This window comes from Lissotriton vulgaris, chromosome 3_1 (assembly GCF_964263255.1).
Source record: "Lissotriton vulgaris chromosome 3_1, aLisVul1.2, whole genome shotgun sequence".
NCBI lineage: Eukaryota > Metazoa > Chordata > Amphibia > Caudata > Salamandridae > Lissotriton > Lissotriton vulgaris.
The window spans coordinates 1,367,771,486-1,367,843,574 of NC_141689.1; positions in this window are offsets into that span (position 1 = coordinate 1,367,771,486).

The following is a 72,089-nucleotide window of genomic DNA, read 5'->3' on the forward strand; positions in this document are numbered from 1 at the left end:
GACTGGGTGCCACACCATTATTCAAATTTATGACAGAGATCAAACACAGATTTCTGTAGTGGATATATTAGCTAACTGATGAACCAAACCAGCAAAGCATTTCTTCAAATAAAAGGCAAAGAAGGTGAACAGGAAATATCTAGATTACTCTTCTAACTAAATCTGTGGGACACAGCTTAAAGCTTTGCCTAAGTGCATGGTGGATTGAGCATTGTATGAAATCTGCAAGAGGCAACTTATAATGTCATCCGATACACACACACACAAAGACTTCTCACAGAATTGACAAGGAGTTAAACAGACTGTATTGAGATCTACTTTCCTTGAGAAATACAGATGAAATCTAGAAAGACAGCCAACAGTGTATTGACAGCCCTACTATGGCAGCTAACAAGTGGAGAAGCTATCAGTTGCATTACAATGCTGCAAAGGTCACCAGTGCAAGTATGACAAATAGGCCTCTATAACTTGCCCATTCAAGTCCAAGTGCCACTGCAGCCTGGAGCGCATGTCTGTTACTGCCACTCTCTCAGAGTGAGTAATGAGCAGAAGAATATCAAAAATTTATAAGATTCAGAACTCAATACATACACCACAGATGCGTACCATTTAAATGTTTACTCATTGCAGGTATTGTGGCATTCCAAACCTCTCAAGTGAATGTGACATGCACACTCTGTAAAGGGAAGAGCAAGCCTTGAGCAAATTTTAAAGGACAGTTTTACATGTTTAGTGCAAGCTCCTCTGCGGTCTACTTTTTATTGTACGTGCTGTAGAAAATGATAATTTGTGAGAGCAATCTATACATGAGACAGCCAAGATAAAGATAATGGAAATTGTGTAATTATATTCATCATTTTCACAACAAAATGGACAGCTCTTCAATTTAATAGATTTTAACAGAAAGTACAAAATGAAATATTCTGAATACATCCAACATGTGCTTGTAATCTAAAGGTACTAATCTGTTAAATATGTTCAACAGTCCTAAAGGAATTTTACATTATTTAGAGATCATCGGTTATGCTACTTACTATCAGACATCATCCATGCTATGGTGGGTGCACCTCACAGTAGAAGAGTCTAGGAGTCCACACCTGCGTCCCTTACACGAGGATGGTCATGGAACTGATCTACAGCAGACTGGTATGCGATCAAAGTCCCTATCAGAGTCCCTGCAGAGTATGAGGGTATCATCACACACAGTCTCTATGAAAGGCCAGCAGACATGGAGAGTATCAAAGTCAATATCAGATTCCACAGAAAGGTGAGTATCCCAGTCAGAATCTGCACCTAAGAGACTACAGAGGAGTCTCATTCAGTAAGAGAGGCCTGCAGATTAGGAGTAGGGTCCATATCAAGAGAACCACACTCCACCATCCATATCAAGAGCACCACACTTCAGACGGTATCACAGTGTGTATGAACACCAGCGGAGATCACGCCCTCTGCAGCAGGGACTGACTGACGCATATTTGCAGACTGAACGAGTGAGAGTCACCAGAACAGGCTACACATTTCAAGTCCTAGTTGGATCTCATTCTCGCCAATGGGGTTTCTGCTGGAGATGCGGAGTGGGGCATTGATACCCCTCACAATCCGCATTCCTCTACCTTTCCACCGGCACTTAAGCCCCTCCTCATGCAGGCTTCTCATATAATAATTAACATGATATTCCAGCATGATTGTGTGACAATCTGAAGCTCACTTCGCCCCTATTACTGACATGGTATTTCCCTGTGTGCAAGGCCACAAAGGTTTTCCTCCATAACGACGTTGCATTGTTTGTAAAACTTTGAACATGTTAGCTATTGGCCCAAAGTATACACAGTTGTACATTAAATTTGGCCTACAAAATCCCACTTTTAACTTGAAAATTCTCTCCCAAAACTTTTTTCTACATGGGAAAGTTCCTCAAACGAAGTAAGGCACAGTTGGTAAAGTCATCATACTTTGTGAACGAGCTAAGTACATTCTCAATTTTGAAATTTAAATTTTCAAATTCTTGGCAGAACGAAAACTTATGCTAAGCAGCACCTACTTCTTCCCTGGTACTAGACCTAGGTTAGGTACATTGGGGTAGGCGTATTTTAGAAGCACCAGTTGAGTATTTTTAGCCTGTGTTATTTATGTATATTTTTATATGTCATAGCCACAGACAACGCTATTATAGTATTATTTTATACTACTGTTCTTGCTGTACTCATTATACTTTGCATTCTGTCTAACGATTGTAGCAGTTCACCTCTCTTGCACGAGAAAGAAGACTGTTCAATAAACCCTTTTATTGAAAATGCCCGTCTCACTATTTCTCTGTAACTCTGTAGAAACGAAGCATGCACGATTGACTTAGTGAAATAGTTATCTATTGTTTCCACTACTCTGAAGATACTTGTTCCAGTCCTAGGGAAAGACAGTTGTCATGTTTATGTGGTTGTCAGAAACTAATCCCTTCTTGTTTATTCGAGAAAGTTTCTAGTGACCTCTGAGTCAGTCGGCACACACAATGAAGTTTAATATACTTGATAGAGACATATGACCTTAGTCCTATGTCAAAACTATAGTGTATATTATTCCAATGCGCAGAGCCTATTGTGAATATAGGAACTACACTACAGTAGGCTCTCATCGGCAACAGCTCCTCAGCTTCGGCGGGCCATAGTAGCGATAATGATGACTTTGGTAACACAGGCACATGCGGGCTCACAGCAGCGGCGGCCCACAATAGCGATAACGATGACTTTGGTAACACAGGCAAAGGCAGGCTCGCAGCGGCAACAGCTCCTCAGCTGCGGCGGCCCACAATAGCGATGCAATGACTTTCAACCCGCGTTCCCCGCAGTGGAACCAGAGGCTCTGGAATTCTCAACAGAGGCCTCACCTGCGAGTTGAATCCCCCTCAAATAAGAATACGGACGGTTGATGGGTGAAGTCTAATGTCCCTGTAACTTCGGCAGGAGGCAAGCTCAAATCAGGCCCTTGGGTAGTTGCTTCAGCAAGAAGGATGAAAGTTTCAGAGTCCTTTCCCTCTAGTTACACAGACAGAGGTTCGTCTTGACATCCAGAAGTAACACAACACACCGTCCTAAGGGTCTTAAGACAGATCTTTATACCCCTAAAGTCTTTATTGTCAAAAAGTCACAAATCACTGAACCCAGCCAGAACCAGTTTGGTGTCGTCCTGGAGCACTTTGTTTACAAGGCTGCATCCTGCCTTTGAGGAAGAGGGAGTCTGGCATCAGACGCACAGTGAGAGGTGGAGCAATCATTCACCTTGCCAGTTACAGCTCTGCTCAGATCAAAGGGTCACCCCTCCCCATACTCCACTGCCAATCTCTCTATTCAGTCCAGGTCTGGCTCAGCCTGCCCTGACCCTCCAAAACCAGACAGCCAATACACATAACAGCAGAGCACACTGGAAAATTTAGGCAAGAAAATACCTTCCTAAATGTGGTATTTTTGATTACAGAATATAAAACTAATCATTACTAAAAGATGCACTTTCATATTTGGAGCTCAGGCATACTAAATTCGACTTTCCTAGCATGTTTCTTGGGTCCATTAGGATTATACGAATTCATACAGTCAATTTACAATAGGGAGCATTCGCGCTGTGGCACCGAATGGCAGTGGCACAGCGCCCAGAGCATCTAACACCAGCAAACAGAGGAGACAAAAGTGAAAAATGCTAGGGAGACCGCAAGCCAATGGTGCCAGGTCTAACACACTACATTAGAAATTCCAGTGTTGAGGATGTTCCATGAAGAAGAATGGAGGTTCACATTTCTTGATGATTCTGAGTTACAGGACGTGTGTGCCTTAATGAATAAGGGCTGGCCAAGGGTGAAGGTTTTATCTCTTCTCTTGCAACCGTTTTGCAAGGTGGAGAGTGAAATCTCTTTGGAGGATGGTTTACTCTTGAGAGGGGACAAGCTCATTCCACCACATGTGTTCAGAGTAGATATAATTAGGAAGGCTCATGAAGGACACCTAGGAGCCACTCTTACAAAATGCTGCATCTCTGATACCTTTTGGTAACCCAGAATGGGCACGGAAGTCGACGAGAGGGTTAGTGAGTGTTGTGTGTGTGGGTTGTCAGACAAGAGTCTCAAGGTGTTCACTCCTCCTTTGCTCCCCTTTGAATCCCCTGATGGTCCATGGTTAAAGGTGCAATTGATGTCATGGACCGTATGATACTTTGTCAGAGTACTCTAAATTTATTTTTGTTCTCATGGATTATGCTTCCAAGTGGCTTGATATCAAACTTGTCAAGGATGCCAACACCAAAGTTCAACGTCAATGAGTTCATCAAAGAGGTGTTCATGAGAGAAGGGTTTCTTGAAGTTGTTATCTCTGACAATGGCAAACATTTTTGAGCAGTGATTTTGAGTCCTTTCTAGAGTAAATGTAAAAAAAATGTAATTTTGATACTTGTATAGCGCACTACTCACCCGCAAGGGTCTCAAGGTGCTTGTACGAATACCGCTGTGGAACCCATCCTGGCTTTCCCTGTGAAGCGTCCACTCCTGGGCACCCCCAAGGTGGAGGCCAGGCATCCTTAGCATTGTGGGGGCCGTTGTGGAGATTAGGCAAGCTATTGCCCAGAGTTGCAGAGTGGGACTCCATGATTGGAATAGGCACTGAGGCGAGAATTATCAGGTCCGTGGAATTTTGAGCCCAAGATCCGCTGAGGCAGAAAATTGAACCCGGGTCCCGGGCCAGACCTCTGCATCAGGGTCTGCCGCTCTAACCATTGAGCCACAAATGTTTGAGGAGTTCTTTATCATCCTCAAAACAATGGCCTTATCGAGAGGATGAATCGTGTAGAAGGGGAGTGTGTCATGTGGGCCAGTGCTAGTAATCTTGATATCAGTCAAACCCTCAGCAGCATGATTTGGTTCTACTGGACCACACCACATTCTTCTACTAAAATATCACTATTCTAACTCATGAGGGACAGTAATGCAAACACCACTATCAGGCAGGGTTGGATGTCAAGGTGATTGAAGTTGGTGTCTATTGTAAAAGAGAACATGTGTGTGACCAAAAATAAACAGAAGGAATAGTTTGATGTGAAGAAAGAAGTTAAGATGTTGTTTTTAAATATTGGGGATATTGTCAAAATAAAGTCCTCTGTGCTTGTGAAAGAAGGTGAAAGCAAATATGGTAAGCTTGTCAAAGGTGTGAAATTGGTGGTGAATGCTGTAGAAGTTGAAGGAGGGCATTGGTGGAATTGGTCTTAAGTCACTAAAGTTCAGAATCTCAATGTCCCTGGTTCCAATGATCACGGTTGTACTGAATCTCGTATTGCTCTGCCTCAGTTGAACTTTAGAAGGGGTGTCAGGTCGCGTGCTAAACCTGTTATATTTAGGTCGTTTTAGGTCATTCTGTTATTTTCTTACTATATTTGTTTCTTTCTTTCCTTCTTTCCTTTATTCCTTTATTCTGTTTGTGGGACGAATGGAAGGGATGCAGTAATGTACTTTGTCAATTATAGTTATAGGCTGTTCTTTATGTCAGCAGCATTCACTAATGGAATGCTGCCTGTTGCTAAGGTTATAGAATGTGAACGAACAAGCTCACAGTACGAGCTGAGCTGCACTGAGCCTGGTGGATTCCCTGTTGTTTTGCCTCCACAACCATGTAGCTACTGAATAAATCTACTTATCTTCACCCTTCGCCTAGGTGAGGAGGAAAGGTTGTTGCTTTCTCCCCGGGCTGGATTTTTGCTTTGTATAGTGCGTGATCTAACCTCTGCCACCCGTGCCTGCCTGAAATTTGGAATGCTTACTGTCTGTTGTAAAAAAAAATTCATTGCTGCTAGTTTAAAAAAAACCTGTTTGAGCTTTTGAGAAACTGCTTCTATTTCATACTTTTTGGTAAAAACGACCGCTTATCTGCACCTCGACTCACGCATACACCGGAAGTGGGGAGGGACACTTCCTGCTTGCCCGCCATTCTGGGAAGGGCGCACTCTAGCAGCTGTGGGGAGGCTCTATAAAACATGCGGACTGCACTCATGTTTGGAATGTGCTTGAAAATATAGATAGCATTTGTCCTAGCTGTAATTTTAAGTTCCTTCATTTGAGGGGGTCTACCCCCAATCGTCTATCCACTATCTCATTGGTTGGGCAAAGCATCAAAGCCACCCTGATTAATGCGTGATCTATGGCAAAATATGTGTCTGATATTTTTGAGCTTCTTGTCGATAACCAGCTTAACCTTTTATTTATAACAGAGACTTGGCTGAATGATTCCTTTGCCCCGGTCATTGCCTTGGCTATTCCTATTGGTTTTAAAATTGCCAGGGTTGACCGTAAAACTGGGAGAGTGGGGAGGGGTTGCAGTGGTTTTTAGGGAACATTGGACCTTTACACAGGGACTTTCCAATGACTATGGAGGACGAAGCAATAGATTTCTCCCTTACTATTTCCCCTCATTTGTTATTGGGAGCCACGCTTTTATATCGCCACCCTGGACCCTCTAATTCTTTTCTTCTTTTCTTAAAGTGTTAGATGAAATAATTGTGCAGAGAGCTTTAGATTATACCAATTATCTATTGCTCGGTGACTTTAACATCTACTTGGATTGTAGGGAAACTTCTGATACACGTACCCTTAATGAGTCATTGGAGCTTGCCCAATTGGCACAGTGGATTGGCATGCCCACCCATAGAGGAGGCCATACCATTGATGGAATCGGCTCTAATATTCCATTAACTGTCGGGGATCCCCTTCCGGTCACCTGGTCGGACCATTTTTTAATCCAATTTTCTTGGTACATTAAACTTTCTACCTCTTCTATGATGAAGACGGGGGCCAGACCCTGCCCACGCATCAAGCCAGTGGCTTTCGGTAGGGTTTTGGCTGAAATACGTCCTTATATTGCAGGAAATCTTTTGGAAGCAGTGAGTAGCTTTAAAAATTGGTTGACCGGCGCATTGGAGAGCGTTTCTGTTCCACCAGGCCATAAAAGAGTGCGAATGTACCCTTCCCAACCCAGGTTTTCTAAGGAGCATAAGGAACAAAAATCGTCATGCAAGAAGCTTGAGCGGCAATAGAGACACGACTATTGCCCTCTTGCCAAAATAGCACTTAGGAAAGCCCAGAATATCTATTATTCTATGGTGAAGGTGGCCACGGGTCACTTTTTCGCCGAACGTATTGCTTCATCGAAAAATAATTCGCTGAATTCTGAAGGCCCAATTTACAAAGAGCCTCCGCATATGTGGCAGAGGCTCCACAGTCGCCCAGATTCTCCACACTTGTGGCAGAATCTCCACAGTGAGAATACTCATTGCGGAGATTGTTGGCTCTCCCTCTCTAGAGAGGGAGAGCCAACTTCTGTTGTGGACAGGAGTGATACAGCCCATACGCAGATCACAAGGGCACAGAGGATTTTCAGGATGCCTACATTCATATTCCCAATAACCCCAAACACCATTGGTTCCTGCTCTACAGGGGTAGCTGGCTACCATTTCCAATTGAAAGTTTTGTCAGGCCTACAATTAGCACCTGGAATTTTCACAAAATGCCTGACCCACTGGATGTATTCATGTGGTGACAGAATTTCCAGGTTCCTCTGTAGTTCTGTGACTGGTTGGCCTAAAGAGGAAGCCAGAGAACCACATAAATATCCAAAGATGCTTATCACCTTTTCCACAGGTTGAGTTTCACCCTGGATTAGGCCAATTCTTCCCTGTGAGCTTTCACTGTAAACCAGGTTTTGTGAGTGGTTCTAAGCACAGAAAACACGAAGGGCCCGATTCCGATGTCGGCAGGAAACGCCTCCGGAGGACTCTGCTCCGGAGGGCTTTCCGCCTGACTCGGCTCCATCGACTCCGAGCAAGCAAGTACGATGTCTCCATACAACTCGGGACACGGCTCGCTCGGAGTCTCATTGCAATCAATGGGATCCTGTGTTCAAAACGCGAACACGTGCCCCGATTGCAAAAAGAGGAGGATGTGGACAAGCGTGCACCTTGTGGCCGGCACACCATGGTGCCTGCCATACTGTGCATACCTGGACAGGGGGGAACCACGGGTGCCCCCCTGTGACCAATTAGGAAGGCCCCGTTTGAAGGGGGGCTCGCTACGGCCTCCCAAAGTACGCCTCCAACAGCCGCTTCGTGTCGGAGTTGGTGACTCCGGACAGCTTTCGGACTCGTGCATCGGATTGGGTCGTCCGGAAACCATTGCCGTAGGGCTGTGCGAGTCGAATCCGATGGTGGTGTTTTTCCGAACGGCGTCTGGAAGCGAGTCGGACAGCCTGAGAGCATTGGGAGCATCGTACTTGCACGTTCGGTGACTCGTCCAAATCGATCGGAAACAGGGCTTCTGACTCCAATTCGGAGAGCCCCGGTGCCGTTAGGAGGCCGTCTGGCCGTGATCAGAATCGGCTCCTAAGCTGGTGGGTGTCACACCATCGGATCTGCAATCTGTTGACAACTGTTAAGAGTTTCAGAACAGGAATGGTGTGCTTATTCTGCCAGTACAAAGTTATGCTGTGAATGATCTTATCAAGCATACAACTCATCCCTCATTATCAATAACAAATGCATTATTTCCAGTAACAATTGGACAAGCAATGGGAGCATACATTGGGCACCTTCGAGGACAAGATTCAGATCACTCCAGGAATCAGGTAGATACTAGACTTGTGGGCAGAGGTGCAACATATCACCAGGCCCGAGGGCCAATTTAATACTGTTGAGTCAATGGAAGGTTCGGGTGCCCATCTGAATTAACTGTCCATCAAAGGTCTCTGGGGGTTGTAGGAACCACAACTCCAAATCAGCGTGGTAAAGTTGAGGGTCATTAGGAGAGGTTTACAGGTGTTCCTATTGTAGATTCAGGGGGCAGCTGTACTCATCAGGATAGATACCACAACCTCGATGGTTCTTTGTGAACAAGGATGACCTCCATCAAAGCAAAGAATTTGCTGGTAGTAGTGAAGAACTGAGCAGGCTCCCGAAGCACATCTACGGGAGAGTGTCACAAATGGAAGCTGCACCAAGTGAAGCTAGATGCTGTATTTTGCCATTGCGGTATCTACTGCTGGATTTTTTTGCCATTAAAGACAACAAGAAAATGTTAGTTCATTGTTAGCATGATCAAGGGGGACTAAGGGGCCTTTTTGATCACATGGGGACATTTGTCTATGCTTTTGCCTCAATTCCCTTTATCCCTTGCATTCTCAGCAAAATTAAGCCAGACACCTGTCCCAACATGCTAGTCTCCCAGGCATAGTCCAAACAGATCAGGTTCACAGACTAATTGTACCAATCAAAAGCCCTGTGCATTTCTATTGGTTCAAAACTGCCCAGATCCTATCAATACCCACAGCCATTAAACCTTACAGTCAATCTGCTAACACTTTGAATGCTCTCACCTGAATATCCCAGTAGAATGTTGCTGCTCCACAAAGACATACCAAACAATGTCTGGTACTACTTGCAGGGCTTCTAAATAGTCTCATTCCAGCCTCCACTTTTGTATCTGTCCCTCCTGCAGCTGACTAGAAAGGATTAATTAACACCTTACATTTCCAAAAGTTGGTGATTTCTTGATTTGACTCTCTCTCTGGGGGAACCAATGATTTTCTCATGCAGAATTATTTTCCAAATGGAATGTTCAGAGTTTACCCACCAGTATGCCAGCCACACGTCAGGAGGGAACTGAAAGCCGTTGTGCCACATTTAAGCTCATCCACCTAGCAGAACTGAAATATGTCTCTTGGAAACAAGCTGTGATGCTTGCCCTTCCTCTAGAAGGGTTAGTGAGCTGCTGACCTTCACTTTTAAGAGACAGTTCCTCAAATTTTACAAAGACAAAGTGAGTCTGCAGACTAAACCACAAACATCCACAAAGAAGAGACTGTAGCATCTTCCCCAGCACTGGAGCATGCAAATGAACATGCCACACATGGAGCTCTGTAACATGTTTTTATTCTCCATGATATGAGCATGCTCTGCACGCATTGCGCCATAACTTAAATAACCGCACCTTAACACCTCCCAGTAGATTTCGTATTTCCTATTTAGAGTCACCCCAGAACCACCAGGGTCCTAGCGACCTTAATATCAAAGACACTACATCTCCCCTTTATAAAATAAAAAGTAAAAACACCATTAGCATCATATTGACTCAATGAGTCGCTGAGGCGCTCGCACTGCTCTGCCAGATCAGATGGTATGAGGTAGTTGAGATGCACCTTGATTATGCACTGATACTATGTTATCTGGACATTCAGGTTGTGTCACCTCGCTTGTGATCGCAGAATCTGACGAACATTGTGGTAGGTGTTTAAAGTGTGACGAGTCCTGTGTGATGGACTTTCCGGGACGATGCACTGTCACCATGTGTCCTATGTACGCTATAACCCTCGAAGTGTCAACAGCAAACGGACTGTCTGTTTTTCACTACCGTTTCTATTTGACCAGTCCCCTTTATCAAAGACTTTTTTGGGTGCATTGGCGCTCATCAGCATATGTTTTATTTTTGCACTTTTGATAAGTGTCTGTGACACAAACCTTATTAGCATTCATCGATCGGGCTGACGTCCATTGTGGTAGTTTAGTTCTGATGACTCTCCCAAATAGCAAGGTGGCAGGACTCTCACCAGTTATGGACTGAGGAGTTAATCAATAGGCACGAAGGGCTTGTCACATGACTTGGTTTAAATCAATTCCCTCTTATCGATGCTCGCTAAATTATGCTCCTGAGGGTGCCTATAAATCATTCAACATGACTATTGGCTTGAGGCCAGAAAGGGGTACTCTTTAATGCTTGACATTGAATCGAACAAGAAACTCAGTGAATTCTTTGCTATTGAAAAGCAGTCCATTATCAGATCAGAAAATTGCCAGGATGTCCCTTGCTGCAAAGATGTAATCAAACCACTCCATGACTTTGTCCTGGGTTGTCGATGATAAGTCTTCCACCAAACGAAAACATAAGTAGTCATCAATGACTACCAAGAACTGATGTCCATTTTCTAGAGGCCCAAGGAAATCAATTGCAACTCTCTCCCAGGATGGCACAGGAAGGTATGTCATTGTCAATGGGTGCTGCATCACCTTGGGGGATAAACAGTTACAAAGGTGGCATGTTTTCAGCTCTTTCTCAACATGTCTGTCTAGGCGAGGGAACCACACTCTGTCTCATAGGGCTCTTTTGTTGGCTACAATGCCACATTATCCTTAATGAGCTAGATCAATGACTTGTTATCTCAAACTCTCAGGTATGATGATTCTCAGGCCTCTCAATGATACCCTCTCGGATGACGATTAGCTCATCCTGCAATTTTTTTAATTCTTTGAATTCAACATCATCAGCAAAGGGTTGAATACTTTTCTTCAAGATTGTGTTTTAATTAGGTCTTTGAGGATGAGCATTTCTTTATCTGCAATAGTGGTGTAGCAATAATCTGTTCTATGGATAGAGCTGGTGGTGTGCTTGACCTCACAATGAAGTTAAAATACTCTTCAGTCTCTTTGGATGTAGAACTAAAGCAATGTAGTGGCACTCGTGAAAAGTAGTCTGTGGGGTGTTGGTCTTTCTCTGGATTGTGTACAGTCACATAGTTGTACTCTTGCACTCGCAACCCCCACCTCTTGATGCAAGGGGCGTGTTAGCTTTCGGGTTTCCAAAGATAGTGAGCAACGCTACTGGTCTGTGATGATAGTGAAATGTTTGCCATATAAAAACACATGAAAATGTTTGCAGGCCTACACTACAGCCAGACTCTCCTTCTCCGGCTGAAAATAGGCATGTTCTGTTTCACACAGGCTTCTACTGGCATAGTCCACAAGGTGTCTCTGGGTATTTAGATGGTTATTGTGTTCAGCAAGGATTTCCTCCAGCCCCACCGGGCTTGCTTCTACAGTGATCTTAATAAGTAACTATAGGCCATTTCAGTTGCATTCTCAATTCCATGTTTTATTTATTTGAAACTTTGATCACATTCAAGAGAACACTGGAATTGAATGTTCCGCTTTGTTAAGTCTCTAAATGGGGCACTCAGTGTAGCAAAGTCAAGAATATACCTTGAACAGTAACCGGCCATGCCTAAGAAGAATCATAACATGGTTACGTCTTGTGAGAGGGCAAGTAGAGGACAGTGCTTGCACCTTATCTGCGTCGGGAATCATTACCCCATCAGAGAAAATGTGGCCAAAGAATTTAAGTTCCGGTTATGCCACCCTCACATTGCTTCATTCAGAGTGAGACCTGCATCAGAAAGTAACTGGCACACTTGTGTAAGAGCCTTATCATGCTCCTTTCGTGTTGTCCCAAATAGCAGAATGCTATTACATCTCTATAATCGAAAGCATGTGTAACAGGTTGAATTACTCGGCGAATAACATTCTGAAATATATCCCCACCGAAGATACTCCAAAACTCAGTCTTTTGTATCTGAACAAACCAATGTGAGTCTAAAAAGTTGTAATGTACCTACACTTCGCTTCCAGCTCAAGTTGATGGTATCCTTTGTTCAGGTCAAGAAGGGAGATAACTGGCTCCGTTCAGCTGCATGATCATGTCCGCGATGTGGGGACCAGGACGACTTTCTCTCTTGATTGCTTTGTTAGCTCGTCCAGACTGGGAGAGGTTTTGGATTTGTCACAGCTCAAGCAATGGGTGTCGTCTCCAACTCATGCCGGTGGTCATCTTTTAGACTTGGTGTGCTCTAACTTCCCCATTAAAATGTCAGGCCCGGAAAAGGTCACCTGGTCGGACCACTACCTCGTCAGGTTTTCATGGGAGGTGGATGACGTGGGTAGATCAGCTTTGATACTCCCCGTCAAACACCCTCAGAAAATCAACCTGGCTGTGTTCAACCAGGAACTGTTAAAAGCTCACCTACCACTCACACCCGAGTTGGATAAGGCGGTTGATGATTTCAATGGGTGGGTGCAACAGGCGGCGAATGCGTCCACCAAACATGCTACCGCACCCAGATTTCGACACAGCCCCTCTCAGCCCTGGTTCTCCCCCGAGCTGAGGGAGCAAAAACTGGGTTGTAAAAAATTGGAGCGAGTCTGGAGGCGCGAGTGTAGCTATGACGCAAAGGCCGCTCTGCGCACTGCCCAAAAGAAATATTATGCTGCTATTAAAACTGCCAAAGGACTCTATTATGCAGGGAGAATAGCCAAAGCGGAAAATAACAGTAGAGAAATATTCTCTATAAGTTTCGTGTCCCCTATTGCAGAAACCAGTGCTCTTCCATCTTCTGGGGAATGGTGTGAAGTTCTGTCTAATTTTTTTTATAGACAAGATAGCTAAGATTCAGCAGGACCTTACCTCTGCGTCACCGACTGGGAACCCAGGGATGAACATCTCTATTAGGTCTCATCCCTCTGATGCCCAACAGCTCACTAACTTTGCGCCGGTGGCAGAGTGTGATGTTTTGCCTCTTCTTGAATGCCTTAAAACAGGCTCTCCCGCCGACCCGTGCCCGGCGCGGGTTCTCTCAGAAGTGGCCAGCACTGTCTGTGGTGATGTTACCCAGATCGTGAACCTCTCTCTTTCTTCGGCAGTGGTCCCTGCTGATTAGAAACAGGCTAAGCTTCTGCCGCTTCTGAAGAAACCAGGCCTTGACGCCACGGTTCCCGGGAACTACCGGCCCATTTCTCTTCTCCCTGCCCTGACTAAAATATGTGAGAAAATAGTCTTCCGACAATTAGAAAGTTTTGTAGAGTCCTCCAATGCCCTGCACCCAGCTCAATCAGGCTTCAGGGCTGCATATAGCACTGAAACGGCACTGGTAGAGATGACGGAGTCGATTCTGGAGTGCCTGGACGGGGGCGGCAGAGCAGTCCTGATTTTATTGGATCTCACTGCCGCCTTCGATACCGTCCCCCATGCGCTCCTCACCGCCAGGTTATCGACTATCGGCATTGGTGGCAATGTCCTGGCCTGGGTGTCCTCATTTCTTTCGGGTAGGACACAACAGGTCTGGATGCCACCTCATGCCTCTGAACCAAAACCACTCCTCACGGGGGTCCCACAGAGATCCACTCTTAGCCCCCTACTGTTCAACATTTATATTACCCCCCTGGTGTATCTTGCGGAACAGTACGGTGCTAAGATTATAGGATATGCGGATGATACGCAGCTACTTTTCACCTGGCCGGACGATCATCTGGACACAGCAAAGGTCCATCTCTGCCTATCCTCAGTTTTCCGTTGGTTAACTCTGGCCCAACTAAAATGTAATGAGGACAAATCGGAGGTCCTCTTTTATGGGTCTTTCCCTCCCAGTTTCAAAAATTCACTGTGGCCCCCGAATGTTCCATGTCCTAAGGAGATGGGTGGCCCTGCGAAAAACCTTGGGATTTGGTTTGGTGAGGACCTAAAATTCGAAGACCATATAAAAAAAATGACTGGAACTTGTTTTGCTACCTTGAGAATGCTCAGGAAATTCTTTCCACTACTCCATGAGAGGCGAGGGAGACTGTCGCCCGAGCACTCATTCTAGCAAGGCTGGACTATGCGAACTCCCTGTTCAGCGGCATTCCAGCTTATTTGACCAAACGTCTGTTGGTCATTCAGAATGCCGCTGTTCGTCTTCTTTGTAACGTTCCTAGATGGAAGAGTGTTCGGTCCCATATGTCCAGCCTCCACTGGCTCCCAGTACCTCAACGTATCCTCTTTAAAACCTTAGCACTTGCGTTCAGAGCGACTCATGACCAAGGTCCAGCCTATTTAAAGAAAAGATTTTCACTCTATGCCCCTACAAGAGTACTTCGATCATCTTCGCTATTTAAAATGACCCTTCCCCGATTCAAGCGAACCAGACTAGGGGGACAGTCCATTGCTGTGGTTGCGGCCCACGCCTGGAATGCTCTCCCCTTTCATTTGCACTCCAGTCAATCTGTAGCCCAATTTAAAAAAAATCTAAAAACCTACCTATTCAGTAGCAGTTCATAAGTTGATCCCTGTTCATCCTTCTTTGCTTTTCCCACCGCGCCAGGATACTCCCCAGTAACAGTGCCCGTTACAAAATCATTTATACATACATAGATACATACATATCAACACAAATGTGCACGGGCACCTCCACTGTCCTTTTTTGGCACCACATCTATGGGCGAAACCCATGGCGTTGGACAAGTGGAGTGTTCAGTGATGTCCTGCTTCCACACTGTTTCTAGTTCTTACTCTGTGGCTTGTTGTAAGTGAAAAGCGACTCTGCAGTGCAATTTGGCAACCCGGTGAATGTCCTCAACAACACGAAGTTGCTTCATCTTCTTGAGCCTTCCTGAGCCATGAAACAACGACAGGAACTCACTCCCAATTTCAGACTGAGAATGTATTTTGCAGTCGATAGATATCAGTCTCTTGTCAGCAGCAGTGGCAAAGCTAAATAGGCATGCACTGAATGAAGTTCCCTGAAGGACATGAATTGTCACTTGCACTAACACTGTTTTATGTTGCAAGGTTTCTGTAAATGACCCTTGACTCTCATATGGTTTAGAAGCAGCCCATGTGTATACCTTTATGTTTGACAGAGTAAGGTATTACACAGGAGATAGGCTGTTGAACGTTTCAACTGGCATGATGCTAATTGTTTCTCCACTGTCTATATTAAAAGTTATAGGGTGACCTTTCACCTTTAATGTAATTTTTGGAAATTTTGTTGCTTTATTTGATGATTCTTCTTTGACTTTTGATCTCCTTTGCAAGCCGCTAATCCTACATGTGAATGTTGTTCCTTAGCCGATAGCATCAACGCACATCCATCTTCATAGCAAGCGTTTCATAATGATGTTGAAGAGTCTTTATATGATGAACTTGACTGTGATCGGCTGTGCTTGGTTTCTACTTTTCATAACTGATATTGCCTTTTGGCCTTGTGGGCACGGCGATAATGCTTCTGGAACCTTCTGGTGTCCATTTTTCTTCTCGCTGTCAAGCGTTTCGTTTCTTTATCCCTTAGCAGATCATTATGACGTTTTTTTTTATTCTCACAGCCTTTTTATATCTGTCCTATGGCTGGACATTTACCTTCATGGGGAAATAAAAACCCACATCAGAAGCTAACCTTTTCTTCTGCGGGGATGTCGTCTTGTGTGCATTTATTTAGTGCTTATGCTTGATTTTCATGATAAACCCTGATTAATTACGTGCTGTTCCTGCTTCCATATCAGCAGCTTGTCAATCTGCTTGTTCTTCTTCCCTTGCATTTGGCATTTTCTCTAAACATACTGTCTCTCACAGCAGGCGTCCTCTGAAGGAATCTGAAAGACAGCCATTAATGACTGTGAGGTAGATGGCCTCCTCATCATTAAAGTCACAGAACTTACAGTGTTTGATAAGTGCATCAAGTCCCTCAACAAACACATCCATCAATTCACCAGCCTGTTGTCATTCTTTTTTTTTTTTAAATTTTATTTTTGTTGCAAAATACAAATAGTATCGTCATCATCAGTCACATAAAAGCTTACATTCTTAAGGCCTGTCTATGACATAAGGTATATGTGAAGCAGCACGTTTTTTGACAGTCCTTACTGATCGTGTAGCGATGGCTGTATTCAAGGTGATCCGATGTACGGGACGTATAATTACATCGTAGAAGTTACAATTTGCGTTTTGTATTTTTTATATAACAGTGAACATAACCTAGAAAAACTGCACACATGCATCGGCATGTCATTGAGGTAGCTTCGATAGCATCTAGCATCATAGTCGTCATAGGAGGGACCAATCATACATTCCCACGCCCTAAACCCTACCCCGTCCCCCCCTCAGTCAACTCCCTACACAAAACCAACCCACTCCCATATGCGTTGCCCATCAACCAGCCCCATTCCCAATCAGTGTTCGTCTTCGTCATCGGAACCCTCAAGATCTTCCTCTTCCAGCGGCTCACATATGTCCCCCCTATAGGAATTCCAAGGCTGCCAGACACCGTTCCATTTACGAGGATTATCCCTTAATTTGTATACTGCTCTTTCAGTCAGCATGAGCATGCCCATGTTTCGGATCCATTGAGCCAGTGTGGGGAGATCAGCCGACCCCCATTTCTGTGCTATGTCTCGTTTGGCCGTGACCAGCCCTATCGTGGTCCACGCCCTTGCATAAAAGGTAAGGTCAGTAGGCCCCCATACATTCAGCAGACACAGCCGCGGGTCCAAGGTAAGTGAGGTGTGTAGTGTCTGGGCTATGGTGCGTAGAACCCGTTGCCAATAGCTAACAATCAACGGGCATTCCCATAACGTGTGTACAAACGTGCCCTCTGCCCCGCAACCCCTGAGACAATAGGGATGATCTGCTCTGTGTAGTCTATGTAGTGTTGTGCGAGTGTAGTAAATCCTATGTAGGATCTTTAACTGTACTAAGCGGAATTTGGAGGAAATGCCTGCCTCACGAGGGGACGCCATGGCTGCGTTCCAGTCGGATTCATCTAAGTCTCCGACATCCGTAGTCCATCTGTCTTTCAGCTTCTCTAGTGGGTCAGGCATGTTGTTAATCAATTTGCGGTAGGTCATCGAGGTCGCCCCTTCCTGTAGGAAGTCTGTGAGCAGGCGGTCCTCTAGCGGAGAGGATTCTGGTGGGGATGTGCCCGGTGGAATTGCTGCTTGTAGAGCGTGTCTAACCTGTATATATCTGTATAGCTCGCTATCCCCCAGTTCATACTGCTCCTGTAGAGTTGCAAAAGGAATCACCCCCTCCCTCGTCCATAGGTCCCCCACAGTCGAGATCCCGATGTTATCCCACTGGGTGAAGCCCTTAGTGCGTCGTAAATGTCCCAACGCTTTCGTGTCCCATAAAGGTGTGAGTTTTGTGATGGTCCCATCCCATTTCAGTTTTGCTTGCGCCTTGTACCATAGGCGAACAGTGTGGTTCGTGGGCCCAATGAGCTTCGCTGCAATACCGCGGTGGTACAGTGGGGCTAACAGACTCTTCGTACCCAGTTGGGCCCTATCTGCTTTGAACGCTGGGTCCTCTTGCGGGGCGTGGATCCATTGATTGAGGATCTTAAGCTGGGCCGCCCAGTAATACAGCCGTACGTTGGGCAACGCGATGCCCCCATCATACCAACTCCTATTCAACTTTATGTGTGAGATCCGGGCTGGCCGGTTCCCCCAGAGCAGGCCCGTGATCTGTGCTGTTATCTTTTGGAGGAAGCTATCCGGTATCAAACGTGGAGCATTTTCCAGAATATACAAAAAGCGCGGCAGGGCCATCATTTTAAAGAGCGCTGCCCTTCCCAGTAGTGTCAATGGGAGTTCCTTCCAATGTAGCACATCATTACGGAGTCGGAGCAAGGGAGGCTGTAAGTTAAGCCGTGCGAACTCTGCCTCGTCGCGGGTAATATGGACCCCCAAATATTTAAAGGAGGCGGGCGCTATCTCTAGCGAACAGGAGTCCGGGAGTGGCGGAAGCGGCCCTTTGAGCTCGAAAATTGTGGACTTCGCCCAGTTAATGGTGTAGCCCGAGACTCGCCCATGTGCATTACAGAGAGCCAGGAGGTTAGGAAGGCTATCCTCCAGGTCAGTGAGGTAGATCAACATATCATCCGCGTATAGGGACACTCTATCCTCCCATTGCGGAGTCCATTGGATCCCCTTCAGGAGCTGCGTGGTGCGAATAGTAACCGCTAACGGTTCCAGAACCAGAGCAAACAGGAGGGGCGAAAGCGGACATCCCTGTCGCGTGCCACGTCCCAGATGTATGGTACTAGAAATATGGCCATTAGCTACCACTCTGGCGATGGGGTCTTTGTAGAGCATACGTATCCAAGAGACAAACACCGGACCAAAGCCCATACGTGCGAGCACTGCAAAGAGGTAGTTCCACTCCACCATGTCGAACGCCATCTTGGCGTCCAGTGAGAGGATCGCAGCTGGCTCCCGCAGTAGTGAGAGTCTCGCCACAACCCCATGCACCCTGCGAATGTTTAGGGCAGTACTTCGATGCGGCATGAAGCCGGTTTGGTCTGGGTGAATCAATTGAGTTAAGCACGGCAAAAGCCTATTTGCTAACACTTTGGCCTCTGGGTTCAGAAGGGATATGGGTCTATATGACGAGCAGTTACTAGGGGGTTTACCCGGTTTCTGGATGGCTACAATAGTCGCCATCCGTTGGTCCGGTGGCAACATCCCCTTCAACCTGCATTCCTCGTACATCTGAATAAGGGGCGTCCCTAAGGATTCTGACATGATTTTAAACCACTCAATGGGTATTCCATTGGGGCCCAGGGCTTTACCCGAATGAAGGGAACCAATGGCTAGCTGGACCTCATCCACAGTCAAGGGCGCGTCGATGTCCCTCGACGCCTCGTCCGTCAATTTCGGCAGAGGCACATGTTCGAGGGCATCTCGAGCCTCATCCTCCGTCACCACTGTCGTGCGGGGTGTATACCTCACGAAAATGATCAGCTAGGACCTCCACTATTTCGCCAGGGCGGGTGTGGACGACGCCACACGAGTCAGTGAGCTGTAAGATATTCCTCCCTCCCCCCTGCTTCTTAGCTAGCCACGCCAAGAGTTTGCTAGCTTTGTCCCCAATGTCGTAGACCCTGTGTTGAGTCGCGGCAATATCCGCCACAGTGACCTTCCTTAAGTGGTCGGTGAGGCGACGTTGGTGGACCTGTAGGTCGTGGAGTGTATCTTCCGAAGGATGTGCCATATGGGCGGTGTTGGCCCTCTCGAGGCCCAATTCTAAGTCCAGTGCCTCCCTCCTGTGTGCTTTTTTGTGGTTCGCAACAATAGCAATGGCTTGGCCCCTAAACACGGTCTTATACGCTTCCCATAACGTGGAGGGGGAGTCTACCGAGGACCGATTCTCCTCAAAGTAAAGCCGGGTAGCTTTCTTTAGGTCCTTACTTATCTGTGGGACTTTGAGATATCCAGGGAAGATCGGGAATAACCGCTGTCGTTTGGTGTCTGTGGTAGTGATTGTCAGAGTGAGTAGAGAGTGGTCCGAGATGCCCCTCGGCTGTATACTTGTCTCGGCCACAGTAAGATGCCCATTGCCCAATACAAGAAAGTAGTCGATCCTGGAGAGACTATTGTGGGTGGCCGAGTAGTATGAATATTGTTGCTGGCTAGGGTGTAGTGTGCGCCATATGTCCACCAATCCCTGTGCGTCTAGAAAGGTCTGGAGCCTGCTGGGACCGATCGTGTGTGCTCGGGAAGGAAATCGATCGAGGGTGTCCGTTAGTGTCATATTGAAGTCCCCACCTATGAGTAAGTCCCCATCAGGGAGGTCCAACAAGAATCTGCCAAGGTCCGGCAAGGCTACGGAGTGCAGCGCCGGTGGTATATATACAGAAACTACATTTAACAATTTCCCCTCCCACTGACCATGAACTGCCGCAAAGCGGCCATGTGCATCAACTGCTGTTGACTTCACAATAAATTGGGAGGATTTCTTCTGCAAAATACCCGTACCACGGGAACCTGAAGTAAATTCCGCATGCACTATCATTTGATAACCTCGCCTATCTAGGGCCTTCGTGGCCGCTCCCGTCAGGTGTGTTTCCTGTAAGAGGAGAAGAGCAGGCCCCTGTCGTCTAATTCCCTGTAGCACCAGACCCCTCTTAATCTTGTCCCCCAAGCCTCTAACGTTCCATGACATAACAAGCAATGGGTTCGGCGTGGTGTGGTTAACTGTTCCTGCCATGAGAAAGACGGTGAGCCATCATGGGTCCCCCTCGCCAGAGGCGAGGTGGCGTGCGGAGACAGGAGTAGGGTAGATGTGGGTCTTTCCGACATTACATTTCCTCATCGTCCCAAATAGACCAGATGCTCCCAGTAGAATGAAACATGCCAGTAAACATATGTGTGCAGAAAACAAGAACTCGCAGGACCAAGGGGTCCTGTATTGCAAACCTTCCCAAACCCCTCGCAACCCCCCTCCCTGCCCCCCTGCTGCACGGACTCAGAACTGCCCGCCCCCCCCAACTGAGCAGAGTGCATACCCCATCCCTAAAACAGAGTACTTGCGCGTTGGGGTGAGGGACTCTCCGCCGCCGCCGGCCTCCCATTCACACCCTCGGAGGCCCTTCACCCAGTGTCCAATGGCGGGAAGCGCTTACGCTGCATTAAATGTCTGTAGCAAAAACAAAGTCTGATGCTCATTGTTCCTCGTTCTCTTCTTGGCCGCCTTCTGCCCCCAAAGAGTCGCTACTTTCTGGCCCACCTCCCGAAGCCTGGGAGTCCTGGCGGTGACCTCCATTTCGATCCTTCCTGGGTCGATTTGTCCGTCGTGGATTCTGACCCGGCCTCCAACCCTCCAACCATTCCTGCACGTTCTCCGGGTTGTCGAAGACCCACGTTCTATTCTCAGCTACCACCCTAAGTCTTGCAGGAAAGAGCATGGAGTACGGTAGTTCTCTGGACCTCAGTTCCTTTTTTACATCAAAGAACGTTCGTCGCCGACGTGCGACCTCCGCTGTGTAGTCGGGGAAAATGGCGACGGTAGCGTTCTGAATCTTAAGAGGTGGAGAAGTTCTGGCCGCCTGCAAAATGGCGTCCCGGTCACGGAAATTAAACAAACGGGCTACTATGGGCCGCGGAGCTGCCCCTGGCTTTGGTTGGCCTCCTGGTACCCGATGGGCCCTTTCAACGGAGAAAAAGTTCGAAAGCCCTTTCGGCTTGAGTTCATCCGTGATCAGGCTCTCCACAAAGAGATCCATAGCTTTAACTCCTTCTGACTCCGGTACCCTAATAATACGAATGTTGTTCCGCCTCGAACGCCCTTCCTGTTCATCCAGTTTCTCCCGGAGCATTTTATTATCCTGCGCCATCTTCCCCATCTCCCGTTGTAGTTCGGAGACGTCCTCCACTAGAGATTTCGTGACCACCTCCATGTTCTTGACCTTCTCCGACATTTTGTGGAGGTCCGCTCTGAGCAAGGTGACGTCTGTGGAGATCGTGCCCACGGTCATTTGTAACTGAGCCAGAGCATGCATTACATCGTCGAGCGTCGCCTTCTTACCCCCTGGGGTGTCAGCCGTCTTGCCTCCCAGATCTTTCCCCGCCGGGGAGGCGGTTGGCTTGTCGGAGGTATACCGTTCGATGCGGGTCTGTGTGGCGCCGCCCTTGGGACCTTTCCCCGCCATACCGCTGGATGTCGTGCTCCTCGTGCCCCTACGTTCCAGGATGTCCGGAGCGGTGTGGACGCACCACCCAGTCCAATTATAGTATGTCCTGGCCTCAGCAGGGTGTGCCGTAGAGTGAGGAGCGCTGGTACTTGCCAAGTGCGCAGCACCTTCCTCGATCTAGAAAAATGGCGGGTGTCCCCGTCTTCACCGGTTCCTTTACATTCAGAGCCGCCCGTTCTGACAGTTGGGACGGCCGGAGCACCGGCGACAGTGCGATTGTCCACCACACTCCCGTGGCCTGCGTGTGTCTCTACTCCTGACTGTCCAGGAAGCACTCGATCTGCCTTCCCCCGCGCCCCGCGGGCACTTCCAGTCCAGAAACCCAGGTCTGCCAGCACTTCCTGCTGGGCCACTCGACCAGGGGAGGCCCCGGCCTAGGAGGTCGGAGTAGGCCAAACCGCAGCCTCGACGTATCTCGGTCTCCAGACGTTGGATCGTATCGCCGCTTGTCGCTGCTTACACCACCCGGTCCTGGGCTCTGGTACCCTCCTATAGGGCTTGAAAATTGCGTCGGATGATATGTCGGATTGACGAAGAGGCCGCTTCAGCTGCGGAGCTCGTCCCTTATGCTGCCGCCATGATCGGCTGCTAGCCACGCCCCCGCCTGTTGTCATTCTTGGTTGAAAATTTAACTTTCATGGTTAACATTTGGCATTGGATTGAACTTGGCTTTCAACATTTCTTTTATCTTTTCGTATTATATTGAAACAGTTTGTGAGACTTTCTTTAGCACTTCTTTCACTCTATCACCGGCAAGGGTTTCAATATTTAATAATTTTCTTAATGTCCATTTCTTCTAGCAAATCTATGAAGTCATCAAATGTTTTGATCCATGCAGTACACCTGGCACCGATGCTCTCTTTCTTCACTGTGTCAAATGGTGGTGGTGGCTTCAGGGATGTAGCCGCATCGTACTTTGCGCTCCCATCAGTGGCCATTGAGAGCACGTGCTGTTCAGGCAGCGTTCTTGCCAGCAACCTCTCCATGGACACCCATGTTGCTGGTGTCTGGTGGTAGCTCTTCTTTCAGCCTTACCAGTGGGTACTGGCGTGCTTTTCTAATGCGTTCCTCTGCAGAGCCTCCAACTTCTTTGATAGCTGTGAATGGGCTGAAGCGGGGCCTTGACTCTACGCACGCCAACCTTAGACGGCTTTGCATCGATTTGGGGTGCATGTTGCACTCACAAGCAATTTGCTGTACCTGTGCAAAGTCTCAGGGAGAGCAGCTTTGTTTCTGCGTGGCACGTTTTCCCTACTCGCCGCCGGTTGTAGTGTCTTCCCCAGCCCAGGGAGCATGCAATTGAACACACCATACACAGAGCTCTGTAACAGATTTATTCTTCAACATAACAGTCTGTCCCTCACGTGCTGTGTCATAGCTTTTATAAGCACACCTCCTAGCAGATTACATAATTCCTGTTTAGAATCTGCCCAGGACCACAAAGGTCATAATATGCATTATATCAACAATACAACAGAGACATTCCAAAAATGCTTCTCTTTTGGAGCACCTTGCAGTTTTTGTGCTTTCTCCAAACAAGGGGCCGCAAAATGGATAGCAGCTGCCTTCTTTTTCCATGTGAAGGCTAATTGCTCATTATTAGATGCGGTTCTCTGCAACCTTTTTCAGGAAGGCCAACCTTTATTTCTGTTTTTCCTCCATCCTCTCTAAAGTTGTAATATGCCAACACTGAAGAAAAAATAGCTTACCTGTGCTAACGTACTCTACCATCCTTATCTTTCATAGATTTACATGCAGGCACTCTCCTCCCCTTTCAGAAAATCTCAGTGTTCATCTACTTTATGTTTGTGAGTCAGAAAAATGGTTGTATTTGGTGGGAGTGGAGGTCAGTTTGCATCCCCCTGATTGGTTGGATTATGGATAGTTCAGCTGATAAATGCACACTATTGCTTGATTTTTTCAAACAGATTTATGGATTGCGTTGCTATTGAAACCTTACTGTAGGGCTCCTAGCTCAGAAAAAGGTAACACGTCTAGTATGTGACTCTCTGTAAGATACAAACACGGAAACACTATAGTTACAATTATGTAACTTTTTAAAAATACTTTTGGGGGGGGGGGGGGGGTTAAACAAAGGTCAAACATAATAAACGTGACAGCCAGCAAAGCAATTGGCCAGGACTCCTTAGCCATTTATCAACATAAGGATGTTCAAGTCATTCCGTCGAGCCTGTAACAGTCCCACCAAATACCCCATATCTTGTGATTTTTGTGTGGGCAGCCTGCGCTACGTACTCTGCTTCCTCTATTTTTGTACACCAGTCCATATACCGCTGGCTAGCTTGCAAGTCATGGGAGGTAACTGAGTCCTGTCCTGGGCTATATCTCATTTAACGAGCAGAATCCCCAGAACAACAAGACAGCAGTGACTACCAGTAGAGGGCGCCAGGACACTGCCCACCTAGATTTGCTAGTTATGTGGATGGTAATTGCCAAGAGCAATTATCAGCCACATAAGTAATAGTTTTTTATTAAATAAGGGGTTGAACCCCACGCCGAGTGCTGCCATGAGTGCCTGGCTTCCTGTCATTGCTGAGATGAGAGTCAGGCAGCTAGGCACTCTCTAGAGCAGACTTCTTCAATCTGTGGGGTGCGACCCCCAGGGGGCTCCTGGAGTCCTGGGAAGGGGGTCGCACATTCCCCTGCCTCACTTTGCCTGGTTTCGAAAACATCTGCTTTCGTTTTGGAAAAAAGACAGCCCTCCTGGGACAGAAAATGCTGCTCGTTAAATGCTTTATTTGAGTCGAGTCTCCTGAGCTGTGTAAATGTTTTGTACCAGGGTGCCTGGTCACCTAAAAGAAATGCAAATGTGCCCCATTAGTCACAAGTGTGAAGGGTGCCTGGTCCTTCGCCCCAGGTAAAGTTTATTTCATAAGAACAAGATATTTTTCACTGGATTACAAATAAAAGGTTCATGTTGATTGCTAATTCCTAAGCTGGAAAAGATATACAGAATGTTCCTGCAAGTTTACCCTTTGTGAAGTTTTGCTGTGCAAAATGGAACTGTGCAGTAAAAATACTATTCTGTGTGCAGTGTCCCTTATGAAGAACAATTGTGTTAGTGTTACATCAGGATGTTAGTGTCTTAGAAGTGTCACAAAAAGTCCAGCCGTTCACATGGAAGTGGTGGACAGTAAAACATTTTAACATTCATTTTTCCATACACCTTTGCAAAGGTGGCAAAATGAGTCCCTCAAGCCGCATTTTCCGTGGGCAAGTATTCTTTGCATACATGTCAACATAAATTGTCATTATTCTAGCAAATCTGTGAGCATTTAGTAAGGCTGGAGAAGCCTATGTTGTTTTCTCGGTGTCACCTCAAGCATACCTAGTTCAGTCATCAGTGCCACAAGAATCTATTAATGAAGCACTATTTGTCCCCGACCCGGTCATCGGTGAACACCCTGCTTTTTTATAAACTTCTACTGCCCTCCCCCTCCTACTATCCTTTGGATAATACGCAAGACACTGCCAAGACAGCGTGTTAGTGAGAATTTCCTAAAACACCCAAATGCACTAATAGGGGCACCATGCATGCTTGAAAAATTACCTCAGAGACAGTTCTTTAAACATTGAATCTGGGTGAGAAAAATATAAAAAGACATGCCTTTTCCTCATAACAGAAGACAAATCGGATCAAGGACAGACCAGGAGTAAAGGATAAATGGGGACAGACAAAATGGAAGACATTTCATTGGTAACATAAGCATTGATGATCCATTGATGATAAATTAAACTAAGATGATGGGGGCTAGATGGCACCTTGCTGGTTGCTGGGGTAGGAGCGTGAAGGGTCAGCTGACGTGCTGCAAAGTTGTGTGTTTTAAAGTCATTTTAGAAGCGGACGACAAAGTGTATGGGGTAACTTCACCTACAACTAAACCGGAATCACAAGGAGTACCTGTTAAACCTCAGGCACTTAAAAAAAATCCCGGTGAGACTCATTACATTCTAGTACCTCCCCCAGTGGGCTTGTGGTGGGACATGTGCAGGTGCTGCCATCAGGGTAGATAAAACAGCGGCTTTCTCTCTCGAAAAACATGTGGCTTGGAAATCTGTCAGCTCCAATTCACAAGTAACTGAAAGGACGTGCAACGACTTGCACAACTGGCAAGTCACATATTACACAATTTATTTGTTAGCATGGACGAAGGGGGAGGGACTAGGAGTGGCATGGGTACTGATTGAGCAGGGTCCAGAGGAGTTAGTTGAAGCTTTGTGGTGCATGTGGCTACTGCCTCCACTCTTCATAGTCTGAAACCTTGGTGGACTCAAACCTGCATATTTGAGGGAGACAGGTCGGACAAAAAAGTAGGATTAAAGCCTTCAGTCTGATTTCTATATCTGGCCTGTACCGCCTTTTGCATATCTTTTGAAACAAAAACAAAAAAAATAATTTAAAAAAGTATGTGTATGTATGTTGTGTGTGTGTGTTAGACCTGTAAATCTTGTTTACAGGGCAGGACTGGCCGTAGCGGGCACCGGGCGTTTCACCGGTGGGCTGCGAGGGTGGGTCTGGTTTTGGGCCTCTGCAGGGCCGTTTTTGTTACGGGGAGCTGGAAATATCAGCTCCCTGTAACAAAATCGGCCGAAACCAGCCCTAGTAAACAGCTTGCCCGCACCCCCATGGGGCCAGCCGAGCAGTTAGCCAGGGCCAGTTACAGTTCCCAGTACGGCCCTGCTCGTTTATACACACACAAACTTACAGGGCTATTCTTATGTAGGGCTATCAATGGCTGGACCTCCACCTTGCGCAAACCCCCCCTATACCCCCAACCCCTCCTCCCCACTCTGTGTATTTGCTGAGAGCAGACAGCGACTTCCTCCTGTGATAACTGGTAGAAACAAATACATTATGTCATACTTCAGAGGCTCCTGAAAGGAGAGAATACATGAAAATGTGGCTGCGCAGTAAGACTTGTCCTTGGACCCAAAAAACGGGACATATATTAGAAATTAGCAGAAGTGTTGGGAAACCTGGACTGTCCAGGGAAATCCGGGACATCTTGTCTTGTCACCCTAGGGCAGACGTCTTCAATATGTGGATCCGAAAGAAACAGGTTACTGTTAGATTCCTTACCATAGAATATCCCCAGGCGTCAGACTGGATCCGGAAAGTTTTGCGTAGCAGTACCCCTGCGCGTCGGTAGGCATTGTCTGCGGCTCCGCGTCAGTCGTCGGCGGCGTGGTTGCCAGGATGACGTCGTCGGAGTACTTAGACGCCGCCCTTGCGCGCTAACGTCAGTTCCTCTTTTTTCAGCTCTGGGAAGAGCAGTACTCCTTAGTCACTTTTTGACTAACTATTCGATCTGTTTTGGATCTTCTCGAGTCGTTTATCGACTCAGGTGCCGATAGGGATGCCCGGGTTCAAACCCTGTGACGACTGTAACCGAATGATGTCGGTTACCAACCCCCAGCGTTGGTGCCTTTATTGCCTTGGGGCCGACCATGATGACAAGTTGGGCCCCGACTGCCGGGCCTTGGCGTCAAAAGCTAGGTGGGAGCGGTCCCGTAAGCAACTCGAGATCCGGCAGTCGGCCCGCGCCGCTCGAGGTCCCGGTCTAGGAGAAGGTCGAGGGACCGGTCGCGGGGCCACAGTCATCCCAGCTCGGCGAGTTGACACCACTCGTCGGGCTCGAAGTCTTCAGGTAAGTCGAGGCACAAGAAGTCGAAGAAGCAACATCGCTCTTCTGACTCCCCCTGACGCTCACGCGACGCTGCGGGGGGTTCAGGCGACACCGCCCACGCGGCTCCGCCGGAGCCACCAGCGCCGCGTCCAGCTCCACACCCGCCGGTCCCTGAGCTGAACGCGATGCCGGAGGAGATCAGCGCCTTCCTCACGGCCATGAGGTCACACTTCCCTCTGTCGGGTCCCGCCGAGGTGCCTTCGGGCCCCGCGGACCCGACTGGGAGCCCAGGCGGGCCGGCGGCTTCAGACCTGGCGCCGTCGGCGACTTCGGTCCTGACGCCACAGGGCTCCTCCGGATCCAGGCCTGGATCTGGGTCGATGCCGGTCGACCTTACGACCCCTCCGCCGGCGTCGTCACCAAGGTTGTCACCCCCGGCGCCTATTTTTGAGCAGGTTCACGGACGCTATTTTTCCGCTACCAGTAAGTGAATACTGTGTTCGTTAAGCAAACGAATATGTAGAGTTGGTTTTGTGAGATAATGGACTTGTTTCTAAATGGTTTATTTAAAAAATAATTACTTGTTCGCAGGTGATTAAGTCGCTGTTGCTGGATTGAATAGTACATTTGAAACGCCAACTTAGGATGTGATTGGAAGCTGTTTTTGTGAGTATAGACTTGGGTTGTTAGTTATCACACACTGATCAACTCCTATACTCGCACATATGGATTGATGATATTACATTTGGGTTTCTAGATTGATTGAACAACATTGTCTATCTTGGTCTTCTTCACCTCCGGCGGAGGTTGTTGGTAAGACCTTTTTGACTTTTATCTGTATATAGGTCTTAGCTTTGGATTTTTATAAGGTAGTCCTGCACTTTGATTAATGGTGATAGCGGTTTATAAACTGGCACTTGGGTTTCATGTTGTTTTTTTGCTCTTCCCTTTGGGTGATTAGATGATACCTAGGAGGCAAGGATGATTGGTTTAATTTCTATATCTATTTTTAGATGTATATGTGCAACTGGTCCTGATGATGGTCCTATAGATTTGTCATAACCAACGAGGGACCGAAACGTCGACGCATGACACCGTTTCATTTATATCATTGTTTGTAGTTTGTCACAATGAATGGATTATGTTGTAATTTCATCCTTTTCACATGGTAGTGTGATTCCCCATGTAAAAAAACATAAGGTGTCTAATACTACAAGGAAACAAAGTGTATACATTGTGTAGTATTTCTGTTGCCATACAGAAAACTTTTGATAAAAACAAAATAAAATAACAGTATCACACTGTAATCTCCTTGCTGCTTTATGACTATAAGATCACTGCGGTGACTAATATATATTGAAGAATATTGTATAAATAATTCTTACGGGGACAATTTGTTATTGTGTTATCTTTGGGCAGCGTCGTCCCCGATCCCCTCCCCGGTCCGGATCTGGTATCGGACCGGCACCGCCCGCGCCGTCTTCAACGCAGATAGGTGAGCCTTTCACCGATGATCCGGCTCCATCATTTCTTCCTGACCTCCAGGAGATAGATGACGAGGGGGATTGGACGGGGTCTGAGGACCCTCTGGCACTGCAGTGTCAGTTAAGTCAGGACTGGGCGGACAAACTTGTGGATTCCAGTGGTCTGGACACTTCGCCCAACAATGGTTTTGTCTCCTCTCCGTGGCTACGGAGGAGGGGGCTGCGTACAGTGTGGTGTTGACTCAGGCAGCCAAGGCCTTGGCTCTTGAGCTCCCAGTTGCGGCCGTGAGGACTAACCTCCTCACTGAGGTCCTCAAACCGCAGGCAAGCTCCTCAGAGCCTCGCCTGCCGTTCAATGAGGCCCTCACTGACGTTCGGTTGGGCACCTGGTCCAAGCCCTCCACAGGCCTCTCTGTGGATCGGAATATGGCCCGACGCCACCGCCCGGCTCCGGAAGACCCCAGTTTCCTGTCCGTTCACCCCACCACTGAGAGTCTGGTAAACCAGGCCTCAACTTCCCAGACAGCATTCCCGACCGCCCCTCCGGATCGGGAATCCAAAAGGTATGACCAGTTTGGTAAGAAGCTGTTCTCCTCATTAAGTTTGGGGTTGCGGTCTGTCAACACCGCCTGCCTTTTGGGCCGTTATTCCCACTCCTTGTGGGATATGGTTGCGAAAGTGCTGCCGCAGTGCCCGGCGGAGGTCCAGGCAAAGCTAACCCAGGCCCTCGCGGAGGGAAGGGACGCAGCACGATACTCCATTTGGTGCTGACTGGAGCGGCCCTTGCCCCTCTGGTAGGTCACTCCCCTCCCTCTGCAGCTCCGCCGTTGTCTCCTGTGACCTCTGCTCATGCCTGCGCTTCTCCGCCGATTGCCTGTCTGCCTACTCGTGACCAGCCCCTCTTCCCTTCTATATCCCTGACTGCTGTGTGACTGCCTGACCGCCTGTGCCCTTTTCCCCTGCCGTTCTGCCAGCTCTGCTTCCCCGGTGCTCCACCTCTCCTTTCCCCGCTGTCCCCCTCCCTCCCCGGCCTCCAGGCTTCCCACCACTGCTCCCCTGCGGCCCGCCCCCCACTCCTCATTCGTCGTCCCTTTCCTCCTCCCCCGCCTCCTAGCTCAGCCTCCCTCCCCACCGCGCCATATATGGCGGCCGCTGCGAGGCCGCGCAGCAGATGCGCGCAGCGGACGCGTCGAAGGCACGCGTAAGGCAAGTCCGACTGCGCCCGTCCGCGCCCAGCACCATGACCCCTCGATCACGCACCATCCAGGCTGCCCGCATCCGATATGACGCCAACACCCTCATCGCTCTTAACCCCGGACGACCTTCCAGCTGCCACAAGGCCACTCCCAAGCGCACCCACGGCCCCTTCACCTGTCAGAACTGCAGCTTCTCGTGCATCGTAGACGCTGAGACGACCGCCACAACAGAACCCAACCAGCTGCGCTGCATCCTGCTCAACACCGGCTCCACTCGCAAACACGCCGTCGAGCTCTGGGACCTGCTCGACTCCACATCACCTGACATCACCTTCTTGACCAAGACCTGGATGAACGAAGCCTCCGCCCCAGACATCGCAGTGGCCATCCCCGACGGATACAAGATCACCCGCAGAGACCGTACCAACGGAGTTGGCTGGGGAATCGCCATCATCCACAAGAACACCATCAGGGTCTCCACCAACACCGCTGACACACTCAACACCGCCGAACACATGCACTTCCAGATCCACACGGACCCCAAGACCACCCTGAGAGGCACCCTCATCTATAGACCACCAGGACCCCGCCCCCAATTCTGCAACTCCATTGCCGACTTCATCAGCACGCACCCCCTGACCTCCACCGACTACATCCTTCTCAGTGACCTGAACTACCACCTGGAAAACAACAGCGGAATTCCTCCACCCTGATCGACAACCTCACCACCCTCGGACTGACACAGATCGTTACGACACCTACCCACATCGCCAGCCACACGCTCGGTGCTATCTTCTCCTCCAGTCCCCACATTTTCTTCAGCCACGCCTACGAACTCACCTGGACCGACCACCGCTGCGTCCACTTCACCTTCCAGAAACCCGTCGCACATCACCGCACCCTACAGATCCCCGGAAGCCACTGGGGCAAAATCACCAAGGAACTACTGCAAACACACCTCGCACTCAACCCCCCGACCAACCCCACTGACCTCGAGGAGGGAGCCTGCACCCTCAGACTCTGGATGGAAGACTGCGCCAACACCTTAGCCCCTACAAGACAACACGCCCACAGAGATACAAGTCAGAGAGCCAGCTGGTTCACCCCGGAGCTCCTAGACTCCAAACGCACCTGTCGGAGACTGGAAAACACCTGGCACAACGAGAAAACTCCCGACAACCACGCAGTTCTCAAAACCGCCATCCGCAACCACCACCACCTCATCAGGACCACCAAGAAGGCCGCCTTCATGAACCGCCTCCACAACAACGCACACAACAGCAAGGAGCTCTTCAACATCGTGAAGGAACTCTCCAACCCCAGCTCCTGCACCAACGACATCCCCCTGTCACAAGCCCTGTGCAACGCCCTCGCTGCCTCTTTCCACCGCAAGATTACCGACATTCACGACAGCTTCAACCCTCAGATGAACTCCGTCAACCCTACCACCCCGGCCCCACCGATACCCACTGACCCAAACCACCTTACCGCTTGGACCAGCTTCACTACCAAGGACACGATCAAAACAATGAGTACCATCCACTCAGGCACCCTGACCGACCCTCTTCCCCACCACATCATCAACAAGGCCGACAGCTCCATCGCACCCCACCTTTGCAACATCATCAACCTCTCATTCAAGACCGCGACCTTCCCTGAGAGCTGTATACACGCCAAGATTAACGCCCAACTGAAGAAACCCGAGGCGGACCCGAGCGACCTAAAGAACTTCCGGCACATCTCCCTGCTTCCATTTCTGGCGAAGGTCATCGAAAAGATCGCCAACACCCAGCTCACCCGATACCTAGAAGACAACAATATCCTCGACCCCTCCCAGTCAGTCTTCCGCAAACACCACAGCACCAAGACCGCCCTCATCGCCGGCACAGACAACATCAGACTCCTTCTTGACAAAGGTGAGACAGCAGCCCTCATCCTCCTGGACCTCTCTGCAGCCTTCGACACCGTCTGCCATCACACACTACACACACGCCTCTACGATGCAGGGATCCGCGACAATGCCCTGGACTGGATCACCTTCTTCCTCTCCGACAGAACCCAAAGAGTCTGCCTCCCCCCATTCCACTCCAAAGTCACCAGGACGATCTGCGGTGTCCCACTGGTATCATCTCTCAGCCCGACGCTCTACAACATCTACATGGCTCCACTTGCACGCATCGCCAGACTCCATGACCTCAACATCATCGCCAACGACACCCAGCTGATCCTCTCCCTCACCAATGACCCCCTCACCGCCAAAGTCAACCTCCACTATGGTATGAAGGCAGTCGCCGACTGGATGGAAGAAAGCCGTCTCAAACTCAACACGGACAAGACAGAGATCGCCATCCTAGGACCCAACCTCTCAGCTTGGGACAACTCCTGGTGGCCCACTTCCTGGGCACCGACCCTACACTAACCAACCACGCACGCAACCTGGGAGTCATCCTCGACTCGAAGCTCACTGTAGTTCCGTGAGTTTGTGGGTCTGGTTCGGTGGTTCCGTACCCGTTCAATAAAGGTCATTGGAAATAGACGATTTTGGTGTCAGCAGACCGCAAATGACGAGTGTAGCGTGTACAAGTGTTTTTGCATGAATCGATCAATGAGAACACTCTGTATTTGGGGATTTTGTTTGAACTTTCGGGTTCCATTTCGTGTGCGGCAGCCATTTTGTGTGGTTGCCCTCACATAGGCCGATGACTCTGGCCGAACGAGTCCTTGAGACGACTTCTGAATGACCTGGCCGAACTGACTCCTTGGCCGAGGCTGACCTCGCTGAGCCAGTTCCTTGTTAAGCAGCTGGTCAGATAAAGATCAAAGAGTAGGATATGCCCGAGTTTATTGTACACTACACCCACCTTTCTATCTTGCTTCCAATCTGTTTCTGTTCCTTCCTTTACGACATAATCACTGATTTGGGTTGAGGGTTTTATGATGGGTTTGTCCGGCCTGAACGAACAAGAAATTGGAATGTGCTTGGTCATTTCTGGTGGGCTGGACAACGGAAGGTGGGATTGTCGTCATACGCTACTTTTGAAATGTCACACTGTCATTGGTCAGTTTGTATGAACCCAATGTTAATTTGGAATGTTGCCTGAGGCTTGATTTTTGGCATAAAAGACCATGCTCCGCTCATTGAATTTGTGCAGTCTCTAGCGAACCACCCGTGTGTGCTTCATAGACCTCTGTTCCTGGTTGCAGCCAATAAACTTTGGTCTTTGACGTCATCAAGAAGTGTCCCGTGTTTCTGTTTGACAAGGCAGGGGAACTCGAAGGCATCGGGCGTTTTCCCTGACGCCGCTGGGTTCTAAAACCCGGTCCTTCATCACCATGACCACCCATATCAAAGCAGTCTCCTCAACCTGCTTCCACACCCTCTGCATGCTCCGCAAGATCTACAGATGGATCCCCACCGACACACAAAAAACCATCACCCATGCCCTCATCAGCAGCAGGCTCGACTACGGCAACGCCCTCTACGCCAGAGCCCCAGCTAAACTCCTCAGCAGACTCCAAAGAATCCAGAATGCCTCGGCACGCCTGATCCTCGACGTCCCCCGCCGAGACCACATCACCCCCTACTTGAGAAACCTGCACTGGCTCCCTTTCGACAGAAGAATCACCTTCAAGCTCCTGACCCACGCACACAAGGCACTTCCCAACACAGGCCCAGTATACCTCAACAGCTAACTGTCATTCTACGCACCCAACAGGAGACTCCGCTCCACCGATCTCTCTCTGGCCACCGTCCCCCGCATCCACAGAACAACCTCCGGAGGCAGGTCCTTCTCCTACAGCGCCACCAAGACATGGAACTCCCTCCCTCTCCTCCTATGGCAGACAGAAGATCCTCGCACCTTAAGAAGACTACTCAAGACCTGGCTCTGCGATAACTAGCTGCAGCCCCCCCCCCCCCCCAGCGCCTTGAGTCCCTCGCGGGTAGGTAGCGCGCTTTATAAATTGCCTGATTGATTGATTGATAACAGCGCCAAGACGCCCAAGGGTATTTGCTGCGCTTTATAAATATTAAAAATAAATAAATAAATAAATACCACGGACTCGCTAGGCAGGGCGATTGGAATGACGGTGGCGGTCCGCCGCCATGCCTGACTGAGGTCCGCCAACTTTTCGGGCGATGTCCAAGCATCCCCTATGGACATGCCCTTTGATGGCCGTCGCCTTTTTGGCGACCAGGCGGATAGCGCGCTGGAATGTTTTAAGGACACCTGGGCTACGGCCAAGTCCTTGGGCCTCGGCCAACGCCAGCAGACTTCAGCCTTTCGTGGCCAAGGAAGGGGCGCCCCCTCACGTCCAGCTAGCCACAGGCCACAGAATCCACCTCAACGCGGTCGCAGACGTGGTAACCGCTGTGGCGGTGCCGGGGGACTCAGGCTAGCCAGTCCGCACCCACCCCCGCAGCATCTGCCTCAAATCCTCCTAGTCCGAGCTTGCAAGCCCATTCGACGCCAGTGGGGGAGGGTTCACCATCACCTCCTCCACTGGCACTCCATCACATCGGACAGGTGGGTGCTGCAAATCGTCCAAAGGGGCTACTCCCTCCCCTTCGAGGCGACCCCTCCAGCCATGCCACCGCAGTACCACCGCATGTCGGTGGATCACTTGCAACTTCTGCTGGAGGAAGTTACAGCCCTCTTGGCCAAGGTGGCCATCGAGCATGTTCCTGGGCCAGAAGTAGGACGTGGTTTTTATTCCCTCTACTTTCTGGTATCCAAGAAGGGCAAAGGGGGCCAACGCCCTATCTTGGATCTAAGGAGTGTCAACGGCTTCCTCCGGAAGGAGAAGTTCAAGATGCTAACATTGGCTCAGGTCCAGCTGCCCTGGACCCAGAAGACTGGATGGTAGCGTTGGACTTGCAGGACGCGTATTTTCACATCCCCGTCCTGCCGGCCCACCGGGCTTACCTGCGGTTCACGGTAGGCCACTAGCACTTTCAGTTAACCGTGTTCCAGTTCGGCCTTACCAGCGCCCCACGGGTGTTCACGAAAGTGATGTAGTAGTACTTGTATAGTACACAAATCACCCATGAGGCATCTCGCCGCTTGTACGCATACGGCTGTGGAACCCTTCCTGGCATTTTCGCTGTGAAGTGCCCACTCCTGGGCACCCCCAAGGTGAAGCAAGGCATCCTAGCGTTGTTGGGGCCGTTGTGGAGACTAGGCAAGCTATTGCCCAGGGTTGCAGAGTGGGACCCATGAATTAGAATAGGCACCGAGGCGAGAATTATCAGGTCCTAGGAAATTTAGCCCAAGACTTGCTGAGGCGGGAAGTGAACCCTGGTCCCGGGCTAGACCTCTGCATCAGGGTCTGCCACTCTAAACATTGAGCCACACTTCTCCACAGGCGGTGGTTGCAGCTCATCTGTGTAGATTAGGGGTTTCAGTCTTCCCCTATCTCGACGATTGGTTGTTGAAGGCGGGCTCGCCCCAAACAGTCGTCTCCCACCTCCAGACTACGACCGACCTCCTGCACTCGCTGGGGTTCTCCATCAACATGCCGAAGTCACACCTGTGCCCCTCCCAGCAGCTCCTCTTCATCGGAGCGGTTCTGGACTCAGCGCAGTTTTGGGTTTATCCCACCGAACAGCGGGTTCGGGATATTCAGGCTCTGATTCCGGTCTTTCAGCCTTTATCCCGAGTCTCGGTCAGGTTGACGCTGCGGCTCCTGGGGCTGGTGGGCTCCTGCATCCTTCTGGTGCATCATGCCCGGTGGCGGATGTTGGCTCTGCAGTGGAACCTGAAGTTTCAGTGGGCACAGGATCAGGACAACCTTTCCGACTACGTCCGGATCTCGGAGGGCACTGGGAAACAGTTGCAGTGGTAGCTCACGAACCGCGATTGGGTCAGCGGCAGATCTCTCTCCCTTCCCGCACCGGAGCACGTGGTAGTGACAGATGCTTCCCTCCTGGGTTGGGGGGGCACATGGGAGAGAGGGAGATCAGAGGCCTCTGGTCTCCGGCGGAGTCCCGGCTCCACATCAACCTTCTGGAGCTGCGGGTGATCCGGCTTGCACTGAAGGCATTCCTTCCCTCTGTCCGGGGAAGTGTAGTGCAGGTGTTCACGGACAACACCACCGCCATGTGGTGCTGCAACAAACAGGGTGGGGTGAGGTCATGGACCCTTTGTCAGGAGGCTCTGCCCCTCTGGACATGGCTGGAACACCAGGGCGTCACCCTGGTGGTTCAACACCTGGCAGGTTCCCTGAACACCAGGGCGGATGAACTCAGCCGCCGGTGCATGATGGATCACGAATGGCGTCTGAACTCGGACGTGGCGCAAGGCCTCTTTCGGCTGTGGGGAGAGCCTTGGTTAGATCTATTCACCACCGAAGAGAATGCGCAATGTCGTCAGTTCTGCGTGTTGGAATTTTCAAGGCGGCACTCGCTCGGAGACGCTTTTCATCGTGAGTGGAGCTGCGGTCTGTTGTACGCCTTTCCGCCTATACCACTTCTGCCCAGAGTGCTGAAGAAGATCCGGAGAGACCAGGCCCAAGTCATCCTTGTGGCTCTGGACGGGGCACGAAGATACTGGTATCCCGAGCTACTCAGCATGTCAGTCGATCTTCCGATTCTTCTGCCTCTTCACGAGGACCTTCTGTCACAGCAGCAGGGGACGGTCCTCCACCCGAACCTGTCCAGCCTCCACCTCCATGCGTGGAGTTTGAGCGGCGACAGTTGAGGCCATTTGACTTGCCTCCTGAAGTATGTGATGTGATTCTGGCAGCCAGGCGTCCCTCCACAAAACCGGTATACGCCTGCAGGTGGAACAAAGTTGTGGCATGGTGCACAGCAAAGGCTGTGGATCCTCTCTCTGCCCCTCTTTCAGAGGTTCTCCTCTTCCTTCTTTCTCTTGCCCAGCAGGACTCTGCTCTGGGCACTCTTAAGGGCTACCTCTCTGCCATTTCCGCCTTCTTGAGGCTTCCTAATCAGCCTTCTCTTTTCAAGTCCCCTATTGTAAATAGGGGGAACATCCTTTACAACGCAACTTTTACCACACAGTGCTGTTACAACGCAGGTTTTACAACGAAAACCATTACAACGCATTACACTGGGGGGCGCTCTAGGATAAGGAATACATTTAATTTACTATCCAACACCTTCCGTAGTATCCACGGGGACTGGAGTTGGAATAGTAAATTAAACTATTCACTATCCAGCACCCCCAAGTGTAATGCGTTGTAATGGTATGCGTGGTAAAACCTGCGTTGTAACAGCATGCGTGGTAAAAGCATGCGTTGGAATGTCATACATCCTGTAAATAGATTCTTGAAGGGCATCACGCACATGTTCCCTCCTGTTCCTTTCATAATGCCTCAGTGGGACTTGAACTTTGTTCTTACTTATCTGATGTGCACTCCTTTTGAGCCACTTCACAATTGTCCTCTCCATCTGCTAACTCCTAAGACCGCATTCCTGGTTGCCCACACCTCTGCCAGGAGAGTGAGTGAGCTCCAGGCTCTTTCTTCTAAACCTCCTTTCCTTTCTGTCCATCCGGACAAAGTTGTGTTGAAAACACGTCCTTCTTTCCTGCCCAAGGTAGTTACAGCCTTTCACGTGGGCAGTCCATTACTTTGAAAACGGATTATGTGAAAGTCGACTAACTTCCACTAACTGTGCGCTGAAGTTTAACTTGAAACTTTTAGTTGTTTCTTCTCCTAATTTATCTCTTGTTGAAAAAAGTTCATTACTCCATTTTTATCAAGCAATTTTGATTTTTATTGATTTTTTCGTTTTCTTAATTCATTATCAGGAGTTTTATATATCAATATCGTTGAATAATCAATATGTATTCATTACAACTCTGCCCAATGCATTTCGGGTCAGGTCATGTGACCCTTCGTCAGGGGCCTGTGAAAAGACGAATACAGGACCTTAGCAATCATCATTATGTAAAGAAAAAAATTTGTGCACATATTTACAAAACTATAAACACTGCTAATATACACAATAGGGAACATTTTCATGTGACATTTCACAATTTATACGAGCGTGGACAATTAATTGTCCCACGCTATATTATTTTATTTTATTTGATTTTATTTATTTAACTCTACCACTTTACTCCTGATATTCAATTGAAACCACTTGTTTCTCTCGATCCGAAGTACATAATTCAACTGAGAAGTCTTTTCTCGACTTCCATTGTCAACATGATCACGTGATCGGAACTCGCCAGCCCTTTAAATCACCACCGCGCATACTTTCCCTTCATCCGCCCGGTATCCACGAGACTGAACTTGGTTACCCGCTCGGTACGATCGTGACCGCTGTGATTCCAACTCACGTAAGTGTTTACTATCCGCATGCGCGTAATTCCGTCACTTTGGAGCCCATTTCCGTAACCTTCCCCCGATGCTCTACCCTACTTCTTAACTACACTCATTTTCTGCTCACATTACTGCATTTACTGTTCTGCTCGTATAAATTGTGAAATGTCACATAAAAATGTTCCCTATTGTGTATATTAGCAGTGTTTATAGTTTTGTAAATATGTGCACGAATTTTTTTCTTTACATAATGATGATTGCTAAGGTCCTGTATTCGTCTTTTCACAGGCCCCTGACGAAGGGTCACATGACCTGATCCGAAATGCATTGGGCAGAGTTGTAATGAATACATATTGATTATTCAACGATATTGATATATAAAACTCCTGATAATGAATTAAGAAAACGAAAAAATCAATAAAAATCAAAATTGCTTGATAAAAATGGAGTAATGAACTTTTTTCAACAAGAGATAAATTAGGAGAAGAAACAACTAAAAGTTTCAAGTTAAACTTCAGCGCACAGTTAGTGGAAGTTAGTCGACTTTCACATAATCCGTTTTCATAAAAGACACGAATAGGCATCGTGTAACAACGTGTAGCGCTAAACAAAAAATCATATAAACCTCTATGAAAACTTCTGAATAAGGTGTGTGCACAGAGACCAAAAACTTTTCTCAGTCCATTACTTTGCCCACCTTCTTTCTGCCTCCGCATCCTTCTAAGGAGGAAGAGAGGCTCCATCGTCTGGAACCAAAACGTGCGCTTCTACCTTGATCATACACGCCAGTTCCGGGTGGACGACCAGCTCTCTGTTGGTTACGTGTGCACTAAGAAAGGACGGGCGGTACACAAACGGACCACCTCTCGGTGGGTCATATTGTGTATCTAAGTATGCTACTCTTTGGCTCGGAAGGCGCCCCTTGTTGGTCTGAGGGCCCATTCCACCCGGGCCACAGCGGCTACTACTGCCCTGGGCCGGGGAGTCCCCTTGCAGGACATCTGTCAGGCAGCTACGTGGGCCTCGCTGCACACGTTTGCTAGATACTACTGCCTGGACAGCCAAGTCCGTAGAGATGGCTTTTTTTTGGCTGTTCTGTTCTCCAGGACTTTCTGGTGTGATCTTGGTCCGCAGACCCACCATCGGGGTTAGTATTGCTAGTGTATCTATTCTAAGGTAAGAAATCTAACACTAACCTGTTTCTTTCAGATGCACAAGTAACTTACCTTCGGTAACAATATATCTGTAAGAAACAGTAGTTAGTGTTAGATTCCTTGCCGCCCCACCCATCCTCCCCGTTCTGCGGACCGATATCTAGAGTTAAGGTATTTCCCCTTTTGAGAGCCCTAGTTTTATGGCACCAGTGTCGGTCTCTGGCATGGCTCTGCGTTCCTGGCGAGGAAAGCTATGTACAAGAACTGACGTCAGCGCGCGAGGGCGGCGTCTAAGTACTCCAATGACGTCATCCCGGCGACCACGACGCTGACGACTGACGCGGAGCCGCAGACGACGCCTACCGACGTGCAGGGGTACTGCTACGCAAAACTTTCCGGATCCAGTCTGATGCCTGGGGATATTCTAAGGTAAGGAATCTAACACTAACTACTGTTTCCTACAGATATATCGTTACCAAAGGTAAGTCACTTGTGCGACGCAACCAGTGCTTGAAATGGAAAAATTGAAGTGCAGGTACAGCTCCCTCTCAAAATAAAAAAGTGCCCTTACTCCGTACCTGACGGTACCGGCCCATTTAAAGCACTGGACGCAACCCCCAGGAGGGGCATTGAGTCCTGGGAATGGGGTTGCTCGTTCCCCAGCCTCATTTTGCCTGGATTCTAAAACATTTGCTTTCGTTTTGGAAAAAAGAGAGCACTCCTGGGACAGCAAATGTTGCATGTTAAATGCTTTATCTGAGTGGTCATCTTGGCGACGATCCTTTGAAACTACACTACTGGTCTGTTTGCTCCAGACTGGCCCTTGCTTCCCTCAAAAGAAGCAGCCCCTCAGACCTTGCTGGTCTGAGTAAGAAGCCTACATCGTATACTGCGTGGGTTGTCTTTGCCAAGGCTTGTTGACCACAATCCTGAAGCCGACACCGCCGACAGCGAGAGCCTTCGTGGGACAGTCCGTGCCTGCCTCCTGGTTGCTGCAGATACAAGCTTCCCATCAGTACCTGATTGCTTCGCGACATCGCCTGGTTCCTTCCTGGTCACTGGCTAGTGACCCAGACTCTGTCCCCTCTGCTTTCAGGTCTTCTACATCTTCGATCCACCCTTGGATCCACCCGGACTCTTCTCTCCTGGCCGCCTTCAGCATCTTTTCTCCAAGGCTCCATAGAACTCCACGAAGAAACCCGACACACTTTGGGACCTATGCACTCGCTTCCTGTAGGTTAGGTAACGCGAGTGCTGCGGTGCTCCTGTAAAGAGTAACTCTCCTCGTGTCCTAGTTTCAAGTGGTTAGGTTCTAGTCCAGTCGGAAGACTCCCAAAGCTTTAACTTTCCATTTTTACACACCCATTGACCTCTATGGGTGCACACGTGTGCCTTTAGACACTGCACATGCATCCCGTGGGCCTCCTGCTCCCTAACCATTGTTAGTCCAGTGTAGCCCCAGCGATTCCCAAGGCCCTAGGCCTTACCATTGTTCGTGACGTGGTGCTTATACCACTTTTTTAGTATATGGTTTAGCGGGCCACCCGGCCCTATCCATATTTGTGCAACTTTGTATGTTATATTAAGTTACTTGTTATGCGCTAGTGCTTCTGTGCTCATAAAGAGTTCAGGGGGTTTCTTTAGAAATAAATACATATATATTTTGAATATATATCCTGTGTGGTGTCCTTTCATTTGGTATTAAAGGGATTGCATATGGTAAAACAGCTGGCTTCGCATGCCCTCTTGAGTTTAGCCTAAGACTGCTTTGTCCATGCTACCTCTAGGATAGCTGGTCTATAAGGTTGACTTTACAACCATCACCATAAGGGTTGTTTGGACTGGTGCAAGGTGCTCACTAGAATAGTGAACATCATATACCAGGCCAACTTCTCACATAAACCAATCAGGCGTACATGTTTAATGGTTAGAGCTCAGGCACTTGGACCTATTTGGCAGGAGTCAGTGTACCTTCAGAGTAAAAAAAACTGAAGTATCAGTCCAAAATATTGGGTGTGATCATGCACAAATTGGCTTTTTCCTCACTCTTAAGAGGTATTACTGATGAACAGCAGTTGCCAATCTTATGTTTGCTTGGTGCTAAAGGCTGTTTAAAAACAATGTTGGTAAAATAGATTTTTTTTCCTTATGCCCCTGTTCATAGTCCCCCAGTCAATCTCACAGACCTAGTCTTTGTGTCCTTGCATTAGTACTGTTCTGCTCTAAGGAAATGCATAGTTGCCATGATTCAGCTACATAAGTCTACTATTATGGATTGATATGCACCAATTTTTATATTAATATGAACCACACATGATATATCGTGCAATTTTAATATTAGTGTTTTTAGTTTTTTCGATAGTTGACTATTAGTATTTGTTTTGTTCATCACATTTACATTTTGATTACATTTAGAAGCCACTAAGCACACACACAAGCTCGACATTTCCATCCTTTTTATTTACTACCTTTAGTATTTCCAATATGTCCACCGCACTATTTTTGGGGCGACTAGTCTGTCTTTTACTTCATGCTTAGTAAATTCCTCTTTGATGCAGTTAAATTCCTCTTTGATTCCTCTTTGACTCAAGATAGTGGTTAACTAACGTGAAGGTTTCTTCCTTCCTGCATTTTTGTTACAGTTCGTCCAACGCAGTATAATACTCACGAGTTTTTCGAGACTCGTGAGTATATATGTTCCAATATCGGGCACTATCACGATTTTGTTAAACCAATTTTTTCATAATTTTTAGTTTTTAATCAAGAGCACATAAGAATACACAAATACCACAACATGGAGTTATAGCACTAAGACGCCACCACAGTTCTTTGGTAATAATTGGTGCAAACGATAGAGAAAATGCATGCAAACAGAAGAGTAACGTGTAGAATCACAATGTGTACATACTTGCTACAATAAAGTGTGTTATAAATAATTCTGTGCACAGATTAGCTCCCTGATGAAGAGCAATTACTGCTCGAAATGCATTGGAGCAAGGGGCATTATGAAGTTGAATAATGTTTCATAATCTGAAAACCATTTGTCAATGAAGAATTATTAAAATACAAATGAAACAATCGCAAAAAGCGCTGCAATCATTTAACATCCTCTAAAAAAGGATATCAAAGGAGTGCATACAGGGGGATGCAACCAATGATTTTGGAAGCACAATTTCAAATTGAACATTAAGGCGTACAAAAAATAGGGTGGAAACGTCGCCCCTAGAGCACCCAGAAAGCAGATTAAAGTTATACACATCAAAGTGTAACCAAGGTGTGCACGGGTTAATAATTAAGAATTTCCAAGGGTCACCATTCAAGTGTTAGTGTCCCAAGACTCCTTCTCCATCTTTTTTAATATGTACATCTCAATTTACTTTCTTTAATTAAACACTACTCTGAAGTTCACTTTATAATTAAAGAGTCCAATTTAGACTGCTTTTTCATAACAAGATATGGCTAAAAAATTACTTTGCATCAGAAATATTCCTATCTTCTAAGTCTGGCTATCTTATGTCACATTTTGATAGAACATCAAAACGGAGACGTGGAGTGTTGTGAAAACTTTGAGCCCCAACTGGACCCTTCCACCATCGCGCCCTCTTTCCCATTTCTACCAACACCCAGAGGTCCTCCCTGACCGCCTGGCACACCATCACTATTCGAGAGACCAGAACGACCGTGCAATCCATAAACTCCGGAGCCCTGTCCTCATCACGTCCTCATCAAAAGACTGAATCCCATTAGCGCACCCCCCACCCTGATCCTGAATGACTCAATAATCATAGCCAACTACCTGGACACCTGAAAACATGCCACAGTACTCCCATTCTTCAGGAAACCGTCAGCAGACCCGAAGACGCCGGCCAACTACTAGCCTATCTCCCTGCTACACCACCCAGTAAAAGTAACTGAAAAGATGAGAATCAAATTGGTCAGCCTGTACTTTTTCACCTCGGATGGAGTTAACCTCATCTGCGGAATTCCTGAAGGGTACCCAATCAATCCCACTATGTCCAAAAGTCTGCATGACCCCTTTTGCCAGTATCATCTACACCCATGGAATCAACATATCTTATTCTGACAACACTCAGCTCATCCTCTCCGACAAGATGCCAAAGTTCCTGGAGCAATATCTCTGCCTGCTTGTCCAAAGCCCCCGGATGGATGAAAACCAACTGCCTAAAGCTCAGCACGGACACAACGGAAGGCGTACTTTTGAGCAAAGACAGCTCGCTCTAGGACTCCACCTGAAAGAAATTCAAAATAGTAAATGACAACCAACGCAACATGACCAGCCAAGTAAATGCAGACTCCATCTCCTGCCTCAATACAATCAAGATACTCACGAACTCACAGAACCGTCACATTTGCCCTCATCACCAGCAAGCTGGAATACAACAACTCATTCTGTGCTGGAGTCAATGTTCGACTGACCAGAAGACTCCACATCAAACAAACCTCAGCCGTCATGTTCACCCACAAGCTCCTGCCCGGTACTCACACCACCCCACACCTCAAAGAACTCTACTGGCTCCCAATCCACAAACAGGTAGTCTTCAAACACCTCACACACACACAAAGCCTTACACAACATTGGGCCCATGTACTTCAATAACCGCATAAACTTGCACAAACCTGGCAGACACCTCAGTTCAGCCAGAACCAGATCCGGAAATCGCACCTTCTGCTCCCTCGCTCCTAATCCCTGGAACAACCGGCCCCTGCACATCACAGACGCCTCCGCAGTTCTTGAATTCCACAAGAAACTGAAAGTCTGGCTCTTCAGCTAGACCTGACCTTGGCTCGGGCCCTAGATCTCCAGCTTCCACCTCAGGATATTCTCCTGGGTGAGTTCTGCACTAAATAAATACACATTAACATTTGATGTAAAAGAGAAGAGAGACAGATATTCTCAGCTCGTAGCTAAAGTGTAAAACTATAAAACATATCATCTATCCCGGGTTCACCACCTACTCAAATTGTGTGATACTAGGCCATTCCTTTTATTTTACCACACTGTTGTTTTTTTTGTTACTGCACATGATAACCCATTCAATTATGTGTTTTGGTTATGTACTGCACAAAAGCAAACGCCTCTTGTGTTTGATTTAATAGGCTATAAGGCTGCAGTCCACATTACATACAGGATACACAAGACACATGACTTACCTCTTAGTGTTCATTAATGGCACTGTCGGCTGGACAGAGGCAGATATCTGCAGAGATATTTTTAAGTTTAAGCATTCAATTTCAAAGCAGTGTTATATTATGACATTTGAACGTGAAACACTTCCAGTTCCGGAATGTTTAATCCAGTTTTTAAATATGAGGGGATTTTTTTACATGATATTTTCTGCATGATTTGCCAAACAAATATTGGCATGGCTGAACTCATGCATGGGCTATTTAAAGCCAAGCCGGACCGTTATCTCAGCCCTAGCCATTCACTCCTTGTTCATTTGTTTGCTCGCCCACTTCTTACGAGAAAGGAGTCCTTTCTTGTTTAGTTCAGTGTACAGGGCTTACTTGCAGAGCAGCAGACGACGATCTTAGCTCAGTCAGCTTTCCTGAGGGCCTTTGATTCCTTGTTTGGGCTGATGAAGCACATCAGTACTAGTACCCTCACTGCTTGCCCTCAGCTGGCCTGGTCACTGGTGCTACAGTAATTGTGCAGGTGCCGAGCAGAGTGCTGCAGTCTGCAGATAGTGTCAGGTTTTGCTACTCCTCAGGGTCCTGATGCAATAAGGGGTCTGTCATGTCCTGACTTGAGTAATGACAGACAAATGATTATCTTTAAAGGAGCTTTATTTACTACTTCCTTCGGTATCCCTGTCCCTACTCTAACTGAACCTTTCCTGTCCCCGCGCCTCCTCTTCCTCTGGCCCCCTAGCCCCGCCCACTCCCAACTACTAGACTGTAGCACAACATTACATCTCCCCCTTGTTAACGAAAAGAACTTAGCGTCCAACTTATTTAGAGTTCCTCGATCAGCCACACGGGTCCGCGGGTTGTTCGTTTGAGCTATGGAGACACATCTCAGCTTGCGGTGTGTGACTTTCTGTCGCCTTGACGAGAGCATCCTTTATTACAAGAGTGCATCTTTGCACTGGCACGAAGTCTCGGGTGATGTGCGTATGCTCAGATTCATGGTGGTCTTCACTCAACTTCTGGGTGATCCACTCACCTTCAGTGTCTGAGGTGTCTGTCAAAGACTCAGCGTGGTATCGGCAGTCTGTCCTCCTTTGTGACTCTTGTTCAAGTGACACTCGATCTCTTTTCTGAGGGGATGCTGTTCTGGTTCTCTTCCGAGCACCCGCATGCACTTTTACTTCCCTTTGTCTTGTCCGGTTGAAGGCAACACTGTCCTCCTGTTCAAAGTCCTGGATGCCAGACGGTAGTGTAATATCTGAAGAGATCATCTTGGTATGGCTTGTGGACTGATTTGCTGTCTCTGGTTGTTTCATCCACTCCAGCTCGTGTTTGGGACTGGTGAACCCTGAGAACTGCCGGGTATTTGTATGTTTCTCCCTCATCCGATGATGATCTGTCTCTACTGACGCGTCTGGCTTCCTTTGCGGATCGACTGGCTGGTCTGTTTCCATCTGGTTACTAATGGCCACTATATCTGTTTTCCTTTTGTAGGCCCTTTGAGTCAGCCTCGCTGACCCCATCCGGGGTGACGGTGTATTATTTGTGGCTTGATACACCTGTGACTGACATGACAGGTTGTCTCGTGGAGTGATTGAGTGTTCATGAACATTGGTGTGAGGCATGTTGCTCTTGACGGGGAGAATGTCCCTTGGTTCTCTGGTGTGTTCGGGTGATTGACGCCATGGCCGTTGTCGGGACCACGACTCGGTCGACTCGAAGGATCGGACCGACATGTTTTCTGAATCAGAGTTCTTTGTCAATTTCTTTTGAGAACGTTCCTTTGAGAATGTCTTAACGGATGGATTTCTGAAATGGGTAGTCCCTGACGAGCTGCTTTTCACGTCAGAGTTGTTTTTGGGGTGTTCCTCCAGGTATCTTTCTCGAGGTGTCTTCGTTGTCAATTCACCGGAGAAGTTGTTCGATAACCACATACTTGTTTCTTGAGTTTGATCCCAAGATATTTAATTTCTGCCTTTCTCTCCTGATAGTAATGACCTCCTCTCGGTTTCTTCATTATCTTGGATGTCATGAATGCGTTTGTTTTCCCCTTTTCGTTGTCTGGGTGAATCAGTCCATCTTATGCAGTTCACTTTCTCTTCACACTTGTTTGGTGTACTGACATATGTGTTACCGGTGTTGTGTGTTCTCCTGTTTGATGTCTTCTCGTACTTGTTTCTCGAACTGTGAGATGCTTGTGTGTGGTCGTGTACCAATTTCCAGTATTGACTTGATTGGTTCAGTTTTCTACATTTTGCCTTTCTTGCACGTTTGTTGTGCAGACTGTCATCTGGTCCATCAGTGCAATCTGTCCTACTTGACACTTCATCTGCTTCAGAACCGTTTGCACCATCTGTCGACTGACTCCTTGAGGTTGAATAACTCCTTGAGGTTGTGTCAGTGCCGCTATCACAATCCTGACTCATCCTGGTCTTTCGTGTTGTTGACTCGGAGTATTTCATGACGCTTTGTCTCTTGTTTTGTCTTGGCTCTGATCTGCCTTCACCCTCCCTTTTTCTGGTTTTGTTTGATATGTCTTTTACTTCGACTCGCACTCCAACCTCGGCCCCTCTGATGATTCTCCTTAGCGACCACTGCCCCTGAAGAATCTTGCGCTTCGTGTCTGCATTTGAACAGCCTTCGATTATCCTAAGCCGAACGGCTTCTTCATTTGTAAAGGTATTGAAGTAGCAGCAGGGTACCAAGCTTTGCAACCGGGCGATGAATTTTGGCAATGATTCTCCGGGTTCCTGCCGTGCTGTGGTGAAGGCGAGGCGAGCATGATCCACGTCTACCGGTGCATGGAAATGAGTACGCAGCTTCTTTCGGAGTCTCTCATAGGTCTCTGTGTCCTTTTCAGGGAATGTTCTGACTAAACGTCGGCCCTCATGACCTATCAGCTGGAGGAGTAGTATCAGACATTTGCTATCTCTTCGTTCACTGATTGGGTTGAGGAATTCGTCCAATGATTCCAGCCACCGGTTCCATTTGGGGCCTAAACTCTGACTGTCAGTCTGTGTCACTGGGGGCTGTACTTCAATGCAGGGATTGGACCGATAGGCTGCTGTAACCACCGCCATGAGGGAGAAAAGCTTCCGTCTGTTACCATCGCAGAATTGTTCACTATGCTTCCCGTCTTATTTGCTGACCACCTTCGGCCGAGATCCTGTGTCTAGTCGTCTCCTTTGATTTTGGAAAGGTCCGTCACTTCTGGGTGACTACTGTATTCTATCTGCCTTTAGCACGACTGTCCCGGTAGGCTTCAATGAGTTAAGGTTGGATTTCCTGATTTCGAAGTGGCCACCACTCAGGCGGCTCCCTACGTGATGCGTGGCTCAGCAACTTCCCACTTTCATTAGGGTGGCCTGCTAGCTGCAGGTATCTTGGTGCTCTTCCGTGGTGATATGCGACGCCATTGACATCTCGTTCTTGTGTGTCTTTTCGGCCTAACACAGGTTATCCAGTGATTTCAATGATGAGAGGATGCTTCCGTGGTATTCGTTTACTCATGCTTCTGGATCATTTGCTTTCTTAGCTCTTCTTACTGTTGATCATTTACCTTTCGCATGGTGCTGGAAGTTTACTTCGGTACTTCGGTACTTGCCTTGGCTCGTGTTTGTTACGTTCAGGATCTGTATTTGCTTGGTGCTCACTGACTTCGGGACTTGTATTTGTCCGTGCTTGGTATGCTGTGGTCTATATCGGCTCGTGCTTGTAACGGTCTAGATTTGCATTTGCTTGTGCTTGTTTATACTTGCAGCATGTGTTTGCTTGTGCTTGTTTTCAGTGTATCTCTGGCACTTGCCAGTGCTTGTTGTGTTTATTGACACTTTTGTTCCTTTCGCTTCATGTTTCTTATACTCGTGCTTGTTTACATTCAGTGTGATCTTCGCTTGTTTCTGGTACTGCCTTCTTCTGGGTGTACTGCAATTCTGCCCTCTTCGGGTCTTCTGCCATCCTGTCCTCTTCGGGTACTTCTGTAGGACTGTCCTCTCCGGGGGTCTTCTGCAGGACTGCCCTCTTCGGGTCTTCTGCCGTCCTGCCCTCTTCGGGTACTTCTGTAGGACTGCCCTCTTCGGGTCTTCTGCCGTCCTGCCCTCTTCGGGTACTTCTGTAGGACTGCCCTCTCCGGGGTCTTCTGCAGGACTGCCCTCTCCGGGGTCTTCTGCAATTCCGCACTTTTCGGTTTGTCTTTATCCGTCCCTTGCATTGGCTTGTGTTCGGTCTCTTATGCCTCTTGCGTTTGCTTATGTTTGTTTGACTACGTTTCTTGCATCTGCTTAGGTTTGTTTCATCACAAATCTTATATCGGCCAGTGCTTGTTTCCTTGCATCACTTCTATTTGCATGTGCTTGTCTGCATGTCTATTGGCTTCACCAATGCTTCTTTTGTCTTCGCCAATGCTTGTTTGGTCTTCGCCAATGTTTGTTTGGTCTTCGCCAATGCTTGTTCGTATGCTGCTTGCCTTTGCCAATGCTTGTTTTTTTCTTTTTTGCATGTACCAATGTTTCTTTGTCAATGTCTGACACTGCCTTTCCTCAAAATGGCCGCTTCTAATTTCCACATAGAATCTGTCCTTATGGCTTCCTGACTCCAAGATGGCCGCCGTCACTGGAATCTCAATGCACACGAGACTTCCTCTCTGTTTATTCTAACCAGGGACAATTCAAACAGCACTCACCGGCAGCCGGTCTCAGAGGCAGCACTTTCCAGGTCTCCACACTTCCACATCTGCCACGTTCAGGTAAGGTTGGGGTGGGCTCCCACCTTGCTTTTCTGGGTCCCGCGCTCACTCAGCGACACCTTGCTAAGCCTCACGCATCAGGGGTGAGATCCCGATGTCGTGAAGCGTTCGAGCTCTGTCTTTCGGGCTCTCGATAGCGCTGGTCAGTGGGGCCTTCCTGGGGGCACCAAACAACATCAGGGGGCACTCCTTCTTGACTTGTGGTGGCAGGCAGAGTCGGGGTGGGCTCCCGACCTCTGCTCTTTCCGCGCGTGCCGACTTGCACGCATCAGGCGTGAGTCGCATTTTTGGCGCGATCGGGCGCTGCTCTTCTCAAGCACCCCGGCGCTTGTCGTTTTGGTTCCTCTTAGGCTCCACACAGTCGCCTGACTGGGGAATGGGGTCACCTGCTGCTGGCCTCTCGATTCAGGCGGCAGCCTCGGTCTTCACAGCAGCACTTCTCTTTTCCTGATGCTGCTTGGGACAGGACGCTCCTGCAGGGTTCAGTGGGTGGTAGACACACCAATCCCACCCTCGTCGCCAGTTGTCATGTCGTGACTTGAGTAATGACAGACAAATGATTATCTTTAAAGGAGCTTTATTTACTACTTCCTTCGGTATCCCTGTCCCTACTCTAACTGAACCTTTCCTGTCCCCGCTCCTCCTCTTCCTCTGGCCCCCTAGCTCCGCCCACTCCCAACTACTAGACTGTAGCACAACATTACAGGGTCCACCCCTTGACATCCCCAAACTCCAACTAAAAAGTTACAGAGCATCAGGGCGATCAAGTGAGGGATAGGAAAGGGTGGGAACAGCAGGGATGAGAACCTAAAAGAGAAAACAACATAGATCAACAATACAGGCTTACATAAAACTACTCTCATATGATCTCACTAAAAGAACCTTTATACCTTATCCATCAACGGACCAGCTCACTTCTGTAAATAATTCAGACATAACAATCAGTGCGTTCCGCTGGACAAATCCTATGAAAACAATAAAGCATACGTTAAGAAACACACTCATGCAATCTCCAGACCTCACCTCCCCCTCCTAACGAACCTTGTGCTTAAACACACCTTGGCCACATTATCTTGCCTTGCTCACTGGTTCTCTAATGGGCACTACTCAGGGTAAATGACCAAAGTCTCGAAAGACAGAAAGGAAATTAGGAATCCCAGCTGCTCCTGTAAAACGAGCGGTGTATGGCGGTTTCCTCACGGCTGCTCTGTAAACTCTACACTGCACCCAAATCAAGTGGAGGCGTCCACGGTTTCTGACCGCCTCTCAAATGCGCCGTGAACAAACAAAATGCATGAATCTATAGCTTCCGCGGTTTCACACCACCGCCCGGAATGCTCCGTGAATAAACAAAAAGATAAGTCAAGGGCGTCTGCGGTTTCCTCCCCGCCACCCCGAATTGTTCCAAGAAGATCAAAGAACAATTGTCAAAAGGCATCTGCGGTTTCTGCACCGCCACCCGGAAATGCTCTGTGAGTGAAAAAAAGGGCAAAGTCAAAGGGCATCTGCGGTTTCCTCACAGCAGCCCGATTCTTTCTTCTTTTCACTCACCATCTATTAGTCTCCAAACGTGTTCAGCCAGAGCACCGAGAATCACCGCGGCTCGCCTCCAGCCGCTTCCTTGAACTTCCATCAAACAAACAGAATTAGGCACACTTGATGAGAGCGCGACGCGTTGTCTTGTAGACGCTGGCTCCTCTCTCTTTGCCTTCTGGGAGTTGTAGTAAATCATCTAGGCAGCCACTTATGCCGCGCGAATCCTGACAGTAGACCCTCCCGCCCAGCACCTCCTAGAATCTGGTTTGGTGGGATTCCTGCAGAAAAAGGCGCTCACTGCAGCAGGGGCATGCACGTTGGGAGCTTGACTCCCACGAATCGTCCTTGGAGGTGTGCCCTTTCCCGGAAATGAGGTACCACAGCTTGCCCCATCGATACTGCGAATCCAGAATCCTCTTCACTTCATATTCCAGGCCACCCTCGCATGATACCGGAGGGGGCGCCTGCCTCCTTGCTCCACAATCCAGTTTCAGGAGACTGCAATGGAGCACCGGATGTATGCGGAGACTGCCAGGCAACTTCAACTTGTAGGATACTGGATTAACCTGTGTCACTACAGTGTATGGGCCAATGTACTTAGGTTGGAACACGCTGCATAGTTTGAACTTTATGTTCCTCGTGGACAACCAAACCCGGTCACCAACTTGATACTGGGGACCGTCTGTTCTGTGCCTGCCCTCCCAAGTATTGCATACCTGTTTGGCCACCATCAAGTGCCTTCTCGCTTTCTTGTGGACCGATCGTAAAGTCTCAATGTGAGTCTGAACAAAAGGTTGGTTTGCCAGGTAAACAGGCAAGTTGATGGGCAGGGTTTTTACGCAGTATCCGAAATTCGCCATGAACAGTGACACCCCGATAGAACAGTGTAAGGCATTTTTGTATTATTACTCCGCCATCCATAGCAGAGACAACCAAGAGTCTTGAGCATCCATGGCATAACAGCGCAGATACTTCAATGTCTGATTAAGCCTTTCGGTCTGGCCGTCTGTGTGCAGGTGGAAGCTTGTCGAAACCGCCGATTCTATCTGTAGGACTTTACACCAAGATCTCCAGAAACTCGCAATGAATTGGGGACCCCTATCAGACACGATCACTTTAGGCAAACCGTGAAGTCTGATATTACTCGGTCCAGCAGTAGTTGGGCTGTCTGACCTGTTGTTGGCAAGTTCCTGCATGGAAGGAAATGACCAATCTTGGTAAGGCTGTCCACTACTACCAAAATGGCAGAACATCCCTGATCCATAGGCAGACCGGTGATGAAGTCGAGACTGATGTTTTGCCATGGCTGTTGAGGGGTGGGCATCAGCATGAGCCTCCCTCTCTTTCCGATGTTTTCCCTTTTTCCTCTAGCACAGTCTTCACATTGCGCTACCCAAGCGCGAAAGACTTTTACCAACGATTTCCACCAAAAATGCTGTTGCACTAGATCTACAGTTTTGCGAACACCTGAATGTCCTACCAAGGGGGACACATGACATCATTCAAATGCCTTTTTCTGTAGGTTTCTAGTAGAGAGATACAACTTATTGTTCTGAAAAGGCAATCCTTGTTTGATGCTACGAGTGACATCCTCCTATGCCCATCTCTCCCACCAGTCTGTTGGTTTGTTTTTGGTCACCTTTGTTAGAAACTGGTCCACTCTCATAACACAGATGACTTTTTCAGGATCTGTGATTGCCTCTGGGGTGCTGGCGTGGGGCTCCACTATAGACTCCTGTCGGGTTAAGGAATCCGCCTTGCAATTGTCTGTTCCTGGCCTGAATGTTATAACAAAGTCAAACTCAGAAAAAAAAAGCGTCCATCTCATCTGCCTTTATGTGAGATGATGTGCCGTCTTCATGTATTGCAAAATACAATGGTCTGAATACACCGTGACTGGATAGTGTGCCCCCCCCATAGATAATGCCGCCATTCCTGGAAAGCCTTCTTTATGGGCAACAGTTCCTTCTCGGGAATGGAATAGTTTTTTTCGGCCGCATTAAGTTTCTTGGAGAGATAGGCCACAGGGTTTAGTTGCCCGGTGTCTTCATCTCTATGAGACAGAATGGCTCCAATGGCGTCATCAGAAGCATCTGCTTCAACTATAAAAGGAGCCCCCATTTGAGGATGTTTGAGCACAAGAGCGGTGGTAAAAGGCCTTTTTCAAGTAGGCAAAAGCTGCGGATGCCTCGTGTATCCAGACAAACGGAACCCCCTTCCTAAGCAACCTGGTGATAGGGACTGCCACCTGGGAGAAATTCAGGATGAACCTGCGATAATAATTCGCAAAACCCAAGAAGCATTGGACATCCCTCGTACACTTTGAAGTGGGCCATTCCTGCACAGCTTGTACCTTGAGTTTTGCCATGCTCAAATCTTCTGGACACAAAATCACCGCTAGGAACTCCACTTGTCGCACCCCAAATTCGCATTTGCTCAACTTACAAAACAAATGGAATTCTCTTAGCCTCTCCAACACCAACACAACATGGTGGTATTGTACCTCAGCTGACACAGAGTATACGAAAATATTGTCAATGTATACAACCACAAAGTGGTCCACATAATCCTTCAGGACGTCATTCAGAAAATACTGAAAAGCCACAGGGGTGTTACACTGCCCGAACGGCATCACAGTGTACTCGACAACCCATATAGTGTTTTAAAGGCTGTCTTCCACTCATCCCCCTCTCTGATGCGTACCAAATGGTGTGCCCCTCTTAGGTCTAATCTAGTGTAGATGGTGGCTTCCTACACTTGATCCAACAACACAGTAATCAAAGCCAAGGGGTATATATTACGAACAGCGTTTTTTTCAACATTCTATAATCACAACACGCTCTCAAATCACCACTAGCTTTCACTACAAAGAAAAGAGGAGAGGCTGCTGGAGAACGAGAGGGTCTAATGATACCAATTTCCAAGAAATTATCAAGGTATTCCCTGAGGTGGAGGGTTTCAGGATCCGACAATGCGTATACCCTACAAGCTGGAATGTGTGCCCCCTCAATCAGATCAATCTGGCAGTCATATATCCTATGGGGTGGGAGCTGTTCTGCCTATGTCTTGCTGAAAACATCCGAACACTGAGAATACTCGTCTGGCAATGGTACCTCCTGCTTTTCTGCTGTAGATACACAAAAAGGATAAGTCAGAGCTGCAGCTTGAGACCTATGTTCCTTCAGACAGTTTTCCTCAAATTCCTTTGACAGAAACCTAACTGTCTTGTTTTTCCAGTGTACGGTAGTGTTATGATGCCAGAAACTTGGCATTCCAAGTATCACCTCGTATTGCGGAGCTTCCATTATGTTTAAAGTTATTTCTTCCAGGTGCTGTCGCTTCCGATCATCTATCGAAAGCTTCAGGAATTTGGTTTGGTCTGTAACGAGACCTGATTTTAACGGCTTCCCATTCACTGCCAAAACCTCCTATGGGGTATCACGGGTACACCACCAACTGCCAATTGCTTCACCAACCCATTGTCAATGAAATTTCCTGTAGCTCCTGAATCCAACTTGGCTAACACTTGGTGTATGTGTTGTTTGTATTCTAGACCCACAGCCAACACTATGTGTGCTTCTGTGTCCTTTAACTTGTTGCTCGATAGAGACGGTATCTTCCATTCCTTTTCTCCTGACCCGGTAGAGGGAGTCATGGCAGGCGCACCAGACTCCGTACCTAAAACAGAAACAGCAGCCTTCTTATTTCTGTACGAAAAACCTTGTGTCTTCGGTTTGAACGGGCATTCACGTACGAAGTGCACTTTTTTGCCACAATACATACAGAACCCGTGTGTGCAATAGCTCACTGTCTCAGTACGCGAGAGAGGTGCCCTGATGGCCCCTATCTCCATGGGTTCACTTATATTTTCACTGTTGGCTGACTCTTTCCTATCAAATACGTGAATCGTCTAGGCAGGCGCTTATGCAGCGCAATTCCTGACAGATAGTATGGGTGATAGTGGCTGCTGTGGTACCGAAGGGGACAAGCTACAGGAAGAGGCAGCTCTGGCAGGCTGGTGACATGATGCAAATGTGGGCCAGGTGGTACACTAAAAGCAGCAGCACAAACACGGAGCCCTGTGCTGGCAGTCACTGTGACACTGCCTACTGAGCTGGGAAAGGAATAGAATCTGTTCCCTGAGCTATGCAGTGCATGTTGAGCTCAGTGCAGACCCCACCAGGTTGATTTCATTTCAAGAGACAGAACAGGCCAGAGTGACGTAGGGCATACCCCACAGCCTCTCCTCTGCTTCTTTTCTTGGTTTATTTTACATTTTCGCTGCAAAGGGAAATGTCTGACCGGCAGCTTGAAAGTACCCACCTCTATTCTCCTGTGAGATGAGTTCCCGCCCAGCCATAGGCCGTAGCATGGATGAGAAAAACAGCTGCAGTGGGGCAAAGCAAATTAAAATAATAAAAAGCAACAAAAAACAGGATAGCTTGTATTGTTTATGGGGGCCACACACAATTATAGGCTGGCCCAGCCCCGCTAGTCCCCCGTGGCTACGGACCTGACTACAGCCAGTGTTAGGGCGAAACTTTGTATTCTAATTCTGGCTCTCCCTCCACCTCCACCTAACATAGTGTGATGCTGGACACATCGTTCAATCTAACTTAGCTTCAGACACTAGTAAACTCTTAGAAAGTGGCTACTAAGAGGTACATATAACATGTATTTAGCCCCCGCTTTATTGTCACCCTTTTGTTCTTTCTTTTCATTGATGAGCACATCTCTACGCATGCTGGCTTCACTTCGTCTTCATGTTTTTGTCTTCTTCCCTGAAGCACGGCCCAAGTACTATTTCTCAAATTCTTCTTCTCTCAGCTTCCCCTACAGACAATATTCCTCCACTGCAAAGCTGGTGAAAAAGGCAAATACAATTATTTCCCCTCCTGGTGCTAGATATCCCTCTTCACACTTCTCAAAAGTTCCAGGTTTATATATATTTGTGATATTTACTGATAGTAAACTTGATGTACATTATTTATCACACAAGCCATAAATTATCAGCCTAAGTGCAGCATGCACTGTTCTACCAAGAGGTGGTTAAATACACAAGACCATAAAGTACTGCAGCCACAAATAATAAGGTATTTGGTTCTATCTATAATGCACTATTCCATATAATATGGGCAATAGCAGGGCCGGCAGGCACGTATGTGCACTGGTGGCCTGGCAGTTGGGCAACTAAGTTGTGGGTGCATTCAGGCAAGGCGAGTGGCAAATATTAAAAAATAGTCACTTACCTTGCCTGCTGCACCTCTAATGTCCTCTTCGGCCCCTCCTCCGTCGGCTCTGCGGCTTCATTCCTCCAGACTACATGAAGTTCCACTAACCAATCCTGGTACTACTCTCACCAGCATGAGAGCAGCACCAGGATTGGATGGAGTGTCCTGCATGGACGCTCCTTCAGGCCCTTTAGACCTGTCCTTGGTCTCCACCCACCTGTCTAAGAAAGCTGAGTGGAGAGCTGTAAAGCGTGCATGTCACTTTGGCCGGCTCTCATGTCACTTTTGCCGGCTCAAGAGAGCCGGCCAAAGTGACATGTGCACTTTGTAGGGTCCATCTTGCTCCTCAAGTCCTTCTCTGCTGCCGATGTGCAGCAGAGGAGCACACGCCCCCACTAATCCGGGCTGAATGCTGCAAGGCCTGCACACCTTCACTCATTCTGGTTTGAATAATTGGAGCACGAGGCATATTTGCTAGTTTGAGCATTTTATAGTTTTTTGAGCCTCCCAACAAACTTTTTGTGCTTTAGTGCATTTCATGCTCTACTCATTTGTGACCTTTCTCCCACTATATTCAATTGTATGCTCTACACACAAACTATATGTTTCTTGTGTTTATCTCTAACACCTCAAATCTGAGCTTTGTCCACACACCTCATTATGCATATATCACTATACCTATCTTCTGTGAGCATCTCATATGTGTCTTGTACAGCAGGCTTTTTTACATTGGAAAGCATCTCTCTTCCACACAAACACTGTGCATCTCATTTTTTTAGCATCCCACATGAGGCTAATTCTTAGTGAAAATGTATCTCATATGGCTTTTTATATTTTTGTGCAAGGTAATGCGGTTTGAGTGAACTGTACACTCATATCATCCATCTCCAATAACACTTTTTATAGATTAGACCACAAAAGTTTCTGTAATGTGTTGTATAATGTGTGATGCACCACCCTCCAGCCACAGGAATGCCGGTGATAAACTTGCAGTGTTTGAGAAACTATTCACGTTCTCCGTCTTGTGCCCTGCTATAAACCAGGGGCTTCTAAAAGGGATCAGACCTACTTCAGAACTCAAATACATACATAATCCAATACCATACTATTAGACCTTCCAGCCTTAGGGTGGTCTTCTTCCAAACGTTTTGCTTGCTTACCTCCTCTTTTTGCTGATTCTTTTTCTTGGCCTTTGGACCCTGAGTACTTTACCAATGCTGACCAGTGGTAAAGTGCATGTGTTTCTCCCCTAAACATGGTAACATTGATGTATACACAATTGTCATATTCAATTTACTTGTAATTACTGTACAGTGGTATACCATATACCCAGGGCCTGTAAATTAAATGCTACTAGTGGGCCTGCAGCACTGATTGTGTCACCCTTACAAGTAGCCATTTAAACATGTCTCAAGACTGCCACTGCAGAGCCTTTGTGTGCAGTTGTACTGCCATGTCTACTTGGCTTTACATATACGTGAACCCTAAGGTAGGCCCTTGGTGTAGCCCATAGGGCAGTGTGCTATGTAACTAAAAAGTGGGACATGTACTTTTAAGTTTTGCATGTCCTCGTAGTGAAAAACACCTACATTCGTTTTTCACTTCTGTGAGACCTACTCCCATAAATTAACATTGGGAATGCCTTAAGACGCTCTTTTAAACTGTAATTCCTGGTTAGAAAGGAGTAAAAGTGTCATGTTTTGTATCTTTGGAATGGTAATGATAAATCCTCTTTACTGGTAAGGTTGGAATTTGCATTATTGTTTTAGATATGCCTATTTTAGAAAGTGGCCATTTTTTCTGCTCTTACAGCTCCGTGGGCCTGTAGCCTGTCTTCAATCCACTCCAATATTAGTTCAATTGCATTTTGAGGTGTGGGAATGTCGTGAAGAGCATTCAGTTCATTCTTTTTTTTCGTCCCACCTTTGTTTGCTTGGTGCATGAAGATGGAAGATTCAAAAATATATTTTCCACACTTGGTCTAATTACTTTGTGAATGTAAATAAAAAAGAAAGCATACTTGTAAACTGTGACTACGTGCATGCCTTTATCAATGTTTCACTATAAAACTACGCACCTGTATTAGTTTAATGGAGTGTACAGATCTCAGACAAGGGCCGTTTAGTATAGGGTCACTTGAAAGTCCAAAAGGTTGTACTTGTTTCCCCCCCACCAGAAAAAGTGTGTCTCCTACACCCCTGCTCTCACTTGTTTTGAATTAATGACCCAACACAAACAAAACTTGGTGTATTTCTGAGAATCAACGGAGAGTAGATCTTAAATTGTTGCATGAGTTGAGTGATCCCATGTATTAGCCTAAAGGTGCTGCACACAGTGTGCAGGGGCTAAGAATAGCGTGAGTGGCAGCTTGTGTGATTTCCTGATTGGATGATCAGCTGCCCAGATATAAGTGAAAATGCTCAAAGGTTTTCTATCAGAGTGAGTGAGTGCTGCTAGGAGTTCTGTTAGGGGACTGGTATTGGATACCTGAGGATAGGGATTCTTGCCTGTCAACCCAGTGTGGAGAAGGAGTGAGACACATAGCCTTGGACCACCCATAGGAACAGCAGACAAGAAACATGGGAACCAAAAGATGTACAGGTCAGCACTAGGCTGGACAGCCTTGTTGTGACCATCCTGATCCCATGCTATTTCTGCAGTGCAGAGTGTATGAGAGATGAGAAGCAGGTGCACTGTACCTGGATACATTAGTCTCCTAGGAGGTTTTAAGTGGTTGCTAGTGATTGCCTTGTGACAGGTCACCATAATAGGGCCTCCAACCCAGTAGGTGAACTGGCCGTACATTGGTCCTTTCTCCAAGTCCATGTGGAGGGTTTTGATTGGAACATGGCACATGGCAAGGCGGTTTTGCAAAAAAAACACCAGTTTTGGTGATTTGGATTTGCTTAGTCATTAGTGTGCCCACAAAGGACAGCGTCTCAGTAGCAGGACTGGGTTGCTATTTATTCCATAATGCATTTCCCAGGGAGGCTGAACACCCCATGATTTATGGGAGCAGGGACAGAGCGCGGGGGAGAGGGAGAGAGAGACAGAGTGCGAGAGACTGGAAAGAAAGACAAGAAAGATTGTGTGGAAGGGAGTGGGACTGGTTTGGCAAATATTTTTCGCAGGGCAGCTTTTTACTTATAGTCTTCCCCTGCGCACGAGACCCATTGTATTGCATCCATTTAACTTTTCTTGTACTTAAGTAAGGTAATGGAGAGCTGTTTATGGAATAGAGGTGCATCAGTTCATGGTTGAGTTTCCGTAAACATTATGGTGAAGTAATACTTCTACTACATAGTGAAGAATATGTAAGAGAATTCACACCTATGCTTCCGTCTGTTACCTAAGAACTGTTTGGTTCAACTTGCATATATTTATAAAGTTCCTTTGACAGCACCACAACCAAACAAGCATTTGCAATGCAATAGGTCTCGCATTATGAAGGTTTGAGTTATTTGTCTTGTACATGACAAATTTGTTATTTATGTGTTATTTTTGTAAATTGTGAAATGAATAGCTTTGTCATTTACAATGCTAATACTTTTATTTTTTGACAATGACACCTATAGCATTTTTAATGCAACATGTTTTGTATTTACGTGACTAAGAAGTATTGATTTTTCAAATAATGTTTAAAAAAAAAAAATAATACTTAAATAAAAGTTATTGTAATTTATAATGGCAATAGCTTAAACTTTTGTAATTAACTTTTGTGAAGATTATGTTCAGTGTATTTTATTGTGACTAAAATATAAGAACAGAAGCGAAATATCAACATTTTCTTGTGACATTTGTAATAAAGCTTGAAACATTGAGAGAACATATTTGAACCAGTTGTTGAATGTTTGCACAGATTGATACTGTGGTGGTGCTGAGTGATGTTGTGGTGGCGACAAGTGATGCTGTGGCGTTCAGTGATGCTGTGGTAGCGCATAGTGATGTTGTGGTGCCCCTGAGTGATGCTGTGGTACCCCTGAGTGATGTTGTTTTTGTGCGATAGATAGATAGATTGAGGATGATAGATAGATAGAGTGAGGGCGATAGATAGATAGAGTGAGGGCGATAGATAGATAGAGTGAGGGCGATAGATCTGTAGAGTGAGGGCGATAGATAAAGTGAGGGCGATAGATAGAGTGAGGATGATAGATAGATGGATAGAGTGAGGGCGATAGATGTGTGTGGTTGTGTGTGTGTTGTTGTATGTGTGTTGTTGTATGTATGTGTGCGTGGTTGTATGTATGTGTGTGTGCTGTTACAGAAGGATGTATGTGGAAGAGAGCAGCAGATCAGCATATTATAAGAGAACAGGGAGTTAAAGAAGGATGCGTGTTGAAGAGATCAGCAGATCAGCAGATCAGCACAGGAGAAGAGAACAGGGAGTTAGAGAAGTAGGCGGTGGAAGGGAACAGCAGATCAGCATGGGAGAAGAGAACAGGGTTTTGAAGAAGGGGGTGGGGTGGAAGAGAGCAGCAAATCAGGATGGGAGAACAGAACAGGGAGTTAAAGAAGGAGGCGGTTAAAAGAGAGCAGCAGATCAGCACAGGAGAAGAGAAGAGAACAGGGAGTTCAAGAAGGAGGCGGTTGGAAGAGAACAGCAGATTAGCACTAGAGAAAAGAACTGAGTTAAAGAAGGAGGTGGGGTGTTTGAGAGCAGCAGATCAGCTCAGGTGAAGAGAACATGGAGTTAAATAAGGAAGCGGGTGGAAGAGAGCAGCAGATCAGCACAGGAGAAGAGAGTATGGAGTTAAAGAAGGAGGTGGGTGGAAGAGAACAGCAGATCAGCACAGGAGAAGAGAACAGGGAGTTAAAGAAGGAGGTGAGTTAAGTAAGGAAGCAGGTGGAAGAGAACAACATATTAGCACAGGAGGAGAGAACAGTGAGTTAGAGAAGGGGCGGGGTGAAAGAGAACAACAGTTTAGCACAGGAGAAGAGAAAAAGGAGTTAGAAAAGGAGGCGAGTGAAAGAGAACAGCAGATCAGCACAGGAGAAGAGAAAAGGGAGTTAGAGAAGGAGGCGGGTGAAAGAGAACAGCAGATCAGCACAGGAGAAAAGAACAGGGAGTTAGAGAAGTAGGCGGATGGAAGATAGCTTAAAGATTATCACAGGAGAAGAGAACATGGAGTTAAAGAAGAATGCGGGTGGAAGAGCACAGCAGATCGGCACAGGAGAAGACAACTGGGAGTTAGAGAAAGATGCGGGTGGAAGAGAGCAGCAGATTAGCACAGGAGAAGAGAACAGGACGTTAAAGATGGTGGCGGGTGGAAGAGAACATCAGATCAGCAAAGGAGAAGGGAACAGGGAGTTAAAGAAGGAGGTGAGGTGGAAGAGAGCAGTAGATCAGCACAGGAGAAATGAAAAGGGAGTTAAAGAAGGAGGCTGGTTTTAGAGAGCAGCAGATCAGCACAGGAGAAGAGAACAGGGAGTTAAAGAGTGAGGTGGGTTGGAAGAGAGCAGCAGATCAGCACAGGAGATGAGAACAGGGAGTTAAAGAAGGAGGCGGGTGGAAGAGAACAGCAGATCGGCATAGGAGAAGGGAAGAGAACAGGGAGTTAGAGAATGAGACGGTGTAGTAGAGCAGTGGATTAGTACGGGAGAATAGAAGAGAACAGGGAATTAGAGAAGGAGGTGGGTGGAAGAGAGCATCAGATCAGCACAGCAAAAGAGAACAGGGAGTTAAAGAAGGAGGTGGGGTGGAGGAGAGCAGCAGATCAGCATAGGAGAAGTGAAGAGAACAGGGAGGTAGAGAAGGAGGTGAGGTGGAAGAGAGCAGCAGATTAGCACAGCACAAGAGAACACTGAGTTAAAGAAGGAGGCGGGTGGAATAGAATGGCAGATCAGCGCAGGAAAAGAGAGCAGGGAGTTACAGAAGGAGGCGGCGTAGAAAAACAGCAGATAAGTAGAAGAGAGGAGAACAGGGAGTTAGAGAAGGAGGCGGGGTGAAAGAGAACAGTCGATCAGTACCGGAGAAGAGAAAAGGCAGTTATAGAAGGAGGCGGATGGAAGAGAGCAAAAAGATTATCACAGGAGAAGGCAACAAGGAGTTAGAGAATGAGGCGGTTGGAAGAGAGCAGCAGATCAGCATGTGAGAACAGAACATGGAGTTAAAGAAGGAGGCGGTGGAAGAGAGTAGCAGATCAACATAGGAGAAGAGAAGAGAACAAGGAGTTAAAGAAGGAGTTGGGGTGGAAGAGAGCAGCAGATCAACACAGGAGAAGAGAAGAGAACAGGGAGTTAAAGAAGGAGGCGGTTGGAAGAGAACAGCAGATTAGCACAGGAGGAAAGAACAGAGTTAAAGAAGGAGGCGCAGTGTTTGAGAGCAGCAGATCAGCACAGGTGAAGAGAGCAGGGATTTAAAGAAGGATGTGGAGTGAAAGAGAACCGCAGATCAGCACGGGAGAGGAGAACAGGGATTTAAAGAAGGAGGTGGGGTGGAAGAGATTAGCAGATCAGCGGGAGAGAAGAGAAAAGGAAGTTAGAGAAGGAGGCGGGTGAAAGAGAACAGCAGATCAGCACAGGAGAAGAGAAGAGAACAGGGAGTTAAAGAAGGAGGCGATTGGAAGAGAACAGCAGATCAGCACAGGAGAAAAAAACAGAGTTAAAGAAGGAGGCGGGTGGAAGAGAAGATTAGCACATGAGAAGAGAACAAGGAGTTAAGTAAGGAAGTGGTGGAAGAGAACAACATTAGCAAAGGAGAAGAGAACAGTAAGTTAGAGAAGGGGGCGTGGTGAAAGAGAACAGCAGTTTAGCACAGGAGAGGAGAAAAGGGAGTTAGAGAAGGAGGCGGGTGGAAGAGAGCAGCACATCAGCACAGGAGAAGAGAACAGGGAGTTAGAGAAGGAGGTTGTGGAAAGGAACAGCAGATCAGCACAGGAGAAAAAAACAGGGAGTTAAAGGAGGAGGTGGGGTGGAAGAGAGGAGCAGATCAGCACAGGAGAAGAGAAGCAAACCAGGATTTAAAGAAGGATGTGGGGTGGATGAGAGAAGCAGATCAGCACAGGAGAAGAGAAGAGACTAGGGAGTTGAAGAAGGAGGTGGGGTGGAAGAGATCAGCAGATCATCACATGAGTAGAGACCAGGGAGTTAAAGACTGAGGCAGGTGGAAGAGAGCAGCAGATTAGTACAGGAGAAGAGAACAGTGAGTTAAAGAAGGAGGTGGGTGGAAGAGAACAGCAGATCAGCTCAGGAGAAGAGAACAGGGAGTTAAAGAAGGAGGTGAGTTGGAAGAGAGTAGCAGATCAGCACAGGAGAAGAGAACAGGGAGTTAAAGAAGGAGGTGGGTGAAAGAGAGGAGCAGATCAGCACAAGAGAAGAGAACAGGGAGTTAAGTAAGGAAGCGGGTGGAAGAGAACAACATATTAACACAGGAGAAGAGAACAGTAAGTTAGAGAAGGGGGCGGCGTGAACGAGAACAACAGTTTAGCACAGGAGAAGAGAAAATGGAGTTAAAGAGGGAGGCGGGTATAAGATAGCAGCAGATCAGCAAAGGAGAAGAGAAAAGAACAGGGAGCAAGAGAAGGAGGCAGTTGGAAGAGAGCATCAGTTCAGCTCGGGAGAAGAGAAGAGACTAGGGAGTTGGAGAAGGAGGTGGGTGGAAGAGAGCAGCATAACAGCACAGCAGAAGAGAACATGGAGTTAAAGAAGGAGGCGGGTGGAAGAGAGCAGCAGATCAGCACAGGATAAGAGAACAGGGAGTTAAAAAGGATACTGGGTGGAAGAGAACCTCAGATCGGCACAGGAGTAGAGAACAGGGAGTTAGAGAAGGAGGCAGGTGAAAGAGAACAGCAGATCAGCACGAGAGAAGAGAAAATGGAGTTAGAGAAGGAGGCGGGTGAAAGAGAACAGCAGATCAGCACAGGAGAAAAAAACTGAGTTAAAGAAGGAGGCGGGGTGGAAGAGAACAGCAGATTAGCACATGAGAAGAGAATAGGGAGTTAGAGAAGTAGGCGGATGGGAGATAGCTTAAAGATTATCACAGGAGAAGAGAACAGGGTAGTGAATGATGCTGGAGGAAGAGAGCAGCAGAACCGCATGTGAGAAGAGTACAGAGAGTTAGAGAAGGAGGTTGTGGAAAGGAACAGCAGATCAGCACATGAGAAAAAAACAGGGAGTTAAAGGAGGAGGTGGGGTGGAAGAGAGGAGCAGATCAGCACAGGAGAAGAGAAGCGAACCAGGATTTAAAAAAGGATTTGGGGTGGACGAGAGCAGCAGATCAGCACAGGAGAAGAGAAGAGACCAGGGAGTTAAAGAAGGAGGTGGGATGGAAGAGAGCAGCAGATCAGCACAGGAGAAGAGACCAGGGAGTTAAAGACTGAGGCGGGTGGAAGAGAGCAGCAGATTAGTACAGGAGAAGAGAACAGTGAGTTAAAGAAGGAGGTGGGTGGAAGAGAACAGCAGATCAGCACAGGAGAAGAGAACAGTGAGTTAAAGAAGGAGGTGGGTGGAAGAGAACAGCAGATCAGCACAGGAGAAAAGAACAGGGAGTTAAAGAAGGAGGTGGGTGGAAGAGAGGAACAGATCAGCACAAGGGAAGAGAACAGGGAGTTAAGTAAGGAAGCGGGTGTGATGGAGCAAAGATGCGCACATAAAGCGACTTGCTCACATTCAAGAACCTCACATAACTCATAACGTCATTAACCAACCCGTTTTGTCATTAATATTGCACTTTCACACTACACGCGGGTGTCCCAGAGATGCTTGCCTATATGTCTATTAATCCTAATGAGGCTTGCATACTACAGAATCGCGGCTTCGCAGAAATCTAGTCTGCGCATGCGTCGGTCATACCCATGTGATGTGACGCACTCGCAGTTCTGGAGGGATTTTTCGCTCATGCGCAGTATTGCTAAAATGGCCGCTTTGTCTTTAACATGCTCTCCGCTTGCTACTGCCGCTTTTGCTCATATATCTATTTCTGCCTAAAACCCTAATGCTATAGATATTATAAAGTAATGGATGTAGTGTAGCTAATCATGGTGTACAGTGTATTCATTTTTTCTGTGTTTCTAATGTGTTTTCGCTTACTTTTCATGTACCGCGTGTCTGTGGGCCTGGGAGTGGGGAGCCGCTCCATCTTTGAAACCCATGTCACCCTAATCACGTGATGAGGGAAAACCCGCACCGCGCAGAAGCCAAACCAAGCCAGCTGGCTTCTGAAGCTGAGATGCGCCTGGGAAAGTCTTACTTGTACCGGGAGAAGATTTCGGCTGTACCTAAAAATTTTACAAATGTATATACTTTATGTGTGTTCTATTGTTTTACACCTTTCTCATGCCATGGGCACTGGAATGTAAGGGGTGGGTACGAAAATTGAATATTAAGTATGGGAACACAGAATTGTAGGTGGTAACAATGACCTAACCACCTCTCCTGACCAATCCTAAGTTGGGGATCCTGTCACTTGCAACATTTGTGGGTGGTCTAGGGACCCGAAAAGAGCATAACTAGTCTAGTTTTAGCTAGAGAAATTGTCCGACTTGTCCGAGTAGCTGACCTGTCACAGACCCTACGAACTCTATAGGTGATTGATACAGAGAGCTGCGGAGCACTCTGTCCGTAATTTCCACAAACTTCAAGGGGTGGAATAGGCTTAAGTGCTGGCAGAGCACTTTGCTGGGAGATTCGACAACCCAATCGGTGTTACTGGCGGATTCCGTGCAGAGAGGGAGTAGCGCAGGCGTTGCATCCGAAGCTGCAGGTGTTGGTCGTGCCCTTTGGTGAGCCCAGTCCTGACCCAAATCCTGAGGGGTATCCCGTCCTGACTGTCCATGAGCTGTACCTGCTCACCTACTGGCATCCTAAGTCCTTGAGGGTCCTTGTCCTCATCTTTTCCCAAACTGACCCGTGGCCAGAGTTAGTCCTCATTCCTGTCCTAGGTAAATATATATTTGTGGGTGTCCATCTATCTTTTCTCTTATCTTTTCCTGTAAATAAAGCATTCTTGCCCATGGTATTTTCTCTGTCATCTCCATTAGACTTACATGCAAAATTGTTTATTAGCTATGTTCCATTTTTCCCCTACCTGTAGGACATTATTGAAACTGTTTTCTAAATTAGTGTGATCCAATTTTACATGTGTTTAGAATCTATGCTTAAATTAGCAGTTAGACTAAGATCAGTTTGAATCACTTGTAGGACCTTAGCAATTCACTGTCTAATACGTTTTAAACTCACCTACCTTAGTATAAGCCTGAAAACTGAATAGCATGTTCCCTGTTACCCTTACCCGGTAGTTTTCCACTCGCACTCAATGGTGCTTGCTCTCATTCACATTTACATTATAGTTATAATCTTGATTATTGATATTCTAATCTGTATTAGTTTTATCCTCATGGCATTTTGATTTTAAACTTACTATATAAAATCTTTAAAACCCTTCAGGTGTCTGTGGTCATTAGAAAAGTATCAAAGTGTTATTAAATTTATAAAGTATTTTGGTTATTTTTATCTCCTGTCCACTGCTAGCTCCTGATCCGTCAGGAAAATAGGCACCTGTGGTAAGTCAGGTATTCTGGTAAAAGTGGTAAGAAAATTATATAGAATTACTGATGGTAGTGTGTAAACTCGCCTGATTCACCAAAATACTGTCATAAACACGTCATGGGCCCAAGTGCGTGAAATCTGGTGAGATAAAGAGTCGGGCGACCTGCGCGCTCTATCAGTAATTTTCTGGTAGCAGAGCTATGGTTAGGACTAGTTAAGATAGGTAGATAAGATAGTTATGATGAACTGTGAAAAATAAAATGTGCTGCTAAAAATGTTATTGCTGCTAAAATAAGTTTTCTATTATTGCATTTAAATGTTATAAAAGTTTGAGATAAGATTTATGAATTGCTGCTATATTATTGCATGTAATTAACCAATTGTAAGTGGTTGTTCTATGTTGTTGGAATCCCCGGGGAAATAGAATAGCAAGTGGTGAGTAGAATCCACTTGGCTGTGAGGTCACTGGCTAGGAGGGAGATTAGTGCATGGTTAGGCAGAACTGGAAGCGTTAATTAGGATTTTCCTGAATGAATTATTGAATAAATGATAGCTACGAGTCCCCTGTTGAAACTCCCGTTGTGATATCACCTAGTAAGGGTCACATGCGGATGGAGTAATAGGTTCTTCGGAGCTTGAGTGACAGCAGAAGAGTCCGCTGGTGAAAGTTTGATTTAGTATATATCCCGGAAAGAAGTGGATGAGTCAAAGGAGTAGCAGGTTCTCTAATGCTTGTGAGAGAGGATAGGCAGAAGAGATCTATCCGTAGTGAATGAAAAGTAGACAGAAGTGGTTTACTTGCAGTAAGAGAAAAACCCTTTTCCTTTTTAAAACCCTCAAGCACAGTGGCGAATGTTATACATTGTTAACTAAACTGAGCACTTGCACTCTAAGAAAAATTCAAAGTTTCCGTTACCTTGTGAAGGAGGGAGTCGGTCGCAAGGCTGCACTGACGTCACTCCGTGCCGCGCTGGTATTGGTTGAGCCAGCGGGTGTGTAGCGAAGCTAAGAATTGTAAGGGAGGGGTGAGCGCCGAAGAGTGAGACCACGTCTCACGAAGGGGCCGCGCACCCATTGGTCAAGAGAGTTTTGCAACCTCTGTGCTTGTTGGTTGCTGTGAATTAAAAGACGCGCTAGCATTGGAAGCACCTTAGTAAACAAAATTAATCAATCCGAGCTTGAAGATAGTTTGGAGAGGTGTATGTGGTATCCTGAATTTTTACCTGATCCGAAAAATCTAGGATTTCATAAGGAGCAGATGCTAAGAGGTAGACCTTACAATATGTACGGAGGAAAGAGAAAATTGACAATTGCTGAAAAGATTAAGAATTATTTCAAGAAAGACAAGCCCATTAGAACTAGGGAGGGTGTGATCATTCCATCACGTAATACTCCTGCATCGTTTATGATGTTTGACAAAGGGTATCATACCTGTGTGTGGTTGGAAAATTGGGTAAAGTATACTGAAGATGACGGAGTCCTAGCATTTCCCCTCGATGGTACCTTTAATGGTAGAATCTTGTTTAACTTGAGGACCCGAATGAATGAATTACACCCCCGACCCAGATTAACGCAATATGAAGCTTTAGAGGAATGGGAGATTGAGGCTCTAGAGCGAGACAGACCCCGAATGGATAAGGGAGTGAGCAAATGGTATCCAAAATTGCAGCGGGAAACAAAAGAGAAAAAGATGAAACAGTGGAGACAGAATATGATGGTTGAGGGACTATTCCCGATGTTCGGGGTAACTGAACAAGGGGGAGGAAAAAGGGCAGAGAAAACCCGACATTTAATGGCTATGGGGGATTCGGAGGATGAATACCTGGAGGATTTGTTAATGAAAAATCCACCTCCTTATGCTGAAGAGTCTGGGCCCCTAAGCTCAAAAAATCAATTTTTTCGACATCCTAGAAGTAGAAGGGCCAGTGAGACAGATGTAGTTGGTACTGGTAGCAAACCCAGTGATAGTGATGGATTTTGCAGACCTGGCACAGCGATCCCAAATTACCGACCCTTTGGTGATGACAGACCAAGTTTGGCAATCCCAACTGCCCTGAGTATATACCCTCCATTAGTACCCCAAGTAATGCATGACAACTCTATGGAAAGGGTTTTATGTGAACAAGAAAAGGAAGCATTGATTAAACAGCGAAATGAACTCATTCAGACTATAGCTCAGATAAATCCCAGTCCTGAAGCCCTGACAATCCCAGTAACTATTGGTCCTGTTGTTCCTCTTTATGGGGATAGACAGGCTAGCCCAAGAACTCCAGTTATTACACCAGTTGTAGCCCCACCTAGAAATGAGCCGCTTATAGTTGATGATCAGGCAAGCGAATGTGAGTCCGTGATTTCCCTGATGGATCTGCCCATAAGGGAACCTGGAACCAGTGAACCACGGTCGGGAAAGCAGACTAGGGCTAAAGAAGTCCTAATTGAAACAGCTTCAGGGACTCGGAGTGCCACAGTAGTGACTCCGGAGGAACTGGATCAATGGACCCGAGAAATAGAAAAAGAAACTCCCCAGCCCAAACCTTTAGATATCTACAAACTAAGGATAGAAATGGAGGAACTAATGGCCGGAAATGTGGGATTAGACAAATTGAATACTCTTAGTGAGGAGGAGTTGCTGTTTATAAGCAAAAGCCTTACCCGGAACACTAGAGTGTTCCATGAAAAATTAATGGACACAGCCATGAATATGGGAATAGATGTTAGTCGATCCAAGGTATTACAGAAACCCTACAGAGCCGAATTTTCCGACAAAGATTTAGAAAACATGAATGTGTCAGGGAAGAAGATACAGATAAAAGAATTGCTGAACATACTGCAGAAATGGGGAGATCTAGACAAATGGAAAGCCAGGTGGGCAAAGAAAAAGGAAGACAGTAAGGACAAACCAAAGACTTCCGAATATGTTCTAAAAGAAGTGGGCAAGTCAGAAAATCTGTATCCCATGAGAGAAGTACCGGGTGGGAAATGTGTACATGTCCCATGGTCCCGACAGGATATTGTGTCTTTTACCAATGACTTCCCAAAATTAAGAGAGAAACCAGTAGAGTGGTATAGGCAGGTTGAGCGATTCGTGAAGGTTCAAAAATGTCTCCTGAAGGACCTGGATGGGTTCTTTGACATTGTAGTTCCTGTAGACTTATGGACAGAATGCAAGATTGCAGTTGATTGGCCTAGTGAGGAATATGAGAGAGACTCCAGAACCGGAGCTCCTTCACCAGATGTAATGAGGAAGTATGATAAAGTCATACAATACCTAAAAGAGAAAGTGCCCGCAAAAGAAACCGATTGGACCCGAATAGATAGAACTACCCAAAACCGTGATGAAACAGTGCACTCCTATTATGAACGATTACTACAGGTATTCAAAACCTACAGTGGAATCGATAATATTGAAATGAAGGATATGACCCATTTCATTTATCGATTTGTGTTGGGTTTGAGACCTGAAATATCCCAGTGGATCAGGGATAATAAAATCTGTTGGCAGGGCAAACCCATAGATGAGGTCCTTAAGTACGCCAAGTACTGTGAGGGTGAGTTGGAGAATAAAAGAAAAGCCCTGAAGGAGAAGGTTATGTGGGCACAAGTAAAATTGGCTGAACAATAAGAGAAACAGTTAAGTAAAATGAATAATAATACTCAAAACACTACTTCTGGGGGAGGAGGGAACCCCCGAGTAAAAATGAGTAAAGAAGAGGCCAAAAAGAAATTTCCCTGCCACGGGTGCGGTCAGATAGGGCACTGGAGAGACGAGTGTCCACATTTGCAGGCTGGTAATGCCCCCATAAATGGTTTAAATCCACAGGTGCAGAAAGAGGGGCCACGAAAGAACCAGCAACAGGTAAAACAGCATCCGTTGCCTCGAACTCCTAGACCTAATTATAAGAATCAGACTCAGCAGAATGAGGGGGTCGAGGTATGGGAAGGAGGGGATGAGAGAAATGCAGCAACTTCGCAATTCCTGTTAAATGATACATTCCTCTGTGATGAACCATACTGACGGGGCCTGAGGGGCGGAGGACGAGGAGTGCGTGCTTGGCGCCTCCTTACTGGTAGACCAGACAGGGCCATACATAGAAGGAAAGGTTGAAGGAAATGACGTCACCCCTCTGTTGGACACTGGTGCTACCCGTTCTACTGTGAGAACAGTGGACGTTCCAAACCTACCCCTCTCGGGAGAAGCCATCCAAGTAGTGGGTGTGTCTAATCAAATAATCAGTACTCCAGTAACTGAGCCAATTGAGATTTCTATAGGGAACTTCAAAGAAATGCACAGATTTGTTGTCTGTGACTCTAGTCCAGTGAACCTACTGGGACGTGATTTGTTGTGCAAAATGAACTGTACCATCTTTTGCACACCAAAGGGCGTCGAAATTCAGACCCCAGATGAAGATGGCCTGTACAAATTGATGTTACTGAGGCCCGACACAGAAATTAAGACACTGACAATACAGGACTTACCGTAAGAGCTCCAACAAAAAGTGATACCAGATGTGTGGGATTTCACTGGGAGAGATGTGGGATTAATGGCAAATGTGGAACCAGTTAAAATAGCCATTAAGACAAATGCTGTTTACCCGAAAACCAGACAGTATAGAATGAGTGCAGAAGTGAAAGCTGGAGTCGCAATTGAAGTAAAAAGGTTGCTAGAGGCAAACATAATACAGGAAGTAATGAGCAGTCCTTGTAATTCACCCATAATTGGAATTAAAAAGCCTAGCGGAAAGTACAGGGTAGAACAGGACCTGCGAAAGGTAAACCAGATTGTTGTACCTTGCTGTCCTATTGTGCCGAACCCTGCAGTGATTTTGTACCAGATCCCATGGAATGCGGAATGGTTTACTGTTATTGACTTATGTCACGCATTCTTCTCCATCCCATTGCATCCAGACAGCACATTTCTTTTCTCTTTTGAGTTCGACAGTCATGTCTACGTTTGGAATCGTGTCCCTCAAGGGTACACAGAAAGTCCTTCGATTTTCAATCAGATTTTAAAAAGATGTCTTGAATCATTAATCCTGCCTAAAGAATCAGTTTTGGTCCA